Source organism: Puma concolor, chromosome B2, assembly GCF_028749965.1.
Source record: "Puma concolor isolate L17-30 chromosome B2, mPumCon1.1.hap2, whole genome shotgun sequence".
NCBI lineage: Eukaryota > Metazoa > Chordata > Mammalia > Carnivora > Felidae > Puma > Puma concolor.
The window spans coordinates 22,074,816-22,146,904 of NC_141671.1; the positions used below are offsets into that span (position 1 = coordinate 22,074,816).

The window sequence follows — 72,089 nt, forward strand, 5'->3', positions numbered from 1 at the left end:
GGTGGTGTGACCTCTGGGGATGTCCGTCCTGCATCCTCAGGACCGCTCACCATCTGATTCCTTGGCCGGCTGCACCCCCCCACCCCCCAGTCAGTAATCTGAGTCCCCACGGGGCTGGTAGCTGCAGCCACTAAGCCAGGGCTGCTCTGTTTTTTCTCAACGGTGAACACGTCCCAGCTCTTCTTCAATGTCAAAGTGTTTTCCCATGAACGCCAGGGGTAGCATTTCCCAGCCTTATCAGCCCTAGCAACCAGAAGCCCGGTTTCCAGGAAAGCAGCCACTCGATCCAACCTGGTGAAACCCACTCCCCAGCTCAGCAACTGACATGGCATTTATGCCCCAGCACTCAACAGCCCAGTGTTTTTTTAGCTGTGGCCACATGACATCATTTCCAATTGGCCAGCCTTTCTCCTCCTCCTCCCCCATACAGCCTCACCCCACCCCACCCCCTTCTCCTCCCTGCGGCTCAGGGTGATATTTTGTGGAGTAGTGGGAAAGCTTTGGGCTTTTTTGGGGGGCTCATTCCCTTTGTTTCTCAAAATATCCCTGGCCCTGGCTGCTCTAATCTCTTCCCTGAGTAGAGACAGCGAGGCTCCTGCTCCAGGAACACAGCCTGCTCCCTGAGACAGCACTCTGGCTCAGCCCTGGGGGGCCCGGCCTGGGTGGCCCTCAGGAAGACCTTCTCCTTCAGTGGGGGTGCCTCCCTCCCTGGTGTGAAATGGAACACTGTTTCTCAGAACCCTGCATCCTGTGAAGCCCTTGGGAAAAAAATAACCTCGATGCCCACAGGCGATTGTTCAGTACTTGCCACGCCTGACACTTGTCTTTGAGTAAGTCTGGTGGCGCTCTGGCCGGCCCCGCAACAGCGGGACTGTGTCTTGTGATATGAAGAGGTTCTTTTCCTAACCATATATGTCTCCCCAAGAGCACCAATAAATAATGTGGTTGCTCGGCCTGGGTTGTCTTTCCCTAGCTGGCCCAGGAGCCCTCTGGCCCCTGCTCGCGGCTTCTCCTGTTACAATTTCCATGTCCTCTCCGATTTGTAACTCAAGGAGCTCCCAGGCTTAGGAACAGATGACGAGCTGGCCACTCCTGGCTGTGGCACCTGGGGAAGGGGCGATGGGCAATGACTTGCAGGCACACTCCCGGCTCCCTGGCCCCGGCTGCCGTGACACACTGCAAGGTGAGCAAGGATGTGTGCTGGGGGGTGGGGTTCTCGGGTGCCAAACCCAGAGGATGTGGCAAGGTCAAGCAAGTGAGTAATGAGATGGGGAGATGTGGAAGAGTATTTCTCACAGCAGAATCTTCCAGACAGTCCTCCCAACACACCCTCATATTCCACCTGCGTCTCCTGCCAGAAGGGGGTCCGCTGAGTGAATACTAGAGCTTGAAGACCTTTCAAACCCATCACATACCAGCTCTTTATTTCACACATGGAGAAACTAAAGCCCAGAGGAGAAAGAACTTGTCCCAAGTCAGGGTAGAGCTGGGGTTTGACCCAGCTTCCTCCCAGAGCTGTTATTCCGCACATGTAAGAGCTCAGGGGCTGCCCCTCTGCCCACCCCAGCCCCCCCCGACCCCCCCGTGTGTGTCCGTACCGCGCCCAGGAAGGGGAGTGCACACTGAGACGGGGAGAGGGCGAGCTACAAGATTAAAGGCCGTGGAAATCATGGATTTCGTCCTTCAAGCCTGGTCCCTGTACCCCCAGCTCTAATGACCCATTCCAAAGTGATGGATTTTTCCTTCTGGTTCAAATTAAATCCCCACCCTCTTAGACCTGGGGGAGAGCACAGGCAGAGCTCCAGGTTCGGGCAACTGGGGAGAACACTGTGGGCTCTTCATTGCCTCCAGCTGTTCTTTTATCATTGAGTGCCTGGAGTGGAGGGAGCCAAAAGGGCCATGAGGGCGAAACATGCCATTTGGGAAGTGGCTGGCAATGCTGTTGTTGGTGGCCAAGCGGTTACAGTGACAGCCAGTACATCCCTAGGCTCTGATTTATCCTATCCCTGAGCACCGGAGTGCAAATTTCTGAGAAGGCCCCTAAAGGTGACAAAAGCTGAGAGCAGCTTTGGGCTTTGAGGGGCATCTTCCCTCAGAGCTCTGGAATGCAGCGTATTTGTTTATCTCCTGCACAGTTCGTGCCTGCCCACCCTATCCACCTCTGCTTTCTCCTGAGCTCAGCATGCCATTGGCATTTAATAAATGTTAAAAAATAGCAACATGGGAGCCACTGACCTTCACATAAAGGCCTTTGAGACCATTGCCAGAACGGTTCCTCCTTCATGACGCCAGACAACGATAGCCTGGAAGAGGAAAAGAGAAACACGCCCCCAGCACTGGGGCCACGGACGCCGGGGTCCGGGAGTGGTGTGGAGTTTGCAGCCAGGGCTTAGAGGCCACAATATGTGGAACGGGGCCAAATGCTCTCACAGAGATGCCTGGGCTCTCTGCCCTTTGCAAAGCAAGGACGGTGGCTTTGCTCCACCTCACCCTACCCCTCCAGACGTTTCTATGCTCTGCAGGCCAATGGGAGTCACGCATACGTGGTGATCCAACGTTTCAGATCCAAGCACTGGATCAAAGCTGGGGCACTTCTGTCCCCGTCTCTACTGTGCCTGTCTGTCCTTCACAAAATCCCTTCCACCATCATTAGGCTGAGACTTCCTTGTCTGGTGGTAAAGGCAGGGGGTACTGGGGTTTTCCAGCCAGTCTGAGTCAGGTTTCAATCTCTTCCTTTTTTTAAAAAAATAATACAACCTTTTCTTTACCCACAAGTCCTGGTCAGTGGAGTCTAGGCAAAGTATTCTTTTTCCACCTGCTCTCTCCCTTCCTCTTTTTCTTCTTCCCTAAAGACTGGAAAAGGTGAATATTGTAGAGGGAGGGATCTGTGTCTACTGAGGGCCTGGAATTAGAAGGCCAGCTTTATGTAATTTATTTAACCTTGCTTTCTAATCGAATTGACAGGCAAGGCCATTGAGATTTGGGGAGAGTAAGTGGGTAGCCAGGGTCAGCAGCTGGCTGGGGGACAAGGTTGCATCCTGGCCAATCATATGGGGGCTCACAATGTCACAGGCGTGACTCGCTAGATCCCTTTTCTTCTCAATGACAGTGTTGTAAGAAGGGTGGCCGTGGTTAGCCCTGTTTTACAGGTGAGGCAACTGAGGCTCAGCAAAGTTAACTACCTTCCTAAAATTGTCACTTCAGTTTCTGAGCCACTGTCACAGCAGCAATGGCTATTTTCCGGGAACCCTGGACATTATGGATGGCTGGACTGTTGGTGTGACCAGCCACCCCTGTTTGCCCAGGACACTCCCAGTCTCAGCAGTGAAAGTGCCATGTCCTGGAAAACCCCTCAGTTTTGGTAGGCCGGACAGGGAGGTCCTCTCACTGACAGCTCTTCCATCGTTTACTCTGTCTTCTTGCCTCCCCACGGTGCATCATCTGTCTCTCTTGATCTTCACAGCAACACACTGTTAACTTCCCTTGTCTTGGGAAAGGCAGAGGGGGCTCTGGAGGTGGAGAGCAGGTGCTAGTTCATGGGTTTTTTTCCAGGATTACAGGGAGAAATGTAGCACAGCGCTGGGAAGGCAATGAATGCCCATGACATGGCCACTCCTGGTACTAGCTTAATGTGGTGCAGACGATGGAAGGATGGAAGGGGCAATCAAGAGTGACAGCAAAACTGGGGACTCTGGTGCGGTGCAAGGGAGCTCTGAGTGAGCCGCCTCTGTTTGCTGAGTTCCTCCTCAGGAAATGCCGGGCACTTCCTCCATCACCGGGTCCTTGAGGCTGTGACTAGGTCCAAGAGGCAGGCTGTAGGACACGGGTTGCAGTGAGGAAACCCAGGCACAGGGAGGCCAGCAATTGCCTAAGCAAGGATGTGGGGAGCGAGGAGTTGAATCCAAAGCTATGCTCTTAATTGTGGGATGGGGCTGCCTCTTAGTGGGGGAAAAAGGATGGGGAGGAAAGTGCTTGAGAGGGACCTTGAAAAAAGCACATGCAGGAAGAAGCAGAGAAAACTGAATCTCTGTGGGAGCCGGGAGTATGAAGAGGGCTCGCTGTGCCGTGAGCATTCCCACCTGCCAGGCATTGCTCTGTGCCTTCCCATATATTAACCCCATTTCAAACCTCCCCAGTTCCTGTGAGGTTGCTATCATCATCATCACCATCATCATTTCTAGTTTACAAATGAGAAGGATGAGGCACAGAGGGGTAAAGTCACTTACCCAAGGTCACATCTCTAGTAAATGACTTAGCTAGGATTCAAACTTGTCTGATGGTGAAGGACTAGTGGAGTTTTTTACCCTCCTCCTCCTCCTAATTTTTTTTAAGTTTATTTATTTATTTTGAGAGAGACAGAGACAGCATGAGCAGGGGAGGGGCAGAGACAAAGGGAGAGATAGAAAATCCTAAGCAGGCTCTGCACTGTCAGCGTAGAGCCCGATGCAGGGCTCAAACTCACAAACTGTGAGATTATGACCTGAGCTGAAATCCAGAGTCAGATGCTTAACCGAGTGAGCCACCCAGGCGCTCCTCCTCTTCTTCTTCTTTAAAAATTACACAACATGGGGCGCCTGGGTGGCGCAGTCGGTTAAGCGTCCGACTTCAGCCAGGTCACGATCTCACGGTCCGTGAGTTCGAGCCCCGCGTCAGGCTCTGGGCTGATGGCTCGGAGCCTGGAGCCTGTTTCCGATTCTGTGTCTCCCTCTCTCTCTGCCCCTCCCCCGTTCATGCTCTGTCTCTCTCTGTCCCAAAAATAAATAAAAACGTTGAAAAAAAAATTAAAAAAAAAATTACACAACATTTTATTATTTACTGGCAAGGTCAGTGGAGTTCAGGCAAAATCTTCTTTTTCAGACAGCTCTCTCTCTTCCTTTTTTATGTTCTTTTCTAAAGGCTGAGAAAGGGTGAATATTTCAGCCCCTCTTCTGTGCTGCCTTTTTCCGGGCTCAGGCCCACCATGGAGCAGGGCTTGCATGTGGGGGTGGGAAGTTGGTGACTGGTAATCCCGTGTGTGTGAGTGAATGTGTGTGCGTTCAGATCAAAGTTGCTCCAGGAAAACATTTGGATCCTGGAGCTGGAAGGTCAGCCCTGCCTTGCCTCGCTCCTTTGTCGTTCATCTCTAAACCTTCATCAAGCCTTCATGGTTAGTCTGTTTGCAGGAGCACAGGGAAAGTGCCAAACCCTGAGATCACCTGTTGGCTTTGTCCCAACTCGCTGCTCAGGAAAGTAGCCTTTGTGCATCCCCTGCACCTGTGTCTGATGGGAAATGAGGGGTGGGAGGAACACATCAGGAAAGAGCCTGTGCTGGTTGTGGGTTCCATGCCCTAGGGGAAGCTCTTGCTCTGCCCCACCCTTCTGGACAAAGGGGAGCCCTGCTTTACCTCTTCTCAATGTTACCCTTGCAACCACCTCTTCACTCTGGCCCATTACTCCCCTGCCTCCACCTGTTCCCCCTCCCTAAGTCTGCACAGGGCTCGTCCTGGAACCAGTGGAACCAGCCCCGCTGTGAACAGCATAACCATGAATGAACCACACATCAATAGGTTGAAATGGATGAACGACAAAAGCCTGATACCAGCCACAGTTGATGGTCTACCTTGTAATGAAATACAGAATCACCTTCTGCATAGCGGGGAGTCCTGTTTCAAGTAGCTTTCACCCTGGAAGCTCTCTTCCTGCCAGTAAGTTAGGTAATTAGATCTCTACCAGAGCGATGGTGAGAAGCCATTTCCAGGTAGAATGCATTTTGCAGAGCAACCAGTAAAGAAGAAGAAACTGCCTAAACTGGAGCATTGCATGGGTATCTAGTGATTATGCTTCATAACAATACAGAGAATTAATCTTTACAGCTCATAGTAAGTACCCCATAGAAAGCTTTGAATAAATGAGTAGAAACTCTGTTTTTATATCTGAAGTTGGAGCAAGTAGACTGAGAAACAGAATTCTATGTGATCAGAATATCAATGCTGTTACAAAATTGTGATTATTCTAATCTAGACTGACTTGAAAGGTAGAGCAGTTTGTGATACCTAGAAATAGATTATTCTAGATATCTAGAAATAGATCATGAAACCAAGGTAATGAAAGAAAAGAATCAGCCATTGATATACATCCCTTTGCGGGAATTGGCTAAAAGCAGGTGCTGTGGATTAGTGCACAGGTTATGTACTGCCCAATGTCAGAATGTACTCTTCACGGTGACTACAATACGCAGGGTGTTTTGCAAGGTTATGGCTCTGGATAAGTGTTTTCCCAATCTCTTAGTGAAGGATATTTAGAAAATGAGTAGCAGAACAAAACAGTGCATGTTATTTGGTTTGTCTACACATATATTTATGTTTGTCTTAATAGTTTAACAAATTGTGTATAATTCACTCATGTGGATTCGATTATTAAAATTTTTTTTGGTTATGAAATAATTATGGATAGATTTACAGGAAGTTGCAAAACAATGTATAAGGAGGTCCCATGTACCTCCAGTTTTGCCCAGTGGTAACATCTTGCAGAACTAGACATAATATCAAAATCAGGAAACTGACAATTGTGCAATCCACCAAATGTATTCAGATTTCAGAGGTTTTACATGTAGTCATATATGTGAGTGTGTGTGTGTGCTTGTGTGTGTCATAAGATGTATGTATACTTGTGTGATACACACACACACGCACACATCTTATACACACATCTAATGTCTTATCGCATTAAACAGGTGGTAGATTTTTGTAATCACTACCACAATTAAAGTACAGAACTGGTCCATCCTCAAGGATCTCTCCCATCCCGCTATACCTTCCTCCATCCCTAACACCTAGTAACCACTAATCTGTTCTCCAACTGTATAATTTTGTTATTTCTTTTTTTTAAAGTGTTTATTTATTTTTCAAGAGAGAGACAGAGACAGCGCATGAGCAAGGGAGGGGCAGAGTGAAAGGGAAACACAGAATCTGAAGCAGGCTCTAGACTCCAAGCTGTCAACACAGAGCCCAATGCCAGGCTTGAACTCACAGACCGTGAGATCATGACCTGATCCTAAGTCGGATGCTTAACCAACTGAGCCACCCAGGTGCCCCAGTTATTTCAAGAATGTTATATAAATCAATTTTTTTTAATGTCTATTATTTTAAAACCAATTCTTTTGCAACAGCGTTCTGGCGTAGGGATTTCTACACAAGTGTTTCTAAGGAAAAGTGGTTGAACTTGAGAGACTCAACTCATAGAGAAGTCAAGAATATGGTAGTTGGAGATACAGGACAGGAAACCAAGAGAGCACTTTTATTTATTAAGCACTTACTGTGTGCCAGATGCTGTTCTAAGGTTTTGTGTGGGCTGCCTGAAGAATGGTACCTGGAGGGGCTGCCTTCTCTTTGGGGTCCTTGCCCTACCCTCACCCAACATACACTCATAGGTCCTTTGTGTACGCACTTCATATTGGGTCACCATCCCCCAGAGAGTAGGAGTGTCTCTTCCTACTCTGAGAGCTAGGCATCAACCATAGGGTCTCTGGCCACTGAGTTGTTCAGGTTTGAGTTTCCCTCCCCTTGGGTTCTGAGCAAGCTCTGACTGCCCAGGGAGCTGCATGCCATTCCTCTGTTTATGGTCCTTGGATTGTCCTTGCTTCTACCTCCCAGCTGCTAGAACCAAATGCTATCTGGCAGCTGGACGCAGGTGGCCTTCACTATTGGCATCATGTCCTGTAGCCACTTGGCTGCCTCAAGGTTCTCACCTCTGAAGACCTAGAGAGAAACACACAACCATTCTTGACACCCTCAGCATTTACAGGAATGAAAGATTAATGGAGAGGAACTCATTGTTCTAAATCCCCAGCTGGATATGAGATTTAGGAAATTCCCTTCTTGAGGTTATTAAGTCTCAGTGGTTTGGTGAGTCTAAGTTTCTAGTGACATAACATAATTGGCCTATTATCCAGGAACTTGGGGCTGAATTAGCACAAACTGACATTGAGGGACTTTAGACCCAGGATGGATTATTGGCATGGGTGGTTCTTATGTTGGGAGATCTTTGAAAACAGAAGTGAACGAGGTGGGCCTGAACGGTTGGGTGCCATCTTGTCTGAAGTAAAGGCATAAAGTAAATATTACCTGAGAGCCTTTGTTGCACTTTGATTTTGCAAAATACCTACTATATGTAAGTGGACCTATGGCCTGAGGCAGAGAAGATACAATCTTGGTGTTACAACTTTGCCTGGACACCAGTGAATATACTACAGCTATTCTGTAGGCCGGATCCTCTGGTATTATACTTCAATGGAGATCTGAGTACTAGATTGGATATTGACAACCATTTTGGAGTCAGGACACTTGTCACTGTTTGATTAGCCCTGTGGATAAGTACCTCATGTTGGCTAGCATTAATATTTTATTTATTAAGGCAAATAATACTTGATTGTGTTGTGAATTACAACAGGAGATAGTCTGCATTTAACCATCCTTTCTGTTAGAATCTGAGGCCATGAAGCTGGAAGTCACAAAGACTGGTATTTGAGTTCACAACTCATATACGGAGAGGAATGGATCATTGTGTTATTGCCACTGGGCACATTAAAAACCATGTGATCACTTTCACACCAAATGGTAGGCACTTTGGTGACTTCAGACATTTACTGGTGACTCATTAAACTATTGGTCTTCAATCCTTTGCCTTGGAAACCCCCTCTTTCTCGGGCCCCTCCTTATTGTAGTTAAAATAGCTTAAAGTCCTTGTGAATCCTTCAAGGGCAAAAATGGATGGATTCCCTCTAGAGTAGATTCCAAATCAAAGCAAACAACATTAAAGCAAAGTCCAAAGCATTTTGATCAGAAATGAAATGTTGAGGAATATTTTGTTTATAAATAAAAGCTCTGTGATGCATTGGCAGTGTGGTTTATCTGTAAAGAGAAGTCTTTGGATTTATAACTCAGACTCACTGTGCACCCCTTTTATTTCATGGCAAGTGTCTTTCTGGCAAGAAGTACATTAAAGACTCCCATCTCTTATTTACAATCCTAAGATCCAGAAAGCTATGAAAACCAAACGCATTTTGTATACCTAATACCACTTGCCAACAAAATCTGACCTGAACTGACTTGAAACTATTAATAGGCTTTATTTATCTCCCTTATCATGAATCTTCATGTTTCATTGCAGAAATATTGTTTGCATATGGGGCAGTGCTCCTCTGTGAGTGTTGTTATACAATATGGGGTATATACACCCCATTATCTTTCTAAAAATCGGAAAAATTCTGAATTCTGTAACACAGCTGCCCCAGCGGTTTTAGATAAGGGATTGTGGACTTGCAGCACAATCATTTTTTTTTTTTTCCATGCTACGCAAATATCAGATCCTGTTTTTGATAGGTGATGGGACCCAACCAGATGGCCGAGCTTGTCAGGCTTCTAGTTCCCTGTCACTGACAAAGTCTAAGGCAACATGATCCCATGTTAAACCCCAGGGCTCCAGCGCTTCCTGTGCCTTCCTCTGCCCTGCCCAGAGTTCGAGTACTGGCAGCATTGCCTTTAGGCTGGCAGGACACAGAGGTGGCTGCAGCACTGTGAGCCTGCATTTCCAGGGGGCCTTTTCCAGCCCCTCCCACAGCTTCTCCATCTGGAGGCAGGGAGTAGGTGGCGAGTGCCAGGCTCACTGCTGCCAAGGCTTTCCCTGGAGCGCGTGAGACCTTAACGGTAAACCCACAGAGCCACTCATTCATTGATTTGTCAATGCATTCATTAACTCAGTTAACTTTGTGCACCTTTTGTGAGCTAGGTGTATTTTATTGAGATCCTTGTACAAAGTGAGAGAGAGAGAAAGAGAGAGAGTGAAGCTTGGACTCAATTAAGATTTTCCTAGGCAATGTTTCATAGAATCCAAGAGGTTCTATTAAATCTTTATTAAATCTGTTAATGGGTTTTAGAGGAAAAAGATTTCCATGACCAAGTAAGTCTAGAAAGTGATGAACTAAGCAGAGTTAAACAGGTTTCTGTAAAGTAATGTGTGTGCTAAACATCCCAAAGGGGGCATTAGCATTGACCAAGGAATGCTATGTATTTCCCAGCTCACGTTATTTTTGCATTCCACGGAGGTGTAGGAGGAATTCTGTAGGTGACAGAGCCGAATGACTCCATGAAGCAATGTGAAAAGTTTCCACCATGCTCTGTCTCTGCCATTGTGCCTCTTCCAACTACTCTGAAACAATAAAAAAGTGCAGGTGGCCACCTGGGCTAGCGTTGCAAAGGAATGCTCTTCTGGGATTGTATGATCTTGAAAAGTAATAGTCCTTTGAGAGCAACTTCCAACTGAATCTCTTTGAACTTTTTAAAATTCCCTGGACAGCTTGCCTTCCATGGTATTGAACAACACAGCACAAAAAACCATTATTGCTCCCTGACCTGTTAGCATTTTAGGAACCAAGATTTCTCATGATCCAAGGCTAAATGGAGGAGGACAGAAGGAGTCCTGTGTTCATGACTGGTCTTAACAGTTAACATCTAACTTAGGAAAATCGACAAACAAGCACCCGTGTAATATTTTAGGAGATTCTCCACAGTTAAAATGTGAGTTTTACTGATGGAGTTAGAACAAAAATTTATGATAATGCATGGGACAACGTTTTGTCAGAGATAAGGTGTATGTAGTCTTGAGTAGGATGGGAGTAGATTAGATTCTTTAGTTCGTTCTTTCTTTCTTTCTTTCTTTCTTTCTTTCTTTCTTTCCTTCTTTCTAAATATTTATTTATTTTGAGAAAGAGTGAATGGAAGAGGGGCAGAGAGAGAACCCCAAGCATACTCCATGCTCTCAGCATGGAGCCTGATGCAGGGCTCAAACTCATGAACTATGAGATCATGACCTGAGCCAAAATCAAGAGTCAGATGCTTAACCCACCGAGCCACCCAGGCATCCCAGCATTTATTTCTGAATTGAACTTGGGTTCTTTTACCGTGTTTGTGATTGTAGCTGTTGTTATACTTATTTCTGCCACTGACTTGCTCTCTGATGGGAATTATGTCACTTTATTTCTCTTTGATTTTATGGTGCCTTAGTTTCTCCAGAGGCAAATGAGGATTTGTGAGTATTTATGGAGAAATCCCTGTGAAATTGGGAATACTCGTAGAGTGGAAAATTGTAGCTAGTATGAAATGACTTTTTTTTGTTTTCAGGGATCACTGTGTAGTAGAGCACTCAATAAAAAATGTGGCAGGAATGTAAGAATGCTGGTCCACTAGGGCCAGCTCTTCTGTCTCCTCACCTAGTGAATCTCTCAGTGGTCAATGGAGATTTGTAGCACTTGTTGAGTACATAAATAATTGCTTAATGACCCTCAGAAGGAAGGAAGGAAGGAAGGAAGGAAGGAAGGAAGGAAGGAAGGAAAGAAGGAAGGAAAGAGGAGAGGAAAGAGGAGAGGAAGGAAGGAACAATGGAGCAAACCATCTTCTGAGCTAGCAGGTAACAGAGTGTCACCGTTATTCTTTTCTCGTCATGGAATTCAGGAGACGCGTGAACTTTTTCCTTCACAATTCTTTCCAAATATTATGAAATATATTTCAATATTAGGAAATATTATTTGATCATGACTTTCGTTGGTTCACTACATTTTATAAGAATATACATTTCCCATTTTTATTCTTTGTGTCCCCGAAAACCTGTGTCCTTTAGTAGTGAGGTCAGCCCCCATTTGGCCTGTGGGTTAACTGACTTGATCTGCATACTACTAATATTTAAATCACTTGATCCTTTCGAAATAGTCTATGCAAACCCAAGTGACCTCAGCGCAACAGACATTTTTCTTCTCTAGTTGTAGGAGAGCCAAGTTCACTCTGTTCCTGGACCCTCCGCCTCACATTGCCCCGCATTTCCTTCTCCTTGAGGGGCCATGGCATGGAAGTCAAGGATTTGTGGTCCACAAAAAAGAACACCACACCTAGACCCAGGAGACAAGAGGTCGAATGCCACCCTAGCTACTCACTCATCCTTCATGGGGTCTTGGGCAAATCTCTCTGCTTTTCTAGCCTTACATTACCCCACAGGACTGTCCTGGAACGCAATAAGCTCAGTGTGGCATGCTTTGCTTTTCCCTGGTAGAATGCCACAGAAAGCCCAGGGCAGGGGCAAGTGGTGCTAAGTCTACACTGTGGCCACACACACCCCCATCTCTAGGAGTTCCCAACCCTCTGGAGCTGAGGATGCATCTCTGAGCAGCCTGAGCTGACTAGAGCCCACATCTTTTGCCACAACCCCCGCTTTAACAGAGGGGGAAAAAAGTATTGCCACCTACGTGTCTTTTGATTCTGGGAGCCGCGAGATCTAGGGTTCTGGACTGGAGTCTGAAGTATGTTAGTCCCAGTTCTCTGCATTTCATTTTCTCTATCTGTAACCTCAGGAAAGTGGACCTAGTCATCTTTAACACTGAGTTCTTCCACATCTCCTAAGCACTGTTTTTAATACTTATTGTGTAATAACAGTACACAGGTACAATTTGCAATGCCCATTTTCCAGAATAAGAAACTGAGTCTCCGACTGGTTCACAGAGGCAATAAGCAGCAGATCCCATTTTTAGCCAGGAAGTCAGACTTGAGGCTGCTGAGTACCGACTTCACTGCCTCCTTTAATTAAGTGATTTTGGGGGCAAATTTACCCCCCCTCCCCCCATCAGGGACTCCTCACCCCTGGGCTTTTGGAATATAAAAATAATGAACCCACTTCTCAGGGAACTTCCTGAGAAGTTTTCTGAGAATTGTTGTTTTCTGCATTTACTTAATCAGGTGCCCCAGGCCTCATGATGGGATGTGCCTGGTCCTTTTCTGGTCTTCGCCAGTTAGCTCTAAAAGTCCTCGAACACATATTGGTATAAAAAGGCAACCTTTTGGGGCGCCTGGGTGGCGCAGTCGGTTAAGCGTCCGACTTCAGCCAGGTCACGATCTCGCGGTCCGTGAGTTCGAGCCCCGCGTCAGGCTCTGGGCTGATGGCTCAGAGCCTGGAGCCTGTTTCTGATTCTGTGTCTCCCTCTCTCTCTGCCCCTCGCCCGTTCATGCTCTGTCTCTCTCTGTCCCAAAAATAAATAAACGTTGAAAAAAAAAATTAAAAAAAAAAAAAAAAAGGCAACCTTTTATCTTCGGTTTATTGTGCTTTTCCTTTAATTTCTGAGCATAACAATGAGTGTAATTAAAGACAAAGATACTGGTTTTATAAACCACCAGCTTATGAGCCATTCTGCTGTGGTCCTGTTGCATCTGATAAAGACTTCATCATTTGAACAACCAAATCTGGGCATTTCAAGAGACAGACGTACCAGACAGCTATTCAGAGCTGAGTTGTTTTGCAAGGAGAGGCTGGATCCTTTGAAGCCAGAGTGCCCAATTCTGCTTTCTGAGGTGTGTGCACGGTTCCTCTAAATGCCAGCTTTGTGTGCATATCTGAGGGCTGGGAAGAAGATGTGACGCTGGTGATGAGGGCGTGCCTTGTGCACCCAAAGCTGAGCTATTTTCCTGTCCCTGCCCACACCAGGTCCTTTCCTCCTCTGCGGGATTCCCCCCTGTGCTCACCTAGAGATAAGGCAGCACAGACGTTTGCCCGGAGGCTAAAAGACCACCTTGTCTGTACTCCTGGCAGCCTGCAGGCTCGTGACTGGACCTGCTTGGCCCCCAGTCCCACCCTGGGTGCCCAGCTTCTCCTATTTCAAAAGAAACCCCTGCTTGAATAAAGCCCAGGAGGAAATGAGTTCAGAGGGAGGGAGGTGTCTCATTTCCAGAAAAGGCTTCAGATTCAGACTCTGACCTCACCTGTCCGTCCACCTGCAAAGGGCCCATTGAAATCAAGGCATCCTAGACCTTGGCCCAGCCTCTGAGTCACTAGGAAACTCTTTCCTTGTCTTCACTCCTGGCCCTGGATACTTTTTGTAGAGAGAGCTTTCTCTTGCTGTTTCCAAGCTAAAGCATCTTTTTCTTATACTCTCTGCCTTTCTGTGGCAGGAAAAGACTCCAGATCGCAATGACATGATTTATATTGGTTCCCACTCAGGCATCAGGAACTTCCGAGTGGAGGGTGGAAATCCAAAGGGAGGTTGAGTGCCTAGCCCCTAAGTGTCCCTGATTGAGAACCACTGCCCCCAGAGCCGCGTTCAGCCATTGTGAAAGTGTCTCTCTCACAGAGGTTGGGTACTATAAAATGAGACCTCAAATCTCTGACTTACTCCCTTCAGGCTGTGTTGTATCAGGGTTGCAATGCCCCCACATCTGTATCCAGCTGAGCTGGGAGTGCTTATTCTGACAGCCTCAGGTGAATGCTTTCCCAGGGAGAAGTCGGTGCATGGCCTGCAGAGCAGAGCCCGTCAGGGTGCAGATCTGGATCACAGCCCTCACTTTTAGGCTCTTGGTTTCCTTAGATGCACAGGGAGTTCATATACATGATAAGATAAAGACTAGGGGTGCCTGGGTGGTTCAGTCAGTTAAGCGTCTGATGCTTGATTTTGGCTCAGGTCATGATCTCACAGTTTGTGGGTTTGAGCCGCATATCTGGCTCCGTATTGAAGGCAAAGAGCCTGCTTGGGATTCTCTCTCTCCTTTTCTCTCTCTGCCTGTCCCCTGCTTGTGCTCACTCACTCTTTCTCCTCTCTCTCAAAACAAATAAATATTTTTTTAAAAAGATAAAGATGAAAACTGGTAATAGCGAATATTTGTATCAGGCATTTGACCCACTGCTTCATGTTCATTTTCTTCTTTAATGTGCACAACTCCATGAAGCAAGCACCTCTTCTGTGCCCATTTTATGGATGAGGAAGTGAGGTGTACACATAAGTTATGTGTCAGCCTCACACAACTGGGAATTTGTCAAATTTAGATCCAAAACATGATCTTTTTTGACCCCTTGTGATAACTTCACTCTATTATTTTTGGAATCAACCAAAGGTCTATCTATCTATCTATCTATCATCTATCATCTATCTATCTATCTATCTATCATCTATCATCGATGTATCTATGTATCAAGCATCTATCATTTATTTGGAGAAGGATCTACTTTTCACTTCCTTGAATCCTTGAGATCACCTGATGATAGAGGGGTTATTTCTAGAGCTGGCAAGGTAGAGGGGTGGTGGGCAGCCTGATCCCAGGTCCTCTCCTTGCCAGAAATCCTTGCACGACTTAATCTGGGGTGAGACTATCCTGTTGCCGATCTACCAGTTAAGGCCCTGAGATCGACTAATGCAGCCACATCTGCCCAGTTGGGGAGGAGTAACATTTTTTTGCTCAGGGGACTCCTCCCATCCCCTCAGTCTTTACACCAGCTCTAGCCCCCCACCCCCTACCCCTGCAACTTGAGTGTCTCCCTTCCTCCAACACCTCTTGGCTCTCACCTGACCTCACTTGGGGCCACATCTGGATGATCTTCCAGGGTCATCCATCAACACGGAGAGATTAGAGTTCTCTGATGGTGCTTTCTTGTCATCAGTCTGTGTGTGTGTGTGTGTGTGCGTGCATGAAATAGCTTTACCAAGATAATTTACGTACCACAAAATTCACCTATTTAAAGCCCACAAATCAATGGTTTTTAGTATATTCAGAGGTGTTCAACCATTGCTACAGTCCATTTTAGAACATGTTCAACATTTAAGAAGAAACCCCTTTAAGTATTCCCTTTACCTGTCCCCTTCCTGTCCTGGGGCAGCAATGAGCTGCCAATCTTTCTCCCTCTTTTTCTTTCTTTCTGTTTTAATTTTCTAAGCAGACAGGGAGAGGAGTGAAGTGAAGGCCTCTTCTCTTGCCGTAGAAGCTATGATCATTTGCATGAGAATGTGGACTTGCCCCTGGTATAACAATCCCTCTCCAAAAGGGGGCTCAGCAAGGTGGGAGGTCAGAGGTCACGTGGCCATTCACCACCCAAGACTAAAGCTCCTGCTGTCTTCCTCTGCCCATTGGACTGGAGGATTCCAGGAGACACCTCTTCCCCAGAGGTGTTGCCAAAAAGCCAATGGGAGTGCAGACACTGGGGCCTCCAGGCAGCATTAGAAGTGAAGGTGGATGGTGCCAAGGCTGGAAGGAAACTAAGAAGTCCTTAGGGCCCATTTACGGCTCATTTCTGGATCTGGGAACTGAGGCTCAGAGAGCTTAAGATGGGACTGGCATCCAGGTGTCTGGAAATCCTGGGCTTGGCTTTCTTGCAGCAGAATAGGCAAACAGCTGGCCAAACCCGGTCAGGAGAGGTTTTTTTTAAAGTTTATTTTATTTTTTTTATTTGCAGGGCCAGCGGGGCAGAGGGAGAGAGAGAATCTTAAGAAGGTTCCATGCTCAATGCAAAGCCCAAGGCTGGGCTCAATCCCATAACCCTGGGATCATGACCTGAGCTGAAATCAAGAGTTGAATGCTCAACCTACTGAGCCACCCAGACACGCCTGGGCTGCGAGAGTTTAAAAGGAATCTTCCGGGGGTGTGAACCGAACACGGGGAGAAAGGCACCAGTGCCTTGTGATTGGAAAGCAAAGCACTGTCTGGGAGGGTCTCCCCACAAAACTCTATTGGCTACTTACTGACTGAAAGCAGGGACTGATTTTATGAGGGAAAAACCCAGCCACCCAGCTGGCCAGCAGACCAAGAGCGCAATACCGCAGGTGGGACATGTGGGCCCAGGGTGCCCCAGAGGTGCTCCAGGACAGCTGGTGTCACTTCCGAGGCTGGCTGGGGAGGAAAGATTGGGCTGACCCTGCTGGGGCTCAACTAAAGAATGAAAGGTCATGCTCTTGAGATTGTAGGGGACAGGAGAGGCAAAAAAAGAAAAAAAAAAAAGGCTGTGTGGTTTCTGTATTGATGGAGTCTATATACAAGGCATGATCTTGGATTGGGTTGTGAACCAGAAAGGGAAAGGTAACATGGTGGGGACCAGTGGTGGAAACTGAATGGGGTTTCTGGTTTGGAAGCCAGTACCATTATCAAAGTCCATTTCCTGCTGTAAATGACTGTACTGTGGTTATGCAGGAGAGTGTCTTTGCTTTTGGGAAATACACACGGGAGTATGTAGGAGGGATGGGGCATCAGGTTTACAGCTTGCTTCCAAATAGTTCAGAAGGGGAACCAATGGAGATGGGGCGGGGGGAGGAGAGAGGGAGGAAGGGAGAAAGAGAAAGAGAGAGAGGGGGAAAATGGGGTAATCTGGGTGAAGGGGATACGGTAGTTCTTTGTACTACTCTTACAACTTTTCTGTAATGTGGAATTATTTCAAAATAAGAAAAAAAAAAAAAAAAAAAAGGAAACCAGAGAGCCCCCTCCCAAAACCCCAGTCCAAACCAAACCAAGAAAGCACAATAAAAATCCTCAGGAGACCATGTAGTGCCCTCATCCTTGTCATTAGAAAGATTTCTAGGGAGGGATTTTAAAAATATTTATAAAAATAATATTTTTTATTCATATTACTTAAAAGTTCTTATTATTTCAAAATGTTTCTTAATTTAATGATTTTTTTAATGTTTATTTTTGAGACAGAGAGAGACAGAGCATGAATGGGGGAGGGTCAGAGAGAGGGAGACACAGAATCTGAAACAGGCTCCAGGCTCTGAGCTGTCAGCACAGAGCCTGACGCAGGGCTCGAACTCACGGACCGCGAGATCATGACCTGAGCAGAAGTCGGCCACTTAACCAACTGAGCCACCCAGGTGCCCCAAAATGTATCTTAATTTAAAGTCTCCAGAGGAGAAATTTCTCTTGGATGTTTTCAGGTTCAAAGGTGTACTGGGAGGAGGGGTGCCTGGGTGACTCAGTGGGTTAAGCATCTGACTTCCACTCAGGTCATGATCTCATGGTTGAAAGTTCCAGTCCCACTTTGGGATCACACTGCTGTTAGCCCAAAGCCTGCTTCACTTTGGATCCTCTGTTCCCCTCTCTTTCTGTCCCTTCCCTGCTTGTGCAGGGGTATATTCCCTTGAATATACCATTATTCAGGGGATAATGGTATCCCCTGAATGGTATTCAGGGGATAACTTGTTTTTAATAGTAAAAGTGCTCTGGGAACTGGGAGTGACGAATTGTGTGTTCACTCCTCGTGAGCATAGGGAACCCTCATGCTTCCTCCACTTGAGCTATTGGAAGGCCCAGAAAGGACCAGCTGGCCCATGGGAGTTGGGTTAATGAGTAGTGATTTCCAGACTGAGGCAACACATCTCCCTGGGTGGTTAGGATGCTATTATTTAGCCCAACGACATAACTGAAGCAGTTGTTTTGAGACATGTCTAGACTGAACCAGGAGCATGTAAATTTAATAATAATCCCTTGCCTCTCAGACACAGGTGTGTGTGTGTATGTGTGTGTGTGTGTGTGTGCACTCACCTTTACCTATACTGGTGTACACATGTGTGCACACACATTCTCATCTGTTGCACAGAACCTGGAGACCCCCACACTATGGTTGTGCCCAGGACCTGTCCCACTTCTCTCTGTTCCTACCCCTTTGTGCTCCCTTCTGTAGTGCAGAAGCTGAAGTTTGCAAATTACATTGTCCAGATTCTCTTGTCATTTCGGGTCCTGTCAGTGTCTGCATGGCAAGTGCTGTCCTGTGATTGGAAGGAGACAAGATTTTTGTCTTGTTGCCTCTGGAAGTGGCAGTGGCAGCAAAATTGGGGCTTTTTGGTTCCTGCCCAGGCAGTGCACTTTCAACAACTGTGGCAGCCTCAGGAGGAGAGCTTGGGGTCTGAGCTCCCACTACATCAGCTGAGTGTGGGGTCCTGGCCTGCTGCAGTGGTGGGTGGTGAGAGGCAGGCACTCCAGCAGCTACTGGGGGCAGCCCTGTGGGCTCTGGTGATCCTACTTTTAATCTTTGACTTCAGCCCTAGACTTGGTAGCAGATTCCTAATGTTATTTATCTCTGGATAACTTTACCTTTTCTCCTCATTTTCTCAGCTCTTCCAATATTTTGTTGATCACTCCCTATATTAAATTCCTTCTGTTTGAAACACCTGGAGTGGTTTCTGATCCTGCAGGTTTTGAGGACTAGATGGAAAATTTTTGTCTTGACACCTTGATGATTACCAAATGGTTAGTAGCTATGGAGCAAGACAGTTTGGGTGAGGAATGTCTTGTTTTTGTGCTTATTTCTGATGCTAATAATTTAATGGGGTAGAGCAGGTCTGCTGTATTTATCTCTGATTTTTTTATTGTCCTTGTGACATTTGATGCAATTAAATACTTTTTATTTACACTGTCACCCAAGTACCTGTTTCCAGCCAGGCTCACAGCAGCGTTTCTTACCTTCCACAATGTTAACAGAACCTCCATCACACTTCAAAGCCTCCTCTTGGCTTATAATTTGGATTTCAATTCTTTATCTCTCCTTGACTTTATTCCTCCATTGATTTACTCATCCTTTTGTAATTAACTATCTCATTCAACCAACAAAAATTTCAACTCTAAATAGATGTTACTGTGAGCATCTAGTATGTATGATTCAACATAGTAGACTAGTATGAACCCCCAGTATGAATCTGGAAACACAGGGAGCTATATGAACACACTTACTGTCCTCATGAGCCTACTGGTTGGTGTAGCTGATGGGCCAGGCAATTTCTAGGTGGTGTGAGGAGGCCTTCAATATGGGGCACACTAAGCTTTCATCCACTTTTTCATTAAAAGGCATATCCTTGTTGGGGCATCTGGGTGGCTCAGCTGGTTGAGCTTCCCACTTTGGCTCAGGTCATGATCTCATAGTTCATGGGTTTCAGCCCCCTGTTGGGCTTGCTGCTGTCCGTGCAGAGCCTTCTTTGGATCCTCTGTCCCCCTCTCTCTACTCCTCCCCACTCTCACTCTCTCTGTTTCTCAAAAATAAATAAACATTTTTTAAAAAGGCATATCCCTTGTGGAGAAATGGGAACCCTCTTGCACTGTTGGTGGGAATGCAAATTGGTGCAGCCGCTCTGGAAAGCAGTGTGGAGGTTCCTCAGAAAATTAAAAATAGACCTACCCTATGACCCAGCAATAGCACTGCTAGGAATTTATCCAAGGGACACAGGAGTACTGGTGCATAGGGGCACTTGTACCCCAATGTTCATAGCAGCACTCTCAACAATAGCCAAATTATGGAAAGAGCCTAAATGTCCATCAACTGATGAATGGATAAAGAAATTGTGCTTTATATACACAATGGAATACTACGTGGCAATGAGAAAAAATGAAATATGGCCTTTTGTAGCAACGTGGATGGAACTGGAGAGTGTGATGCTAAGTGAAATAAGCCATACAGAGAAAGACAGATACCATATGGTTTCACTCTTATGTGGATCCTGAGAAACTTAATAGGAACCCATGGGGGAGGGGAAGGAAAAAAAAAAAAGAGGTTAGAGTGGGAGAGAGCCAAAGCATAAGAGACTGTTGAGAACTGAGAACAAACTAAGGGTTGATGGGGGGTGGGAGGGAGGAGAGGGTGGGTGATGGGTACTGAGGAGGACACCTTTTGGGATGAGCACTGGGTGTTGTATGGAAACCAATTTGACAATAAATTTCATATATAAATAAAAAAAAAAAGGCATATCCTTGGTATTCCCCCACGAAATGCACATGAGTCTCCATGATCCACTGTACCTCACACACAAGAAAGCACTGGTCTGGTCTGATGTAGAACATAATTCAACAAATGATTAATGTAGTTAAAATAAAAATAAATAAAATCTGGAGGCAATAGTTTTTCAAATAGGGTATGAGAGTCTGAGACTAACAGGCAACCCAAGAGTAGAAGAGTTGTCAGTGGCCTTCCAGCTGCCCTGATGGTCTGCAGACCAAGACAGTCCACCCTCCTGCCCTGAACTGAGGGGCAGGAGTTGACATGTCCCATTTTCCTCTAATGCCCAGAATTCCTGGAACTACTGAAATCATATCTATCTCTTTTTCAAACACTCTTTATGGCTCAGCCCAGTTAGATAACTCAACTGTGCATTGACGTAAGTCCACCTAATGTATTTGGTGATATTATTTTCTCTTTCTTACTGTTTCTTGTATTGTGTTTTTTTTTTTTTTTTTACCTTACTGAAAATTACCTTTACTTTTGAGCCGACTGCTCTTCTTCCCCCCCATACTCCTTTTCCCCAAAGAAGGAGACAAGAGTGAAAGTGGCACAGGAGACTGGATGTGCCCACTTGGTTGCATATGGGCTAGAGGTTGTCCCTCTACTGTGTCCAGCCCTTTGTGTAAGGAGAGCCATTGGTGAGGAAGCAGGCTTCCCTGGTCAGTGTGATAACCTGGGAGGAGGTGGGTGCTCTGAACTCTGTCTTGGAAGCTCTAGAGGCTCAAGGGAGGCAGCTGATTTCTAAATGGAGATGGAGTGTAAGAAAAGAGGGCATGCGAGTGCATTCCAGCTGAGTAAAGTGTGAAGTATAAGGACCCCAGGTCAGAGAGCCCAGGACATTTGCCAAAGTCCTATAATAAATCTTGGTCCCTGGGGAGGGGAAGGTGGGAGTTGGGGTTGGAGCAAGTGGTGAGGGTCTTATATGATATGCTAAGGAATTTGGATACCATCAACAGATTTTTCAGGAGGGGTCTTCCCCAGTGAAATTTGTATTGTAGAGCAAACACATCATACCAGCCAACTATCCCAGGTAGAAAATGGGGAGTAACCTTGTCAGGCAGGACACAAACTCAGAATCCTCCATCTGAGAGATGACAGATGACAGTGGCTCAGGACAGAGGTAGTGGAACTGTGTGTGGGCTTTTCTTTCAGAGATTTTCTGAATTTTGGTCAGTTTTGATGTTTTTAGTCTTGGAAAGATCTTTTAATTTTCCTTGGACACTCAGATAAGCTTGCAAAACACTTTCAGTGCCAAGGACTCAGAGGCATGTGGGTCATTTCATCCCCTCCCCCCCCCCCAAAGAAATAGGTTTAGAGTCTTTTGGTGAACTGGTGTTTGGCAGCAAACAATACCCAGAAAAATTATTTTGCGAAGAGTAGGTTGTTGGTGCTTTGACCCTTGACATCTATTCTAAAAAATTAAGATTAGAAAACAGCCTTGGGTTCAACCTCCACGGGAAACGAAGCAGAAAGAGTACTTGGTGAATAACTATCAGGACCCCAGCAAAATCTTTGTGAGGAGGAGAGCATGGAAATAAGAGGAAACAAGGCTTGATTCTTGTCCCATGTGATTTACCATAAGGTGGGACAATGAAACATCACACGTTATATTATGTAATTAAGTGGTAGAGATTTTGTGGCCAGGATGGAGCTAAGTGACTGGAAGCTGCTGCGTGGAGGAGGGCTTGCAGGAGCCCTCAGGGGCTGCAGAGAGAGACAGGAGAAGGTGTGCAGACAATGAGAAAGTGACGCACAGGGGCTGGGCAGGAAGACACCTGCCCCAGGGGCTCTGGGCTGGGCCAGTGTCAGCTCCAAATAGAGCTGCTGCGCACAAAGCTTTCACAAAGATCACGCGCTCAAAAGAAGCTGGCATCTTACTGTTTTGAGTGATGATTCCACGTCCTTCTCAAAGTGTTAAATAGTCCTGGGCCAAGAGTTTGGATAGGAAATGCAACCCTGATGTTGGCGTGGCTTTACAAGAAAGGGCGGGCTTGTGCTGGGGCTGCTTGGCTCCCCATGGAGGCAGATTCTCTCTTCTCATCCTCAGATACGTCCATAGTCACTGGAAAGGGAATCTGTGGACCCTTTTTCTGGGAGTTGTGCTGGTTCCAGATAGGTTGAGGGGTTTTAAGGAGGAATGGATCTAAGGGGTGCCTGGGTGGCTCAGTCGGTTAAGTGTCTGACTTCGGCTCAGGTCATGATCTAACGGTTTGTAAGTTTGAGCCCCACATCAGGCTCTGTGCTGACAGCTCAGAGCCTGGAGCCTGCTTTAGATTCTGTGTCTCCCCCTCTCTCTGTCCCTCCCCTGCTCATGTTCTATCTCTCCCTGTCTCTCAATAATAAATAAACATTAAAAAAAAATTAAGGAGGAATGGATCCATTTCTCCCTTTTCCAGCTCTCTCCACCCAGGGGGCAGAATGGCCCGGGAGCTGATGGGGTTCCGAGGGGAGGGCTTCTTCATGGAATTGGAGAACACGAGACATATTCACTGCCCTTGTTGGGCCACTTGTCTCTTCTCAAGGATAAAACTATAAATTCCTCGCAAGGTACAAAAACAGTTTTTAAAAACCCATTCTGGGCAATCAGAAGGTCTAACCCGACCATCGGTTACGGCAGGGAAGCCGTTGCATTTGACGGTAGAAACCCGGAAATGGCTCTGTGTGGTGCAGGCTTGTCAGCGCTGAGATGGAAGCACGTCCTTGGCTTTCATCTCCAGGGTTTTCCAGAACTCTCTCTGCAAATGCTTCAACTAACAGACACAACCTCCTGAGGATCTCAGAGTTGTCAGAATTTGAGAAGATCTTTGACATTTTAATAATACTGGCTTTGATTTGTCCCCTCTGAAAACAAATCCAAATGAGCCCAAATCTCTGGATGCGACCTGCCCCTTTAATGTGTGTATTAGTCAGGTTGGGCTGGGTTATGGTGCAGTGAACAAGCATCCCCCAATCTCAGTGGCTTAAAATCTGAAAGGTTTATTTCTCTTTCTCATTACATGTCCATTGTGAGCAGGCTGGGGCCCTGCTCCATACCTGGGCCTTCAGAGTAAGCACCTTCCCTGGGTCTACTGGTCCCCAGGCCAGATGTAAAAACAATGCACCTGGGTGGCTCAGTCACTTAAGAGTCAGACTTTGACTCAGGTCATGAGCAAGTGGTTTGTGAGTTCGAGCCCCGTGTCAGCCTCTGTGCTGACAGCTCAGAGCCTGGGGCCTGCTTCGGAGTCTGTGTCTCCCTGTCTCTCTGCCCCTCCCCCGCTCATGCTGTGTCTCCCTCTCTCTCAAAAATAAATAAACATTAAAAAAAAAAAAATGCCTGGTGAATCATCGCTGCTTTCTAGAGCTTCTTTCTGCATACAGACCACCTCTGCAGGCATTGCTTTGGCCTCAGTCAGACACGAGGCCACTTCTAACTTCAAGAGGGAAGGAAAAGCAATCCATGGTGTGCCTGGAAGGAGAACAGGAGATTTGCCGACTCCCCGGCTGTGTGACCTCTGAAGGGTAGGGATGAAATGGTGGTGCAGTCTGGTTTAATGGCCTGCAAGCCAGATTTTCTCTTACTAGTTCTCACCATTAGGCAAATCATATACTTCTAAGAGGTACCATTTCCTTATTTCCTTATCCTTTTAAGAGGGAGTTGGGTGGGAAAGGTGGCGAATGGAAAGGAATAATTATACCTGTTCCATTTGCCTCATAGGAGTGCTGTGTGGATCAAAATAAGTCAACGCCAGTGATAGTGAAATATGAAGAGAGAAGGACACAAATATTTTAATGATGGGCTATGCACCACTCCAGGGAATTGGAACTCAGAAGTGGTTGTCGCGAGCAGCTGCATTTATTAGGGGAAGGTCGCAAGTGACCAAAAAAAAAAAAAAAAAAAAAAACACAAAAAAAACACAAAAAAACACCAAAATAGTTGTAGCTTAAATACGGTAGATCTTTGTTTGTCAGATAAAAACTGAGAGTGTGCAGCCAGGATGGGGATGACGGTCTCACAATCCTCAGGGCTTTGGATCCCTCCACGTTGCTTCTTTACCATCCCCCATGTGTCTCCCTAGTTTAGCCCAGGTTCCCCAGAAACCAGAGCTTGAGGCAAAAGCAAAGGCACTCACACTTTATTGGAGAGTACAGCCCCAGGAAGCAAGATGGAGGGGGAAGGAGAGTGAGGCAGAGGTGGACAGGGTGAACTACAAAGGACTGCATCACTAAGTTCATCACAGCTTTTGGCAAATGCAGCCAACTGTTGGGTCTTGTGGGATGTTTCCAGAAAGGTCGATCGGGGCTTGGATCAGGAAATGTGGGAGGAGGAAGGGAGAAGAATTTGTCTGACTGGTCCTCTCTCCCTTTGGTCAAAGTTGACTTTCGCAGGGTCCCTGGACTTCGAGGTGCTACTGTCTGGCATCTCCTTCAAGGGAAAGCCAGATCTCCAAACAGCGGCAGAACCAGGCATGTAGAGCCCAGTGAGTGACTAGGAGTCAGTGGGGCTCTCTACCTGCCCATCTCATCCAGGGCACAATAGGGCCTGGCCTGGAGGACAGTGTCCCTGCTCAGGTAAGCAGGTCCTCTGGTGTCTTGCTCCTCAGCAGCAACAGGGAAGCCTTGGGGCAGGAGGTGAAAGGGATGTGACGGGAGGCATGAAGTAATGTGCTGCTGGGCTATACCTGCAGGCAACATGAGGAATCGGGAACATCCACAACAATGGGCCCCGCCCCGCCAAGCAGGTGAAATGTCACGGCACCCTCACCTCTGCCACAAGATGGCATGGAATTCAACTGGCCTCCCTTTAGAAAATCCAAACCTTCTCCGACTTACAAGAATGTGGTTGAGGTCAGGTGATCCTCTCAGAGGATTATTAGTGGTGTCCAGCAGAGAAAGTTTGTTTGAGCAGATCCGGAAGATACATAAACTGGCTGTGATGTATTCCACAGGCCCAAATGTCTGCATGAGTTCCAGCCATCGTGTCCCTATACCTAACAAGGAAGATGAAAGGAAACTTCGCACATGACACCCTTGCTGACCTCCCTTCAGCCAGAACTCAGTGCTAGCAGCACACATAGATACAAAGTGTCATCTTTATTCTTGGTGGTCTTATGACCATTTAAAAACTGGCTAAAAGAGGGGCCCCCTGGGTGGCTCAGTCGGTTATGAGTCCGACTTTGGCTTAGGTCATGACCTCATGGTTCATGGGTTTGAGCCCTGTGTTGGGCTCTGTGCTGACAGCTCAGAGCCTGGAGCCTGCTTCTGATTCTGTGTCTCCCTCTCTCTCTCTGCCCCTCCCCCACTCGCATTCAGTCTCTCTCTGTCTCTGGAAAATAAATATACGTGAAAAAGTTTTTTAAAAATTAGCTAAAAGAACAGACTACTAGGGCCAATTGGCAGTTTGTGCCACAGCGGCCAAGGTTGAGAGGCCCTGAGTTAGCACAGCAGAGTGTCCCCGAAGTGGGTCCTCATTTTAAACAGACATGAGCTGGGATGTGAGAGAGGTAGGGATAGGTGAATGCAGGTGGGGAGCATTCCAGGGGAACACAGAGATGTGGAGGAAGGAAAAAGGGGGGAGCAGGGCAATGGGAGAGATGAGAGGGTGAACAGAGAAAGAGAAAGAGGGGCAGGAGGATCCCCACCCCTCAGACTGGGCTCTTTTAGTTTCTATGGATACCACAGGCTCTTTAATAGCAGCAGACGAAGATGAGCAAGAAGGTGGGTTCCTGTTGACAGCAGGACGTCCATCCAGCCAGGGCTGCACACACCTCATGCTGACCTTGGCCTGCACCTCATCATCCCCTGCCCCTTGTCCTAGAAACCTGGCCAGCTAGCCTGCTTCGGATTCTGTGTCTCATTCTCTTTCTGTCCTTCCCCGACTTACACTCTGTCTCTCTCTGTCTCTCAAAAATAAATAAATGTCAAAAAAAAAAATTAAAACAAAAACCTGGCCAGCTAGATACTCCATGCTTAGTCTGCCTCCTTCTCCTCCCACATTCTTAGATAGGAAATCAGATGAGTTCCTTCTAGGTTCGCGTGCTCCAGATTTACTCCGTCAGTCTGGCATCAACCTCGGGACCTTCTGTGGCTCCCCTGCACTCTGAAATGGCCCTTCTTTTGTCTGAGAGGCTTCCAGGGAGACACAAAAGGATCCAGTTTGCAGGACATTAAAGGTCAAACCAAGAGCCTCCCCTCCCCCTCTGCCAGGGGGCACTTGGTCTCCTAGGAGAACAGACCCTTCAGAGACATTTGATCAGGATGGGCTGGTTTGGCCTCTCCTACGCGCATTCGCATTGTGCATCGTGCATCGGGACTGAGCCAGACTATGGAGGGAGGCTCCCTCCCCACCTGGCTGGTCCTGAACTGAAACTAGTTGGTGCCTCCCCAAACCTGTGTGAACTGAAACCACCCAGTTTCCTCAGACAGCCCAGCCTTGTGCGTCATCTTGCTGCATTTTCTCCTGCCCTGAAGGAGGAGCCTGGCTCCACTGTGTGTCTCAGCACTGTGAGACACTTGGTTCTGGCCTTGGCCTCGATGCTGTCACCAGAGAAGCCTCCACGCAACCTTGGGACATGTCCTGGGCGTGTCCTGGGTGTGTTGGGCACCAGGAAAAGATTCTGCACTCTCTTCGTTTCCCTTGCCCGAGTCCGGGTGGGAATAGTGAAGGAGCTGTGAACCAGAGGTGGCTCTGGCCTTCCTTCCCACCTTCTTCCCACACAGTTCTAGAAGCTGCCTGCTGAGCCCTCTGGAGGGCAGCACGGGTGATGCAAAGAGAAGGGGTTCAAATCTCAGCTGCCCCAGGTACTGTGCAAGGTTGGCATGAGGCTCTCAGAGCCTCAGTTTCCCTGTCTGTAAAATGAGGGTATTACTTAGACCTGATCAGGTTGTAGTGAAAGGCCCTGGCATATCCTGAGTCACTGTTCTTCCCAGCCCCCTCTGCCCCAGTTCCTGGGACCAGAGCAGCTCGCTTTGCCTCCTGTATGAGGACCAGCACTTGCGTGCTAATTTAACACCAGCAATGCCCAGTACGTGCTTCCTCTGAGCTACATTCCAATGAAGGATGTTTGTGCATCCTGGCCGGACCATGGGGCATCTGCAGTCTCAGTGGAGAGACCATGGGGGTTTGCGGTTTCTTTTTTGTGTATCGATGTTTGCCACAGTCCCAGGAGCCAGGTGGGTGGGTGCTGTGCTGGACATGAGAAAGTGTGAAAGCATCAGGCCTGGTGCACAATGGTCTCCATTGTCAGCCACCACACTCACCTTCAGGGCAAGCCTCGCCTCGCCCTTCAGTTCCCAAGGGGATCCCTGCACTGATGCTGTGGGAGGCAGCCCCCCATCCCCAGGGCTGGCCTGGTTTTCCAGGTGCCACTCTATAGCCTCAGAACGGCTGTCTCCAAGCAGGCCCTTCTCCACTTCCCTCTCTGAATAGCACCTTGGCTAAAACTTCCCCCATAACCTCATTTCCACCTCCTTCCCCTCCCACCCCATCACCGTCCCTTGGTATTCCCTCAAATCTTTTCCCTTTAAATTTTATATTGAAGAAGGGCACCTGGGTGGCACAGTCGGTTAATTGTCTGACTCTTGATCTCAGTTCAGGTCATGATCTCATGGTTGGTGAGTTTGAGCCCTGCATTGGGCTCTGCGCTGATGGTGCGGAGCCTGCTTGGGATTCCGTCTCTCCCTCTCTATGCCCCTCCCCTGCTTGTGTTCTGTCTCTCAAAACAAAACAATAAACTTAAAAATAAATTAAAGAAAAAAAGTTTATATTGAAGAATAATATCTTTTGACTTTTTTTCCCCCCAACAAAGAACACGGTCATAGCTAAGGATTAAGAGGACATCTTGAGCATGCAGGCGGTGATGACCACTCTGTCACAAGCTTCTGGTAACCCTGAGGAACCCCAGCAGCCTCTTGGTGTGGGTGCTGTATTGATTCCAGGAGCTGTCAGGGTGACATGCTCTCGGGGAGAGGTGGCAGTGAAGGGGCCCAGCATCCATGTGGATTAAACAGTGACTCCGGGTGGGAAAGGTTGGAGGTGGTGAGTTTCTGCAATTCCCCCTGCAGGCATAGGCGGAACTGAGCCACGAGTCTACAGGGGCTGGTCTGAGCACAGACGCAGACGTGGTTACAGACGTGGTTACAGAAGGGAGGGATTTCGGTGAAAAGAGGTAGTGAGGTCATCGCTCTCCCAGGTGTGTTTTGGGAGAAGCATGTCAGGTGGGAGTTGGAGGATTAGGCTGCACTGAGTCAGTCTGCTTCGGAGAAGAGGTGGCCAGCCGGGAGTAAGGGGGTGATGAGAAGTGAGGTGGCCAGAAGGGCTCTGAGACGTTGGCACTGGCTTTGCGCCGGCAGCTCTGTCTGCGCATGCGCAGCTGCCCACCTGAGCCCGTCCCCTCCCTCCACTCGCTCCGCCTTCCCACCCCCAGGCTGCGGAGTTTTCGGCTGGATGAAGTGAAGCAGGCGTCGCTCCAGACTGAAGGGAGGGGAAGGCAGCCGGGGCCTTGTCACTACTTGGTTAGTCCTTCATTCATGCCCAGATTCAGCTCTCCTCAGCCCCCGTGGTTCCCTGATCCGTGGTGGCGCTTCTTTCTAGGTCCTTCCCTAACCTTTTCCCCTTTCCTCCCTGGAGCCTGGGCTCTTGGCGCCCCCTCTCCCCAGCCCCAAACTTCAACCACACACTAACGCCTTTTGTCCAGTTTATATTCTTCTTTTTCTTTTTTTTTTCTTCGCTACCCCTCGGCAGGTCCTGGGTCGGGAGGAGCAGGGCTGTTCTGCAGAGCGAGGAGAGGGGCATCCAATCCCCCCTTTCCCTTTTGTCGTCCCGGAGATCAGGGAATTCCCACATGTAACTGAGCGCAGCCCAGCTGTCCAAACTGCAGGACGGGGCTGCTGGCAGCAGGGCGCTGCGGGATCAGGGTGGGGGACAGGCAGCCCGGAGCATGCTGTGGCAGGCCCCAGCTTCTAGCCAAGCCCCAGGGCCCGCGCTCTGCCGCTTAGGCAGGGAAGTGGTGCCTCCCTTCCAGTCTCTTGTCTCTATTCCAGTAGTTGAATCTTGAGGCCTGAGAGTGCTGTAAAATTTGACATGGTCAATTCTGCTTTTAAAATGGAAACCCAGGCTCAGTTGGTTAATCATCCCACTTCGGCTTAGGTCATGATCCCCTGGTTCTTGAGTTCCAACGGGTGTTGGACTCTGTGCTGACAGCTTCAGAGCCTGGAGCCTGCTTCAGATTCTGTGTCTCCCCTCTCTCTGCCCTCCCCCCCCTTCAAAAATAAATAAAGATATTTAAAAAATTAAAAAAAAAATAGAACCCCAAACAAAACCCACTGTCCATTGAACTCCCAATCAGAGAGCAGAGCACTCTGTGGGGTCAGGGGCCTGGCCCAAGTCCTGGCCCTGCCACCAGCTGGCTGAGTGACCATGGGCAGGTCACCTTATCTCTCATGGCCTCGATTTCCACAGTTGTAAATTGGCAGGGGTGGATAATATTTCTCTAAGGCTTTTCTGGTTTTCACTATTACGGCGCTGAGTCCCATTATTGTGAGCAAATAATATGGTCATAAAGTGAGTTACAAAAATAAACATAAAAATAAAAAGTGCTACTCTAATTTTTTAGAATGTGAGTGTTATTTTCAAAGGTGACTTGGAAAATGCAGCTGTCCCAGAGAGGAGGAATATTTTCCTGTGCCATAAAAGGGGTCAGAACTGGTGTGGCTTAAGCTCAGTATTTATGTTTCAGATAGAATTGGAAACTCGCTTCTCCCCTTTAAGCACTGGAGGGAATTAGTCACACCTCCCTGTGGAAGTGGAGAAGAGATTCTCTGGGCTGCTCAAAAGGCTCTTTCAAAAAGTTCTGGGGACAAGCAATGCTCTGTGTGTGTGTGTGTGTGAGAGAGAGAGAGAGACAGAGACAGAGAGAGAGAGGGAGAGACAGAGACAGGGAGACAGAGACAGACAGATGGAGAGGCAGAGAAAGGCAGAGAGAAAGATTGGAGAGGAAAAAGGTACACAGAGGGAAGGAAATGATTAAGATAACAATCAATGACCCGAAAGGTTTGCTGTCCAACAGAAAAACCTAAAATGATAACAAATAGAACAAAATACAGAGTATAATACGGCTATAAACAAAGGCTTCTGGGGAAAGTGATGGAAAGGGTGGTTGATTCAGGCTGGAAGGATGCCTGGAAGACTTTCTGGAGGAGGTGACATTTGGCACAGAGTTTTCCCTTAGGGAGTGAACTGAATGTATGGGGGGTGAAGAAACTGGGGAGGGCATCTAAGCAGGGGAAACAGCAACTGTGAAGGTAGGCCCTCTGGCAGCTCTCTCTCTCTCTAAGCCTTGGGGCTCTTGGCCCAGACCTTCTTCTTACACATTTCTCCCCTGGGTGGGGCAAGATGCATAGCAGGTCAGCGTCCTGGTGCTCAGCTAGGGTTCCTCCTCTTCTCCTGAGGTGCCATAGGGGAAGTTGCTGGCAGTCTGCAGGCAGCCATGGGAGGACTTCCACTTTGCTTAGTGAAATCTTTCCTTAGAACCACAGTTGGTTCTTGCAAAATTTTCCGGTCACATAAAAGCCAAGAAGTCAGTTTTTGAAATGCTTTACCCAGCAGGAAAGGAATACCCAAGGAAGAATGTTGTATCATTGATGAGACTTGTTCCATCTCTATGTTCCTTTACAGTCAAATGGGGAGGGAGAGGTGAGGATGAGAACACAGACCATCTGTGAGCAAAGTCCTTGAGTGGACAAAAAGTTCTCACCAGTGCGGAACACTCTACCATCCCTCCATGCCTCATTAGTTCATCGGACTTCCAGTAGCTTCTTTGGCCAGCTGCAATGTTGAGTTTTGAAGGAGAGGGTGAGGATCCCAAGGATGAATAAAGCGAATGGTCTTCCTTGTGAAGTTGAGAATGAAGGATCACACAGTGAGCCAGGTGGCTACAAGATACAGTGAGGAGTGGCTGTGTCCTGGGGGCTCAAGGAGGCATTCTTTGTGCGTAGTGTGGAGGGAGAGTGGTTTACCCACAGAGACAGACAAGAAGGATGTCCGAGAAACAGCTGAGTAGCAGAAGCTCCGAGTCCAGTGGGTTGCTGCCACTAAGTGTCAACCCACTTCCCAGTGCCTCCACTCAGTGGTAATAATTGTTTACGAAGTGCTGTGTCACCTTTTGGGGAGAGGGGGAACTCTGCAAGAGAAATCTCTCATCATCTTACCAAGCACCACGTCAGCTGGTTTCCCTGGGGCCTCAGCACACACCAGAAACCTAATCAGTGCTTATTGTCATGGAAGCAAAGAGACGTCATCCTGTGACCCATGTCCCGGAGATGTGCTTTGTCAAGTAGGAAAGTGCACCTTCTGTTACCTTGACCATATTCAGAATGGAATCCTCTAAATCTATTGCTACTGTGTTTGTGAGGTTTTAGTTTTCTAATTAAAGACAGTGTGTTAAATACATCTTAGCGATAATGTATGTGAACTTTAAATGTATGGAATTGAACACACCTTTTATTTTATTATTACTATTTTTTATTTTTTTTTTCAACGTTTATTTATTTTTGGGACAGAGAGAGACAGAGCATGAACGGGGGAGGGGCAGAGAGAGAGGGAGACACAGAATCGGAAACAGGCTCCAGGCTCTGAGCCATCAGCCCAGAGCCCGACGTGGGGCTCGAACTCAAGGACCGCGAGATCGTGACCTGGCTGAAGTCGGACGCTTAACCGACAGCCACTCAGGCGCCCCCTGAACACATCTTTTAAAATCAGGCAGTTACCATGATTTTAGTGGCTGTTTATTGAGTAGGGATATGGGGTTTTGCACTTTTTTTTCTAACTGTTGTCAGTTATTTTGATTTTTCTTCTCAACCTCCCTGTGTCACCTTTAGAGCATGTCCATGGGGCAACACATGGACTTGATACAAGCATCTACAAGAGCAGGCTTGAGGGAGGAGGAGGAGGAGGCTGTAGGACTGTGTACAGCAGTGAGAAAGAAAGTAGGGAGCCCAGGGTCCCAAAGGAGAAGAGGTGGGAGGCGACGAACTTGGCGGGGCTGGGGGCTGAGCAGGGAGGAAGCCAGGGTTCACAGAGGGGTGCAGCACGGACGCCGTGAGGAGGGTTTGAGGTGTGGACGAGGTGCCTGTGGCGTTTCAGGCTAGTTCACCATCTCCCCTGGAGTGAGCCCCAAAGTGAAGACTGTGGGCCCTTTCAGACCCGATTGTCCCCAAGTGATGGCATCTGGAGGGACCTTTTGTTACTAGTGATAAACCAGGTGGACCCTAGAGCCTACCTGCTTGGGAGAAAATCCCACCGTTCCACTTGATGACCGTGTAACATGGGCAATTGACTTAACTTCTCAGCACTTTCGTTTTCTTGCTTGTAAACGGCTCAGAAAGACCACCTGTCTCCCAGGGATGCTGTGAGGTCCACGGGAGATTAGGCCTGTATGAAGTTTAGAGTAGTGGCTGATGCAGAGCTACAGGGCTCAAAGGACTACCGATGTTCTTCTTCTCCCTCATCTTTCTCCCTGTGGACATCCTGAAACACCTTCTGTGCCCTCAGCCTGATTTCTGGGTATGAAAGACCTGGGTAAGATCACTTCTTGTGTTTGTGTTAGCTAGGATGTCTTTAGCAGCAAAGTAATAAAAAGTGACTTCTTTCATGAAGATGTTTATTTTTATGTAACAGGAAGTTCAGCAGTAGATGGTTCATCCAGATATTTCCACATCTCCCAATCTTTTGCCTGATTTTGAGCAACTTAGGTGGTCATTAGCCAGTCCATCAAGGTTGAGCAAAGGACAGAGAGATGGTCAAAACCAAACAGGTCCATTTATGAGGTGTGGCCTCAAAGGAGAGGAGCTGTATTTAAAAACAAAAACAAAAACAAAAAATAAAAACAAAAACAAAAACATGCCAAGATGTATGTTTCCACCTCAGCATTGTCCTTTGAGGTGGTCACTTTGGAAAGCATGGCACTTCTTCCCATGTGCTGTGCTGCTCAAATGTTTTTAACTCTTTTACTGGAACCTTCCCCAGAGGCAAATTATGAATCACATAGAAAGGTTAATATTAATTTTATAGTGAGATCCCTTGTTGGACCCTAAATAGGCCTCCTTTTTGATGTATTCATTCATGAGGTTCTCAGTTGGACAAATCTTTTATGACTGTCCACTGTATTCAAGCAAGAAAAAAATCACCATTTTTATTAATCAATGATTACAGCCTGGGGACTTTAATGGGTTATCTCACTTACCACACAATGACTCTGAGCAGTTGGCAGTATCCTCTCCAGTTTAAAGATGAGTGAATGGAGGTTCATACTAGTCAAGTGGCATTTTTAAAATCACACAGAACAGAGCCACACTTTGAATCCTGTGTGCTGTGACTCCACCTTCCCCACACTTGCTCCATAGGCTTGGTAGTTGTTCTCAAGGGTTTACAATTAGTAGGGTATATAGGAAATGCACAAATATCACATGGTGGCACAGATTGTAACAAGTGTCCTAAGAATGTATAAATATTTTAATAAAGGGATGCAGAGTCAGGAAAGATTCAGTTTAGCCCAGAGTATCAGAGGACTTCATGGAGGTAGGCTGGAAAGTAGGGTGGGACAGTGGGAAGGGGAGGGGTAGGAAAGATAAGAAGGAGCCTTGTCTGGAACACATGACAGGTGTGGATGAGGGCATCGGGAAAGGGCTGGGAACTCAGGTTGGAACTAGTTTCTAGAGGTCAAGGACTTTCTATTTTATTTCATAATCCTTGAAAAGCCCTTGAAGACTTCAGCAAGGAAACATATTCAAAAACATTTTAGGGAGATTAACTTGACGGTGATGGCCAAGGTAGGCGGGAAAGAGATCTTGAAAGCAGAGACACCATGTAGGAAGCTATTCAAATAGTCAAGACACAGTATAATGTTTCTTTTTTTTTTTTTTTTTTTTAAATTTTTTTTTTTTTTTCAACGTTTATTTATTTTTGGGACAGAGAGAGACAGAGCATGAACGGGGGAGGGGCAGAGAGAGAGGGAGACACAGAATCGGAAACAGGCTCCAGGCTCTGAGCCATCAGCCCAGAGCCCGACGCGGGGCTCGAACCCACGGACCGCGAGATCGTGACCTGGCTGAAGTCGGACGCTCAACCGACTGCGCCACCCAGGCGCCCCTAATGTTTCTAAGACATTCAGATTTCATGAGCCAGCCATGTTTACCCCCAAATTTAAGGGACTGAGATAGGCATCCCAACATTTTATTTTTCTAAATAACGGCACAAACAGCCACAACAACCGTCTAAGCCACTACCGTTTCATAAGTGCAAAGACATGTCAACCTCTATAAGCAGAAAGGACATTATCTCTGTGTAAAGGACCGTGTTTTCCAAAAAGGACATCTGAAACCTTATATAATATATGATCCCTCTTCCCAACATGTGCTCACGTGCATGCACACACACACACACACACACACACACACACACGTTACTTTTCTCATTTCATAACAGACCAGTAAAAAATTGGTTCTGGATATGCCACTAGTTTGTAACCCACACACAATTGTTACTTTTAGCATTTCATAATTTCATAACAGACAGGTAAAAACTTGGTTGGGACATGCCACTAGTTTGTAACCCAGCTTCCGGGAACCACTGTGGTAGAATTTTGTGGGGTACATTTCAAACAACCCCTTTGTCTGGGAATGGTCCTCATCAATAGACACTGCTGAAGGAGCACACCTAGAGACTTGTGTTAACACCCATAATTCTACCTGGACTAATTCAGATGCTGTAATCAAAGCTGGATTTGTGGCAAGTCTAGAGGTTAAATCTCCTGGCTGGCTGGTTTAGTGGTCCATCAAACCTCTCTTTAGAGTTTGAACCAAATGACAGAGCCTGAATTTAGTCTCCAGAGTACATGAGGGGTTGGGACAATCATTTGGGGACATAAACAATCTAGGTAAAGACAAGCTGGACAATGGCACAAGTCTACAGAAAGGAATCCACAGAAGCACCAAATGGCCCGAGAGGGAAAAAGGAGCTGGAAGCAGCAACAACCTTATCCCCGAAGCCTTCCAAGTCTAACTCCGTGTCCAGCTGCACTTCCATTTTTGTGTCTGTGAGATCCTCTTGTGCCTTTTAATAATCCCCTCGGGTTGACTGGTCATATCTTTCTGGCAACCAAAGAATCTTGGCTAGGATTGAAGTCAAGACAAAAAACAAAGCTCATGATGTAAAAGAAAGGGACACACAGAGAGAAACAGGAAAGGAGAAGTGAGTAAAAATCGGTAAAGGATGGAATGTGGGGCCAAGAGGGAATGTCAAAGATCACTCCAAGTTCTTGAACCAGGGAAACCAGGGGTGTCAGAAACACAGGTGAGGAGTGCATTGAGTTTTGGCATGTTGGGTTGGAGGTGCTGGTGTGGGGTGGTTGGTTGGTGTAGAGGTCTTGGACCAGGAGAGAGACTTAGGAGTCAGCCACAGCAAGGAGACATTTGGAACTTTGCAATCAGATTGGCCACAGAGGAAAGCATGTAGATGAGAAGGGAGGGGGAGTGAAGAAAAATGAGGGTGGGGCTTGGGTCTGGGTTGGATAACTCAAGAGGAGCATAAGGGATTGTGGGATTCTCCCGAGGACAGTCATGAAATGGTGAAGGTAAATGGAGGCAAGAGAAGCAGAAGAGGGTCTTGGAGAACAGAAAGGATTGAGACACCACTGGTTTCCTTGCCCCTGGAAATGAGACACCACTGGTTTCCTTGCCCCTGGAAAATGCTCTGTAGATGTATGTGAGCTTACCTGAGGAAGAGTGTGTGTGCTTCATAGAGACTTCTGAAAGCATACATTCTGGTGTGCTAAAATAACTCTCAGAGTTCTCACTACATCTTAGTAATTCTGGTTTAGGATTTGGAGATGGAAGAGGTGCATGGGTATGAGGGAAGGCAGGGATGAAGGAGAGAGTTGATAGACGAAATTAGAACACGAAGGAAGGAGAAAGGGGATGAGTTAAGATCATTGCCAAAAATGGAAGTTTTTGGATAATCTGTGGGTTTCAGTGATTTGTAACTCTTTTTCAAAGGGTCTGATGACCTTCTACTGAATGCCATGTGGGTTTATTTCGAAAGGAGATTCTTGGGCCCAGGCCCAGACTTCCTGAATCAAAGCTCTAGAGTGGAGGCCCAGAATCAGCATTTCATTTACTTTTTATTATTTTACTTTATTTTATTTTATGCCTTTTACCTTGTTTTTTATTAAGTTTCTAATTTTAATTCCAAATAGTTAACATACAGTGTTATATTAGTTTCAGGTGTACAATATAGCGATTCAATGATTCTATACGTTACTCAGTGCTCATCATGACAAATGTACTCCTTAATCCCCTTCACCTATTTTATCTATCCCCCACCCACCCACCTTCTGATAACCATCAGTTTGTTCTCTGTCATTAAAAGTCTGTTTCTTGGTTTGCCTCTCTCTCTCTCATATGAAATCATATGATAGTTGTCTTTCTCTGACTGACTTATTTCATTTAGCATTATAGTCTCTAGTTCCAACCATGTCATTGCAAATGGCAAGATTTTGTTCATTGTGGCTGAATAATATTCCACTGTATATACATACACCTCTTCTTTATGCATTCATCTGTTGATGAACACTTAGGCTGCTTCCATATCTTGGCTATTGTGAATAATGCTGCTATTAACAGAGGTGTGCTTGTATCCCTTTGAATAAGTGTTCTTGTATTGTTTGGGTAAAAATGCAGTAGTGCGACTGGATCATAGGGTAGTTCTATTTTTAACTTTTTGAGGAACCTCCATACTGTCTTCCACAGTGGCTGCACAAGTTTGTATTCCTACCAACAGTGGTTCTTTTTTTTTTTTTTTTCACATCCTCACCAACACTTGTTTCTTGTGTTGTTGATTTTAACCATCCTGACAGGTGTGAGGTGATATCTCATTGTGGTTTTTGATTTGCATTTCCCTGATGAAGAGTGATGTTGAGCATCTTTTCATGGGTCTGTTGGCCATCTGCATGTCGTTTTTGGAGAAATGTCTGTTCATGTCTTCTGCCCATTTTTAAATTGGATTATTTTTTTTTTGCGTGTCAATTTGTAGAAGTTCTTTATATGTTTTGGATATTAACCCTTCATTGGATACATCATTTGCTAATATCTTTTCCCATTCAGTGGTTGTCTTTTGGTTTTGTTGATTGTTTCCTGTGCTGTGCAGAAGATTTTTATTTTTACATGGTCCCAACAGTTTGTTTTTGCTTTTGTTTCCCTTTCTTCAGGAGACATATCCAGAAAGATGTTGCTTTGGCTGATGTCCAAGAAATTACTGCCTATGCTCTTTCCTAGGATTTTTATGTTTTAATGTCTCAAATTTAGGTCTTGATTTCAAACTTATTTTGATGGGGCAATGAACAAATAAATGGTGGTGATTCATGCTGTGAAATATTATACAGCTGTTAAAAGGGGTGAATTAATGCTATACTAATTGACGTGAAGTGTTAAATAAGCAGGAAGAAGAGATGTGTGTATATAACATGGTCACATATTTATATAAAAATAATGACAAAAATAATCCTGTCTTTGTTCCAGTGTTTTTATGTGTAGTTCCATCAACAAGTGGAAAGTCTGGAAGGACACATACCAGAATGTTAACACTGATTTTCTGGGGAAGGAAAGGCAAAATAAATAAATAAGAATTTTTTTTTTATAAAAAAAAGGGCATCTAGGATAATAACCATTTTTGCTGACTTTTTGTAAATTAATGCTTGTGGGTGCATATAAATGCTCAGAAAGGCAAACAGAGGGACAGACACCAACATTATCATGGTGAATTTTCTCAGAGTAGGGGGATTTCTGGTGATTTTAATTGTCTTTCTTTTTGCTTTTCAGCATGCTTAAATTTTTGCAGTGATCAACGTTATTTTCTTCACTGTGGGGGAGAAAAGTTGTGTGTGGGGGTCAGAAGTGGCATTTTAAACACACTTTCTATGTCACTCTTGTGCCCACTGACATTTGAGAACTTGTCTCCATTATTCTTAGAGGGTTGGCTGTGTTGTTTCACGTTAACTCCTCCTCTGAAAGACATAGGTGCCTTCTATTATCCACCTATTATGAAGGAAATCGACAATTCCAAAGCCTGCTGCAAAATTCTAGAGCCTTCTATGGTACTACTTATTCTATCTTATAAAGATGGAATGCAGGCAACATCTCTCTATAAACACAGGCCAAGATGTCACCTGGCAGAGTTTCTGGCTCTCCTCAAAAGAGACCCACCAGTGAGTCCCACCTCTGTAGTGTCTGTTGTCATTGTGGCAGGTAGGAGATATGTTCCTCTTTTTCCACATAGCCTGGAACGCCTCTCTAGAAGATATCTCCCAGCGTCATAGGAGCCATGTAACTCATAATTGTAGAATGTAGTGTAGCATCAGGTCTGTTGGCCTTAGGAAGAAGGCAAGTGACATTGACCCTGTGGTCTATCAAAATGTGCAGTATCTGGGCTGTGAATGTGAGGCATGATTATGTCAGTTCTTTTGATGGTACAAGTTTTTTGATTCCACTCACAGACCTAATAGTTGTCATTGCAAGAATGCCCCCAAGTACCAATGTAGAGTTGAGTTTTGAACAAAAAGACACCCACACTCACTCAGACAGTATGAAACAGACAAAACTTACTCTCTTATCTCTATTAATGGCATACACATTGCATCATTTAGGATTGTTTTGGCTGCAAGTGACAGAAAATCCAATAATAGCTTAGACCATTAGAAGGGGCCCAGGGACAGTTTTGTGACTCACTGATCTCATTGAGGGTCTGGCTTTTTCTGTCTTGCTCCTTTCCCATCTTCAGTGTGTCAGCAACATCCCACCTTCCAATCAGAGATGGCTGCCTCAGCTGGAGGTTGTATTGCCTCACACACCTGGGAATCCTGGGCAGGAAGCAAGGAGGGCCTTAGCAAAAGGCCTCCTCTTCCTGCAGCTCTCTCATCAGGGAGAGAGATCTTTCCTGGAGGTAGACTCTGGACACATGTATATTCCTGGACCAATGATGGCAAAGAGGAGGCAGCCATTGACAAGGAGGAGTCACTACCATATTAAGGGCTCTGTTAGCAATGAAGAAGGACTGCTCACTGAAAGGCCATCAAAAAACGTGTCCCGCGTTGGTGAATACATATTAACAAATACCAGTTTCAAAGGATTTTGTTTTCTCCAACCAGACCATTGTGTCTCGTGTGGGCAGCCAGAGAGCAGCAAGAAGGTGACATCAGAACCCTTCCTTGGAGCATTTCTCCAAGTGTGAGTAGGTGAAGGCAGGACTGACTGACCCTGTGACATAACTACAAGAGCCTCTTCTCCATACCAACCGTGGTGCTTCAATCCTACCATCTTCATGTTATCTGTGGTATGTCAATCCTGCCATCACTGTGTTAGAAAAGCACCGCTGGGCCTCAGTTTCCTGCTGTGAAGCCATTGGTGGAACATCAGCAGCAGAACTGTTCTAATGGACCTTCCCCACTAAAGGGTTAGCCCCACTTGCTCCACAACCTCACAGAAGAGACTCCAAAGTGCAGAGGGCAGACAACTTGATATTTAGGCTGGGGGAGAAGCTTTAGGGATGGAGGACGAGTCTGAGAAGCTCCACATACAAAAAGGATTAACATGGCATAGGAGGCTGCCTGCAAGGGTAGGCAGGGGCTGCAGGGAGGTAGACTGAAGGCTGTAGGAGGTAGGCTGGGGGCCCGCAGGGAGGTAGGTGGGGGCTGCAGGGAAGGTAAGCTGGAAAAATCAGGGGATTGAGACTGACTGCAAGGTCAAGGTCAAGGTGAAACCTTGAGAACCAGATCAAAAGGCCCTTGGATTTGTCCTATTACATCACATCAAGGAGAGAGGCAGAAAGTAACACTAGCAGTGTTGTGATAGAACACTTCCACAGATTTTTACCCAGCACTTGACATTAGCCAGACTCTGTTAGATGCTGACGTTTCAAGAGAAGCTGTATAAGAACTCAATCAAGTATAAAGATACTGTCTTTTAGCGACTTTAACATTCTTGCTCCCTCTCTTTATGCCTCTGGGTATCCCCCCTTCTCATTAGCTAAGGACTCATCCTGTGTCACATGTTTTATACACATCGTGTCATTCAAATATCTCCACCACTCTCTGAGATAGGGACTCTTTTTGCTTTTCAGATGAGAGAATTGAGGCCCAGTGACAAGATTACCTAGGTTCCCACAGGCAGATTAAAAAATCAAAGCTGGTACATTTTTCTTCTCCTTTATGCCTACTTTCTTTTCTTTTCTCTCTCTCTCTTTTTTTATTGGTCTTTTTTAACATTTCGCAATATTTTATTATTTTTTATTTCTAATCAAGTAATAGAAACAAATATTTAAAAACTCTAATCATTCTAAGCTTGATCATGAAAAACAGTGTTTTCTTGTACACCTTCTCTCAATCGCTTTCCTGCTTTCCAGAGGCAACCCAGAGGCAACCACTTTCAAAATGTTGGCTAGTTCAATTCTAAATAGCAGGCTAATGGTACCATTTTTTGATGTGTTAATTTTAGACATTATTGTTTTCTAGTCATTAAGTTTTACCTCTCTGCTGAACACTGTCTACCTCTTCTAGATGTACCTCTTTTTACCCAGTCGGTTCCCAGGGAGGCTGACCTTTGTGGATGAAGTGCACAGGTTCCCTAATCCTCTGGCTTTGGGTTGCCTCTGGTTAATGGAGGCATCAACAATAGATTGGATTGGAGGGTTGTAAAGGAGATGAGATATTTATTCTTCTGGATAGGACCCCTCCTCCCCTTCTGGCAGACAGCCCTATCTATACAGCTGCTCTCTGGGATTCTGATAATTGCCCCTCCCCTTGCCCTTGAACATTCAGGCCTAGAAATGGCAATGACCCCCTGTTATTGTTAGCTCAGGGTACTTCCCTATCTTTGTTTTCCTAAGCCCTGTCCACACTTTGAAAATAGTTTCTGTGTTACAGTTTCACACCACTTACCCCTCCCCACCCCCACACAATATACTGTTTACTTCATTATTTAAAAAGAAAAAAAAAACGTTTCTTTATTTTTGAGAGAGAGACAGAGAGAACTTGTGCAGGGGAGGAGCAGAGACAGAGGAAGACACAGAATCTGAAACAGGCTCCAGGCCCTGAGCTGTCAGCATAGAGCCTGACGCAGGGCTTGAACCCACAAACAGTGAGATCATGACCCTAGCCGAAGTTGTACACTCAACTGACTGAGCCACCCAGGTGCCCCATTTACTTCGTTATTAAACTACATAAATATTGCTGACTACATAGCCTAGTAGTAAGTTATAAATTATGATTACATTTTCTTTACTGAACAAATTTTTGTTTTTCCTGCATTTAATTGCCTATTTCAAAAAATGCCTTAGTTTTCTGTATATCTGCTTTTAATTATTTCTACCTGCTTCATCAGATCTGATAAATGCCCTTAGGTGTTGTTTCTCAAAGGCTCAAACATTATTAGCTTTTTATATCTTTTTCTTGGGGGGGAAGGTGGGTAAAGGAAGCCAGCCTTCACAATAAACAGAACTTGATCTATGCACTCTGAAATTAAGATCATAACTAACCCACTAACAAAGTGATGCAAACAGTTCAGGATTGTTTCATTGATATTAAAGGTTTTACTGTCCTTGGCAAATATTGTGACGACTTGTAGAGAATAAATGTTTTACTAAACAAATAACTGAGACCTCTTTCAGGTGTGTCTTATCATCACCCCTTCAATAGTGCATTTTAAGTTTGCTGACGTTTAGTTATACGGTCTGACTTCTGACCTGCTGAGGACCACAGGGTTCATCTCTGCTGCCCAATCATCTCAAGGCCTAGCTAAGCACAAAGCAATTTTCAGATGTACTTGTCTGTAAATAAAAGTCAGGAGATTTTCTCTGGTCAAGAATTGATGTGCAACATGCCTCCGCCTCTGGCGGGTGAACATATTCTTATAATGTATTTCTTTTAAACATGAGATCTCTATTTAAAATTCAGAAACTATGATTTTATTTTTCACAAGTTTTTCATAGAGACCCTTCCCTGGAGCCCTCTGTTAGCCGGCCACCATGCTGGGACTCTCCTTTAACATCATCTGATACTTCCCTTTGGCCCTCCTGTGCTGGATTTCCTGTTTCCTGGAGTTTATATTTTCCTATTTTTTAATTTACTCCCTTGTTTTGCTGGAACACATCCTTTAGCAGCTTCGTAAGAAAGAAGACACAGAAGGTAAATTCTCTTGTGTCCTTATGTGTCTAAAAATGTATTTACCCTATGCTTTACTTGATTTGTGGTTAGACAAGGATAGATGGTGTCATAGGAAGATCCTGGACTCACTTGCTCCCATGGACACAACAAACCTGCAGCTACATACGGGAAAATTCTCTCCAAAAAAGGCCTGCAAACTAGCTGAAGAGCTCTTCCACAACAAAAGATAAAACGACCACATGGAGGGAGGTGGGAGAGGAGAGATGCGGTCTTGCAAAAACCCTACTTTTGGTGCCACAGCCCACAATCAGAATGGACCTTACAGATAAGGAGCTTCTCCTTCATTAGGAGTTTGTGCTCCACCTCAGACACCTCAACCTTTGGGACCTGCGCTGGAGAGACAAGGCCCCAAAACACCTGGCTTTGAAAACCAATGAAACCTATGTCCAGGAGACCTACAGGGAACAGGGGTTCCATTCTTAAAGGGCTCATGCACAAACTCACTTGCCCTGGGACACAGTACAAAAAAACAGTTTGAAAACTGTCTAGACCATACATGAGGGAGATTCATTTGCTAATCTTTTTTTTCTTAATTTTTAAATGTTTATTTATTTTTGAGAGAAGGGGGGGAGGGGCAGAGAGACAGGGAAACACAGACTCCAAAGCAGGCTCCAGGCACTGAGCTGTCTGCCCACAGCCTGATGTGGGGCTTGAACCCACAAACTGCGAGATCATGACCTGAGCTAAAGTCTGCACTCAACTGACTGAGCCACCCAAGCACCCCATTTGCTAATCTTATAGCATTTAGAGGGGCAGTAACCTGCTTGGACTCAGGTTGAGGACAGAGGTGCTGACAAGCGCCATTTTTGCATTATCCCCTCTACTTTGCTAGTGCCAGCACCAATGGGGGTCATTTCTGTACTTTCCTTCTAATCTGTTAGCACTGGTGGATGTGTGTAGCCCCTGCACTGCTTCTTTTGCCCTGCTGGAGCCACTGGGTGAGTGCCCCCTCCTGTGCTGCTCCCCTAGCACTGCCCAAGCCATCAGGCAAGCATCCTGCTTCTATACCACTCCTGCAGCACTATCAAAGCTTGTGGGCATGTGCAGACCACACAGGGGATGCCCTTTGAGCTCCTGGGTATGGTGGCCAGTGGGATTGTGTTTCTGGGCCCTATGGGTGCAACAATCAGAGAGATAGTTCTTGGCAGGCCACCACACCCAGAGCACCATAGAGATAGCAGAATGAGATGCACCCCTAGTCTTCACGTGAAAAAGGCCTATTTTCTTGCCCTGGAGCTTCATCCTGAGGGGCAAGCTTCAGATTCATCACACATCTAGAGGCTATGGAAATGATGTCAGGGAATGTATATTCTGCCTGCAAGATGCTCACTTCAGATGGAAGGTCACACACAGATTGAAAGTGAAGGGATGGAAAAAGATGTTTAAGGCAAATGGAAACCAAAAAAAGCTGGGGTAGCCATACTTGTATCAGACAAAACAGACTCTAAAACAAAGACTAATAAAAAATAAAGAAGGGGTCAATCCAACAAGAACATGCAACATTTGTAAATATTTAAGTGCTAAACATAGGAACACCTAAAGGGAGAAATTGATAACAATACAATAATAGTAGGGGACTTTAATAATACACTCACATCGATAGATAGATAGATCATCCAGACAAAAAATCTATGAGGAAACATTGGTGTTAAATGACACGTTAGACCAGATGGACTTCATGGATCTATACAGAGCATTCTACCTAGAAGCAGCAGAATACACATTCTTTTCAAATGTGCATGACATAGATCATATATTAAGCCACAAAAGGAGAGATCATATATTAAGGTCACAAAATAAGTCTCAATAAATTTAAGAAGATTGCAATCACATCACGTATGTTTTCTAACCACAAAGATATGAAACTAGAAATCAATTATAGGAAGAAAATTGGAAAAGAAAACCCACAAATATGTAGAGATTAAACAACATGCTGCTGAATAACCAATGGATCAATGAAGAAATCAAAGGAGAAAAGTGGGAATGCAAGCTGGTGCAGCCACTCTGGAAAACAGTATGGAGGTTCCTCAAAAAACTAAAAATAGAACTACCCTACAACCCAGCAATTGCACTACTAGGCATTTATCCACGGGATACACGTGTGCTGTTTCAAAGGGACACATGCACCCCAATATTTATAGCAGCACTATTAATAGCCAAAGTATGGAAAGAGCCCAAATGTCCATCGCTGGATGAATGGATAAAGAAGATGTGTGTGTGTGTGTGTGTGTGTGTGTGTGTGTGTGTGTGTATATATATATATATATATATATATACTGGGGAATCAAAAAGAATGAAATCTTGCCATTTGCAACTATGTGGATGGACCTGGAGGGTATTATGCTAAGTGAAATTAGTCAGTCAGAGAAAGACAAAAATCATATGACTTCACTCACATGAGGACTTTAAGAGACAAAAGAGATGAACATAAGGGAAGGGAAACAAAAATATAAAAACAGGGAGGGGGACAAAACAGAAGAGACTCATAAATATGGAGAACAAACTGAGGGTTACAGGAGGAGTTGTGGGAGGGGGGATGGGCTAAATGAGTAAGGAGCATTAAGGAATCTATTCCTGAAATCATTGTTGCACTATATGCTAACTAATTGGGATGTAAATTTTAAAAAATAGAAAATAAAATTTAAAAAAATAATAGAAAAAGGGAAAAAATAAAGATACCCTAACACAAATGGAAATGCAATATACCAAGAGCTGTGGGATGGAGCAAAAGCACTTCTAAGGGGTAAGTTTATAGTGAGATAGGCTTACCTCAATAAATAAGAGAAATCTCAAATAAAAAAAATATATAACTTTACACCAAAAACATGAGAAAAAGAACAGATTAAGCCCAAAGTTGGTATAAGGAAGGAAATAATAAAGATCAGGATGGAAATAAGTGAAATAGAGGCCAAAACGACAATAGAAAAGATCAGTGAAACTAAGAGCAGACTCTTTGAAAAGATAAACAAAATTGAGAAAACTTTGGCTATATTCACAAAGAAGAGAGGCTCAAATAGATAAAATCAGAATGAAATAAGAGAAGTTATAACTGATATCAAAGCAATAAAAATAATCAAAAGAGACTACTATGAACAATTGTATACCAACAAACTGGACAACTAGGAGAAATGAATACATTCCTAAAAACATACCATCTTCCAAGACTGAATCATGAAGAAATAGAAAATCTAAATAGGCTGATTACTAGTAGGAGATTGAATCATTAATCAAAAATCTCCCAGCAAACAAAAGTCCAGGACCAGATGGCTTTACTGGTAAATTCTATTGAACTTTCAAAGAAGATTTAAAACATACTCAACTCTCCCCAAAAAATGAAGAGGAGGGAACATTTTCAAACTCATTTTATGAGACTAGCATTACCCTGATGTCAAAACCAGAGAAGGACACCATAAGAAAAGAAAATTACAAGCCATTATCCCTAATGAATATATATACAAAAATCCTCAACAAAATATTAGCAAACCAAATTCAACAATATAGTAACAGGATCATACATCCTGATCAAGTGGGATTTATTCCAGGGATGCAAGGATGGTTCAATATCCATAAACCAGTCAAGGTGGTATACCATATTAACAAAATAAAGGATAAAAATCATATGATCATCTCAATGGATGCAGAAAAGGAAAAAAAAACTTGACAAAATTTAACATCAGTTTATGATAACCCTCAACAAAGTAGGTATAAACAGAATACCTCAGGATAGTAAAGTTGTTTTATGACAAGCCCACAGCTAACATCAAACTCAATGGTGAAAATCTTTTCTTCTAAGATCAGGAACAAAACAGGGGTGCCCACTCTCCCACTCTCACCAGTTTTATTCTAAATAGTACTGGAAGTCCTACCCAGAGCCATTAAGCAGGAAAAAGAATTTAAAGGCATCCAAATTGAAAAGTAAAAAGCAAAACCGTCACTATTTGCAGACAACATGATTTTATATATAGAAAATCCTAAAGGCTCTGCCAAAAGGTGTTAGAGTTAGTAAACAAATTTGGTAAAGTTGCAGGGTATAAAATCAATATACAAAAATCTGTTGCATTTTTATATACTAACAATGACCTATCAAAAGGAGAAATTGAGAAAATGATCACATTTACAATACATTAAAAGAATAAAATATGTAGGAATAAATTTAACCAAGGAGGTAAAGACCTGAAAACCATAAGACACTGAAGAAAGAAACTGAAGATGACACCCAAAAAATGGAAAGGTAGCCCATGGTCATGGATTGGAAGAGTTAATGGTTAAAATGTCCATACTACCCAAAGCAATGCACAGATTCGATACAATCCCTATCATAATTCCAAACACATTTTTTTTCACAGAAATAGAAAAAAAAATATTTAAAATTTGAATGGACCCACAAAAGATCCCAAATAGAGAAAGCAATCTTGAGAAAGAAGAACAAATCCGAAGCATCACATTCCCAGATTTCAAACTATATTACAAAGCTATAGTAATCAAAAGAGTATGTATTGGCATTAAAAGTAGACACAGATCAGTGGAAGAGAGTACAGAGCCCAGAAATAAACTGACGCATGTATGGTCAATTCATGACAAGGGAGGCAAAGATACACAATGGGTAAAGGATGCTCTCTTCAATAAACAGTGTAGGGAAAACTGGACAGCCACAGGCAAAAAGAATGAAACAAGACCCCTTTCTTACACCATACACACAAATTAACTTAAAATGGATGAAAAATTTGGCCAGTCCTCCATTTTCACTTATTCCTACCTTACACTGTGTCTGACATCCCCAAGTCTGGAGAATCCCAGGTTAATTTTCTCCAGGGCACAGTCTCCCATCCCTGACTGAGGTGTGGGTGGGAGCACAGAACTGTGTATGGGGTGGGGGTAGTTGCTAGCAGAAAGGAGCAGGAAAGGGCACATGGAGGCCTGAGCAGCTCATGTTCAGGGTTTCGATCTGCTCCCGCATCAAGGCCTGAGACTCACACCTGTCGTTCTGGGTGCCTGGTTCCTCAAAGGCTGACAGCTGCAGGTTCTGGAGGAGGACTGGCCACCTCTCATGCTCTTGTACCCCTTTGCCCACCAGTGCACACCCTCACTTGCAGCTAATTGCTAAATCTTTACCATTTTCCTCTTTGCTTTCCATCTTTCAAAAACTGATTAAATCTTTCATTTGCTGAAGTCTCCTCTTCTGATCTCCTAATTCCTTTCCTGTCATCTTAGGGAAACCTCTGGATGTCAGAGATTTGGTTAGAAGTCCCTTTGGCTATGTTTGAGCTATTAGGTAGTCTGGCCTGTGGGGAGATCACCTCAGTTTCTGCTTTGAAGGTTTCTCCTCTTATAGTAATAACAAAATGTTGCCCATCTTTCTGTTGACCACTGCTGGTGAAAAGGACTCTCTCTTTCACCAAACTTTAGTCAGACTTCTCTGAACCCTCTTCTGAACTCAGCCTTGACCTTGGCCCCAATCCTGTCCTCAGCTTGCCTAGCCAGTTCTTAGCAAGAATCATGTTAGGTCAGGTTAGCAGTAATCCCCTACCCTTGATGCTCCTCTTGGTGATTTTCCATCCATGGACCCCTCACTTTGCTCCTTGGCTATAACAAATCCTCACTCATCCTTCTTATACTCAGGGTTGAGCTCCATCTTTCTGCTCTACTGCAACAGTCTTGGATAAAGTCTTCCTTACCATTTCAGCAAGTGCCAAAATAACTTTTTTCTCTAACACCAGTGATTGAGAAGCAGTGTTTAATCAGGGACTAAAATGGGAACTGGAACGTTGGTTTTTGCCTCATAAGCACTTGGCTTGGCCTATGTAGCATAGGAGGTGATTTTCTGGGGCATGTTTCTTTCAAACTGTGAGCTGCAACCCATTAGTATAGTGAAATCAGTTGCTAAGTCACAACCAACATTTCAAAAGTGAAATCAAGCAGAATTGGCAAACACCACTGGGCACTGCCTGTAGTTGGGGGAGGTGTTGACTCATGAAACCTTTGTTTCAGTTCATGTGTCTGGGTATTGGGTCAAGGTGTCAATATATTCTGACTGGAAACTGGGAAAATCTGAAAGCCATTGGTTCTAGGAAGTAGCTTTGAACCTTTTGCTTTTTTTTCTAAGAACAGCTCTGCCAGTCAGACTGACACTATCATCTCAACCTTAGTGGGGATGGATTTAGCAAGGTAAGTTCTCAGCCACCAGTGCTAATATACTGATTTCTCAGTCTCTTTTTTACTGTAATCTTTTCAGCATTATCCTTGGGTTAAGGCATTTTCCTAACTTTGTCTTGCTTAAGAAGGCCAGGATACATGAGAAGAACTTCATTTCTGAAGGTGATGAGTAGACAGTGAGAGAAGCACACCATGTCAGTACCAAACATATTAAAAGCAATAGCTAAACTGACGCCCACATTTCTGTTTGGAGTAAAATGAAGCCTTTGTGAATAATCTGTATTTTAAATTATTAGCTCTTGGGAACCTAAGAAAGGAGCATCTGATTCAACTTTTTATTACCTCTTGGCAGGTGGTAGACATTGAGTAATAAAGGATTCGTGGCAAGATTTAATGCTTAGAATCACAATATAAGTAAAACTAATTCTACAGATGATTCTACAGAAGGACGATAGACCATTGGAGGTGCTGTGGCTGGCAATTCTGCCCATTGCTGCTGTGCCTTGAGCGGCACAGTTGTGATTTTAACTGGTCCACACCCCAGACCCTTCACAATTTTGTTTTGGGTAGGGAGAGAACTCAACCACTGGATACTCTAGAGGGTACACATGAGAGGTGGGTCACCCAAGGTTCAGGTGAGCCCTATGTGGAAAGTTAGTGAACCTCAAGGACCTTTTGGGGACCCTGAGACAGGACTTTTTGATCAGTCAAGAAATGGGGATCCATGTTAGCTTGGTTGTCTACCAAGAGCTGAAAGTAGTTGATTTTGCTACTAAATAGAAGAGTTTAATTTGGTGGGGATTTGTATTAACTTGACCCTTTTGTTTAATGCTGAGTAGTCATTTGGTGAACTCATATAGATAAAAAATCAGATTTTGAAGCAGACTTGATTCATCCGTGCCAAAAAAAAAAAAAAAAAAAGCATATCAAGCCCAGAACTATAACTTAAAACACTTTACTTAAAGAAACAAAACACCTGAAAAGAAAAAAGAAAAAGAAAAGAAAATAACTGGACAAAGAAATAAAAAAAATCTAGTATATGGAACAGACACATTTAAGTAAGAATTAGCCCAGGGGACTTATTTTTAATATAAGAATGCTCCTCCTCGCTTTCTAACCAGCCATCAAGTCTCTCAGTCCTTTCCTTCTTTCCCTTCCTTCAACTGAGTTAAATTTGGATGCTAAGGAAACCATGTGATAACTTTATTTTTGAATTCTTCTGTTTGGTTAAAATGGTGGGAAAGTAAGTGACTCTTAAAAAGCTAGCTGCCAGGGGAAACATTTATGGATTAGAAGAAGCCAGTCTTGCTCTGTGGTTGCCCATTGTGTAAATGTCTACATTCTTTTTTTAATTGTTATTTAATTATTTATTATTCAGTACTTGTTTTACAGCCAAAGCTCCCTGGAAGAGGAAATTCCTTTCCTGCAGAGCTCTCCAGGAGAAGCAGAGAAAGATCTTAGCGCTCAGAGATTAGCTGGGATTGCTCTGGAGGCATGTGATGATGGTCATAATAGCACCAAGGAATGACATACTGTTGATTTGCTCTCAGGCACAGTACCAAGCATTTGACCTGAATTATTCAATCCACACACCAGTCACATGAGACAGGTGTTTTTAGTTGTCTCCATTGTACAGATGAAGAAACTGAGGTGGAGTGGGGTTAAACCACTTGTCAGGGTCAGTACCAGCATTGGATCCCTGCAGCCTGACCTGGGGTCCTCGGCTCTGACCAACTTGGTGATGTTGTCTCCTCCTGGAAGTTCTTACTGATCACTTATAGACAGATCAGGGATTTCTTTATGGCAAGGTATATACAAAGGAAAGTGCCAATAGTCTTTTTATTTTTAAAACCTTCAAAGAAAGCAGAAAAGTTAGAAGCAGAAACAGAAGAAAAAAAGATTTAGATCAAGTAGTAATTATTCAATAACTCAAGTTTAGAAAGATACTAGATTTGGGGCACCTGGGTGGCTCAGTCGGTTAAGTGTCCGACTTCAGCTCAGGTCATGATCTCAGTTTGTGAGTTTGAGCCCCGCAACGGGCTCTGTGCTGACAGCTCAGAACCTGGAGCCTGCTTTGGATTCTGTCTCATTCTCCTCTGCCCCTCCCCCACTTTGTGCTCTGTCTCTCTCAGTCTCTCAAAAATAAATAAAAATGTAAAAAAAATTAAAAAAAAGAAAGGTACTAGATTGTATGTGATTTTTTGTATTTCTTTTTTTTTTTTTTCAACGTTTTTGATTTATTTTTGGGACAGAGAGAGACAGAGCATGAACGGGGGAGGGGCAGAGAGAGAGGGAAACACAGAATCGGAAACAGGCTCCAGGCTCCGAGCCATCAGCCCAGAGCCTGACGCGGGGCTCGAACTCACGGACCGCGAGATCGTGACCTGGCTGAAGTCGGACGCTTAACCGGCTGCGCCACCCAGGCGCCCCTGTATTTCTTTAAATCATCCTTTAAGCGATTTGCAGTGTCTCTCCTCTAATAAATAGACTTCGAGCAATTACATCATTTACACTAATATTTATAATTCTTGTAGTGGCTTCATGGTTTCTTTGTCCTCTCTTCTGTCAGACTATCTTGCAAGGTCCACCTGCATAGCCTCACATTTGCCCACATTTCTTCTAATGACAAAGACGTGACTAGGGATAGAAGTCACAGAAAGCCATTGGACAAAGGCCAACATCACTGCCTTGGAGATTGCTTTCAGTCTGGGCCCTCTCTCTGGCTGTTCTCTTCCTAATTATTTTTACTCTATCTTTAACATGTGACGCCTTCATTCATTCAATGCTCCTGTGTTTGATGGTCCCAGGTACTAAGGTGACTGCTCTTCAGATCACTTCTGTTGTGTTTGGGGGCAAAGGAGAGGGGAAATGACCTTTTTCATGGCAAGAATATTTCAGGTAGAGCTGGCAGGAAATCCATTAGTCAAATTGTGGTTAGTGTCATGGACCTTAAACTTCACCAAAATGAAGGGGCACTTTTTATATCAGCTCTTCTGTTTTTGTAGCCAGGATAGGACCACCACTATGCCCCATTGTTTCTTTGCCACATGTTATACATAACAAGAGAGGGCACAGGTTTGGTTTTTTTTTTTTTTTTTTTTTTTTCATGATGAAAGGGAAGAGTAAAAGAAGATAATCAAAGGGACAGGAATAGACCCTTCAAGCAGAATTTTCCTTCTGTAACATAAAGGAAGTTTTTTAGACCTAAACTTTTTAAATAAGAGACTGATGCTCTCTTCTATCATTATCAGAAACAATATTATTAGTTATGTATTAGAAAATAATTGCACAACTTTACGATGTATCAGAATCATGGGGCTGACATTTTTCTCCCTGAATTTTATTTTATTTTTTTTTTATTTTTTTAATGTTTATTTATTTTTGAAAGACAGAGAGAAAGAGAGAGAGAGAACATGACCAGGAGAGGGGCAGAGAGAGAGAGAGAGGGAGACAGAATCTGATGCAGGCTCCAGACTCTGAGCTGTCAGCACAGAGCCTGATGCGGGGCTTGAACTCATGAACTGCGAGATCATGACCTGAGCTGAAGTCGGATGCTTAACCGACCAAGCCACCCAGGTGCCCTGAATTTTATTTTTTAAGGTCAGAATTTGCTTCCAGCACCTAAAATCCTCCACTGCTGATATGGATAATGAAATTGTGTAATTGGAAGAAAATTTCGTATGTTTTGAGTAACTTGTCAGCTCCTTTTTGAGTAGTTGAAATGTTTGGTTTAGTTGAGTGTTTCTGATCCCCTGTAACATTAGTCTCCGGCAAATCTGCAGTCACTTCTGAAGGAGGAAAATGCAAGGCTTGTGTGAAATTAGTTTGTGGGTAATGGGTAGCATACAAGACATGACTTAAAAGATGGTAGGGACCCGGGAGGCTGGGAGGCAGGGGTGGGGTGAAATACTGACAAGAGACACGATAGTCCTTTATAAAAAAAGCATCTGAAGAATTTGGCTTATTCATCATTTTATCTAGCATCTGCTGTCTGGAGCAGTGATTCCAAATTCCCGACCCATTAGGAGCTGAAGCACCCTGTTGCTGTTAGCTTGAAAATATAATTCCTTTCTCTCTCTCTTCTTAAAAATCATACATCCATTAAAAAAAAAAAAAAAAACTAAAGCAAATTTGAATTTGTGTCCTTTTAAAATACATTTTTTTTAAACTATAGGATTTAAAAAAAAATGGTCTTCTTGAAATAATTATAGTCCTCTCCAGGGAGTCATGAAACCATAACTTGTCTAGAGCAGCATACGTTTAGACTTTCATAATTACCTGGTGAGTCAGCACTGGCTGACGTCCCAGGAGTCTGTTCATACTGTGGGGAATAATTTTCCATTCCTGGGGGAGCCCCCAGGAGACACCTTCTTTGATTCCTCAAGTCAGAGAGGTGATCTGCCTGGCTGTCTTCCTCACAGCTCTGCCCATGTCCAACCACATCTCATGGTGTACTGTGGACCATAGAATTTCTATGTGACTTACCCCTCTTATTAGATTTTAAACTCTTTGCCAGAGGGTCTGTATTTGCTTCTGATGTTTATTGAAGTAAATTCTTAAGTTCAGTTTTGGGGGTTAGGTTCTTGCTTGTCTTATCTAGAACCAGAGTGCCCCAGAATTGGAACAAAGTTTTCAGGATTGGATGTCTTAAAAAAAGGCATATGCTTTGAGATAACCTGAAGGGACTTAAAGATATGAGTAGGTGTGAAATATTCTTTGACGTAGGCATTCATCAAACTCTTCATGGGGGACAGAATTAATTTCCTAAACTCTGAAAGAGAGTAATTTACCTCTAAGACAATGCATGTATTCAACAGGTCAACAAAGTGACTACTTGTTTCTTTCAAAGAAACGTGTTTCTGGACAGTGTGGTGAATACTATTTGGAAGGAAGTAAAGATTTGGAACTGCAAGTCCTGGATAAATAGCTATTTTGAGTGTGTTCTGTAAACAAGCCCTTTAGGAAGATGTCCAGATTGCTGATCTGTCACTACCTCCTCCTGGTCATATGGAAATCCATAGTCCAGATACCTAGTTTTGAGGGCATGGAGGCATACCTCCCCTGATTTGTTAGTTTTTTCTTGACTACAGCTGGGGATGAAGTTCAGAACAAAAGGTAGATGTCTAGACTCATTGCAATGCATTCACTTCTTCCTAAAGTGACAGAATCTTGCTTATGGCTTTCTTTGCTCATTGCTTCAGGCCAGCATTTCCTTAAAGGAGGAATGACACTGAAAAGAGTTCAGTGCAAATTGAAGTGGGCCTTGTCCTCCATTCCTTCCCTCAACACTCCTTTTTCTCCTTCCTACTCATCCCTTAGGCATTGAATAATCAATAGGCTTTTAAGGTCATAATTATTATCAGCAAGGATCATGGATAGACGCTAAACCTTTGGATGGAGGGTTATTGGGGGACAAGGTATTCACACATACCAACAGATGAGTCCAGACTCATCTACTAATTGCATAGAGGAAAGGTGCCTTTTACAACAGAGAGATCTGATGGTCATCACTTTACTCAAGTGACCAAACTTGATGGAGCCCTTACGGTCAGACAACCTCTGAAGAGGATGCCCCATGAACTACACAACACTACCTATGAAGTTCTCTTTCCAAAAATGTTTGATTCGAATCTAATCAAGCTTCTAGGCCTATCCTTCAACCGAGAGGAAATAGACTAGGTATAAGGTAAACAGCAGTACGATGAGACAATCAGCCAAATCAGAATAAGGGAAATGTTACAAAACTGTCCTGGGCTTTTGAAAAAAAAAAAAATCAATATTATGAATAAAAAGTGGGGGAATTGATCTATATTAAAAGATTAAAAGAGTCAAAAGAGACATAACAATCAGGTGTGGTGTGTTTATACCCTGATCAGATCCTGGTTCAAAATGATACCAATACAAAGAAGAATTTGATGATAAAGAACAGAAAAGGAACAGCTATTCTGAGAGGCATTGTGGGAACAATTGGAGAGATTTGAATGTAGACTGGGTATTACATGATAGGAGGGAATTGCTGTGAATTTTCTTAGATGGGATTCTTACACTGTGGATTTTTGGATGGACACCTTTTTTCTTAGGAGATGTACACAGAAGTATTTAGGGATGAAAGGTCACATTTAAAGGGTTCCAGCCTGAAGATGTGGAAGAATATTGAGTCTAGGCGGCTAGGGTGAGTATTTTTTGAACCATTCTTCTAACTTGTATGATTGTTTAAAAAAATTTTTTTTAAGATGGAGAAAAGTAAAAAATGAAAAGATGGGAAGTGGAGATGTTTTTTCTAATCTGTGAAAATTAAATCCAGAACTGAAGAGAGAACTGGATGAATTACTTTTAGAATGAGGGGTTGGGGAAGAGCAGCAAAGAATTTCTCTCACTGGCTACTTGCTGCTTGCCGAGTGAGTTGTTGTTTTTCCTATCTGGTGCTTGCTAGCCCTTTCTGTTCCCTTCTCCTCACTCAGAGCAGTCTTCCTAAACTAGCCTAAGAGTCTAACTTCCTCCATCCTTCTCTTCTTAGGCAGGTTCACTGGGTCCCTTTTAACTGTTAACATCACACCTGCCCAGAATTCTTTTCAGTTTTGGCTCACCCCAAACCATTTTCTTCATCTGACTTGTGGGAGCCACAGTCCTTCACTCTTGGTTCTCTTTCTTCTCAGGCACCTCTTTTTACTCATTCTGAAAGTACTCTCAGGGGGAATTTGCATTTTTATTAAACCCACCTAAGGGGATTTTCTGTCTCCAAGAAAAGAGACACTGAGTGGGTCATGAACAATTGTGGGTATGTATGTGTTTGGTGATGATTGTGACAGTGATTGAGGGACTCCATTTATCACCTTGTGTAGTTTGTTTCAAAGGGTCTTTGTATCTAAAGTAAATGTTTGTTGAGGAAACAAATCTCTGGTAAGTGTTAAGTATTGACTGCTCTATCTTGCAGTTTAGGGTTCATGCGCCATTTTATCCCTGCATACAATCCTGGATGCCCAATAACGATTGTAGCAGGACCGTGATTTAAGCTTAGGGCCAAGTTTGTCTGGATCCTGGGATTGAGGTAATCTACTCTGATCCAGTAGATACATCTTATGCCTTTTAGGATGGCAGAATTATTGTTCAGTTCCAAGAATGAAGTAACAAATGCAAAACTAGAAACTCCAACAGGTAAGAGACAAAGTTCTGCCAACATACCTGATTGTCTACCCACACCAGGGAAGATGACCTCCAGGCAGTTGGGAAAATACTAAGGGACCTTGTGAAACAGGTGAAGGGGCTGCCCCTGTCTTCTGTGATGAGGGAGCACAAAAGAGTAAGGGGAAAGTCAGTCAGTCCAGAGATTTTTGGTCCCCTTTTTTCTCCCCATTCTTTGTTGTAATAGTGTGGTTTTCATCTCATGTGTGAGTGCCTCCTGCCCTTCCACTCTTGTTCCAGTGACCTTTGGAATGCTCAATGTGTGCATTCCATGCTCTGTTCTGGGAGTTAGAAATGCCTGGTTGGAACTTCAGCGTTAAGATGACAGATTGAACCCACACATTTATAATATATTCCTGAAATATACTAAATGAAAATAAAGCATTGACCTATGAGAATCAGGGAGAGAAACTCTTAACTGAGTGTGTGGGAGAATAATGAAGACATTTTATAGATGTGTAAGCTTAAAACATTGACCTCTTCTGCTACTGAAGGAGCTACTAGAGGATTAGTGTCTCCAAAACAAGGAAGTAAAACAAGAAGACATACATTGCTGGAAAAGAGGGAACAAATGCATAAAAAAGATGGAAGGGATTTTCATGATAATGGTGAAAAGGGTAGAGGGAAGACAGCTGCACCCTGGGCATAGAATGCCATCAGTCTCAATTTGTCATCAGAAGCCTCCAGAAGATTTCAAGAGAAGATTAATATAATACCCTAGTGGAGTATGCGGAGTTTTAGTTAACTGGTTGAGAGTATCTGGAGTTTTAGTTAACTGGTTGAGTTTGGCATTGAATTAGTGGCAGGTACCTACAAAATGAGCAAGAGAAAGAGGACAATTATTACGAAAAATCATTTAGGCACACAATATGGCTCAGTTGAGGATGGAATTTTCCTTTTTTCCTTAAGTTTATTTATTTTGAGAGAGACAGAGTGAGAGAGAGAGAGAGGAAACACAAGCAGGGGAGAGGCAGAGAGAGAGACAGAGAAAGAGAGAATCCTGAACAGGCTGCATGCTGTCACTGTGGAGCCTGATGTGGGGCTTGAACTCATGAACTGATAATGACCTGATCCGAAATCAAGATTCAGATGCTTAACCTGCTGAGCCACCCAGGAGCCCACGAATGGAATTTTCATCTGGCCCTAACCTCCTCTGGCATCCCACCCACCCCCACCCCTACCACTGATATTTTGATAATCTGCTTGGCCTCCATAGGCATTGCATTATACCCATTAAATGTTACTTTTCCTCCTTCAACTTTTCAAAACACTCTATGTAAGTTTTCCTTTCTTTCTCCCCCCACTCCCATTATAGTATTGATTCTGGCAGTATAGAGGAGTCCAATCACTGCACTGAGAAAGAACCAGCTACGAATCCAGATTCTACCAAGTTCTGTGACCTTGGACAAACCACTTCTCTGTACATCAGTCCCTTTGTTAGTGAAATGGATTATAGAATTGTTACAAGGGTTGCACATGATCATTCACGTGAAACTGAATGCCCACCACATTTTAAAAGTAATAACACTTATATCAAAGTAGTTATAGACTTGATGGAATATCTACAAGCAGATATAGATACTTCTGACTTCTTTTTGTATGCATAAGACAAAGTCAGATTCTTTTTCTTTCTCTTTTTTTTTTTAGTTAAACAATTTTAATCAAGTTAATTTTCTAAAGACATAAAATAAGATTCTAATCATCTATCTTGGCATATTGCTGCATCTATCTTGGCATACTGGCAGTGCAATGTTTGGGTATAGTCTAATTGTTTTCTTTTTTAATGTTTATTTATTATTGAGAGACAGAGAGAGACAGAGCATGAGCATGGGAGGGTCAGAGAGAGGGGGAGATACAGAATCTGAAGCAGGCTCCAGGCTCTGAGCTGTCAGCGCAGAGCCTAACATAGGGCTTGAACTCAGAAATGCGAGATCATGACCTGAACCAAAGTTGGACGCTTTACTGACTGAGCCACCCAGGTGCCCCTAATTATTTTAACAAAGTTCATTTATTGAGGAAAAGAGAATGTTGAAGGATAAGATTTTAAAACTAGAAGTGCTTGGGCCCTTTAATTATTTTCTACAAACATTTATTGAGAGCCTGCTATATTTCAGATACTCGGATGCGCTCCCATAAGATAAACTTTTGTTTTTCCTAAGAGAAACTCAGAGTTCAATGAAAAATGATTCCTTATAAAGAGATGCATAGACTAACTATGACAGGAGGAATTAAAAAAAGAGGAAGACTTTTTAACAGTGTGTTTCTGTAAGTTCTAGAATGTGCTCTTGCAAATTGTCAGAACTTGCTTCCTAAAGTTCTTCCTCAGAATAAGATCTATAGTTCTCTGTTCATGAACGGTTAGTAGAAAACGATATGTGGTGCTATACTTCCTTCCCAGAATTCTAGAATTGGAATTTAAAAAATTATAACAAGGAAAGTGCCAGGCAAACAGCAGGTGCTCAACAAATTCTTAGAATAAGTAAACAGGAAGAGGAGTTGGAATTCACTTCATTTCCAAGTAAGGAGGGCGAACCCCTGGGAAACCTGGTGACTAGTTGAAAGTCATGCTGGTAGTGGACAGAAACCACTGGTATGTAATAGGAAGGAGAAAAAAAAATCCCCTCAGATTTACCCTGGAAAGAGAGAGAAAAAAATCTTCCATTCCCTTCCCTACAGTGATGGTTGGTAACCCTGAGTCTTATCTAAGCATTTAACCTGAGACATATGACTCCTTTCATTTATTAACAAATATTTATGGAGTGCCAACTCTGTGCCAGGCACTGTTCCTGGTGTTTGTGCTCTCATGTAGCTTTATTGTAGCAGGGGTGGTGGTAGAGGGAGCTAGGACAATCAATAAACACTAGAGGCAAGAGTAAGGATGTTATAGCACCCATATAGCATGGTAGGAGGTGATGGGAGCCATGGAAAAAACAAAAAGTAGAGCAGGCATGGCGGGTGCTCAGCCCAGACACTTCTTTAGAGCCAAAGTGCACCCATCCCCCAGCTGCTGGAATTATTATTAACTGCTAATGGTCAGAGCTGCACCCCTCACCAGGAATTGCTCTCAGCCTCTGAAAATTTCCTCACCCAAGGATATGTTCACCCAGGAGCTCAGGAGAATTGTCTGGGCCTTTGTATTTCCTGCAGCTCAGGAGAATTGCCTGGCTGACCTGGAGATGCAAAGGCCCATCCCTTTACTCTGAGGACCATCCCAGCTAGGAAGCTCTCTAGAAGGCTGGTTGAGCCTCAATGGCAGCCATGTTGGATGCCAGCTTCTCTCTCTTTCTGACCCTGCCTTTCTACTTCCTTACAGTGTGTTCCATGAGCACTCTCCAAGAATCCCCTGCATGCCAGTCTCAGAGACTTGCTCCAGGAAGCACAATTTAAGATAGTAGGGTAAGAAGATCAGGAGTGGGAGAACAATGGATTGTAATCTTAAATAGCATGGCCAGACCTCATCAGGAAGGTGCCATTTGAGCAAAACTTTAAGTCATGAGGGCATTTTCCACCCAATGAAAACAACAAAATAAGAATTCTGTGTTTTCCTCCTGACAGTCCTAGGGATAAATAGGCTTGGGGCCCCCAGGGAAAGAAGGTATAGGACAATGGTACCTGAGAGTGGTGAGGACCCCAGCACCTGGTAAGAGGCCTGGACCCAGAAACAGGAAGTTGGTAATGATCTCTAGGAAAAAGAGGTTTGATATTTGTGCACAGAGCACAAATCCTCCTGGGATCCTAAACAGTGGGAGGGGGCTGGTTTCTGTGCAGTTGCATGAGATGGTGGCTTGAGTGTATTTATTTGATTGCTAAGGAAAGAGAAACATCAAAGGCTGAAAGCCTGGGACTATTTGGGCTACAAAAGAAGCATGCGTATTTAGGAATGTTATATATTTAGAGCGATTATACATTTCTAGCAATCATCAACAGCAAAATAAAAATATTTTTAAGTAATGGTAACAACGATTAAGACTTTTAAGTGAAACTTTATTATTTTTTTTTAATTTTTTTAACGTTTATTTATTTTTGAGACAGAGAGAGACAGAGCATGAATGGGGGAGGGGCAGAGAGAGAGGTAGACACAGAATCCAAGCAGGCTCCAGGCTCTGAGCCATCAGCTCAGAGCCCGATGCGGGGCTCGAACTCAGGGACCGCGAGATCATGACCTGAGTTGAAGTCGGACGCTTAACCGACTGAGCCACCCAGGCACCCCTTTTAAGTGGAACTTTAAATGGTACCTTAGGAAATACTGTGAAACCTTTCAACCTTTCATTTCAGCATTCACACTCATTGTGATGAAAGCTCTCTATTAATGACAATTTTAGTGCATGTGAGTCGGACTGTACTCTATATATCTCAAACAAAACGCCTTTCATTACAGCTGCCAGTTGGGCAGTGCCCTCCTCGGGGGAGGAGGAAGCTCCAGCCTGAGTCCTGCCAAAGACATCATCAGCACAGGCCTAGGGTGGAGATCTGATCACTCTGTGCCGACAATGAAATGGAGAGGAGTTTGAGGAAGAGAAATACTGAGTTTAAGGAACAAAATGAACTGACCCTGTTCAGATTCTAACTCAACCATGGTTTTACTTGGCTGGCATTCTATGCCCAGAGAAGAAAGCAAGAGGTTCTGTCCCTTCCCGAAATGGTCTTTTCCTATGTGAACTCCATTTTTAAAAGTAAACTTAAGGGACTCCTGGGTGGCTCCGTTGGTTAAGTGTCCGACTTTGGCTGAGGTCATGATCTCACAGTTTGTGGGTTCGAGCCCTGCGTCAGGTCCTGTGCACAGCTCAGAGCCTGGAGCCTGCTTCAGATTCTGCGTCTCCCTCTCTCTCTGTCCCTCCCCTGCTCAAGCTCTGTGTCTCAAAAATGAATATACATTAAAAAAAAAAAAAGCAAACTTAAAAAATCTCTATCATAAAGACCATATATATGGGTAGGTGGAAAGGGTTTTGCAGGGCAAAATGCTAATGCTTCCACCCCAGTGGAGTTTTTTTTTTTTTTTTTTTTAATTGGGTTAAAATGTGCACAACATAAAATTTACCTTCTTAACCATTTTTAAAGGTGCTGTTCAGTGGCATTAATTACATTCACACTGTTGTGCAACCATCACCACCATTCATCCACAGAAATTTTTATTCATCCCCAACTGAAACCCTATACCCATTAAACACTAACTCCCCACTCCCCCTCCTTCTGGCCCCTAGCAATTACCACTCTACATTCAGTTTCTATGAATTTGACTATTCTGGGTACCTGATGTAAGTGGAATTATACAGTATTTGTCCCTTTGTGTCAGAATTTCCTTCCTTTTTAAGGCTGAATGATATTCTATTGTATGTATACGCCACATTTGGTTTATCCATTCATCTGCTGCTGGACACTTACGTTGCTTCCACATTTGGGCTATTGTGAATAGTGCTGTTATGAACACGGTGTAACACGGGTGTGCGCGTCCCTTGGTAGAGTTTTGCTTTTACTTTCCCAGGCAAACTTAGAATGTGATAGAATTTGTGCATAGTCTTCCTTTCTTTCTTTAGACTAGATAGATTTAAGTTTACGTATATACAAAAATGAAAGAAAGAAACCTGGCCTTTTCTATGACTAAATACCATAGAAAGCAATTTTGTTTCTGGCACATGCTATGTGACTTCTCTGAATAAATAGCTCTTGCACCTTCAAGACTTCAATGGATGTGAGAAATGAGTACTCACTGACCGAACAAGTCATGGAAAGTGGACAGCATGGCTATGGTGACCCAGGTTTGGGCTGTTATAGACCCACAACTGGAAATCAAGTAAAGATACATTAGTATTGCAAAAATACACCCAAGTAAAAGGCAGAAAATCCTCAAATTTCAGCTGTGTTTCCCTGAGTACTTCAGGGCTCAGGCTTTTAATTTTTATCTATTTATTTTTATATAGGTTCTTTTATTTTTTATTATTTATTTATTTATTTAATGTTTATTTATTTTTGAGAGAGAGAGAGACAGACAGAGCATGAGCAGGGGAGGGGCAGAGAGACAGAAAAACACAGAATCCAAAGCAGGCTCCAGGCTCTGAGCTGTCAGCACAGAACCTGATTCAGGGCTCGGACTCACTGACTGTGAGATCATGACCTGAGTGAAAATCAGACACTTAACTGACTGAACCACCCAGGCACCCCTATTTTTTTTTTTTTATTTTTTAGAGAGAGAGGGAGAGAGTGAATGAGCAGGGTAAAGGGGAAGAGGAGCAGAGGAAGAGAGAGAGAGAATCTTAAGCAGGCTCCATGCTCACTCAGTGTGGAGCCTGATGCAAGGCTCCATCCTATGACCCTGGAATCGAGACCTGAGCTGAAATCAAGAATCTGATGCTCAACTTATTGAGCCACCCAGGTACCCCTTTATTTATTTATTTTTAATTGAAGTGTAGTTGACATACAATATCGTATTAGTTTTGGGTGTACAACATAGTGATTCAGCATTTATATACATTACAGAGTAATGACCACCATCAATCTAGCTACCACCTGTTACCAGACAAGGTTGGTACAGTACGCGTAACTTCATTTCCTATGCTGTGTATTGCATCCAGTGTCTTATTTATTTTATAATTGGAAGTTTGTAACTTTGAATTCTCTTGCCCTATTTTACCCATCATTTCTGGCAACCACTAGATTATTCTCTGTATCTATGAGTCTGTTTCTGTTTTGTTTTGTGTGTTTGTTTTGTCTTTTAGATTCTACATATAAGCGAAATCATGTGGTATTTGTGTATTTGTCTTTGTCTGTCTGATTCACTTCACTTGTCAAAATACCCTCTAGGTCTATCCGTGTTGTTGCAAATGGCAAGATTTCATGCCTGAATAATATTTCACTATCTATTGAGGAACATTTAGGTTGCTTCCATATCTAGGCTATTGTAAATAATACTGTGATAAATATAGGGGTGCAGGTATCTTTTCAAATTAGTGTTTTCATTTTTTTTTCAGATAAATATCCAGAAGTGGAATTGCTAGATCATAGGGTAGTTCTATTTTCAACTTTTTGAGGAAGCTCTATACTGTTTTCCGTGGTGGCTGCACCATTTTGCTTTCCCACCAACAGTGCATGAGGGTTTCCTTTCCTCTGCATCTTCACCTACACTTGTAATTTCTTGTCTTTTTAGTGATAGCCTTTCTGACAGGTGTGATGTGGTATCTCTCTGTGGTTTTGATTTACATTTCCCTGATGATGAGTGATGTTGGGCATCTTCTCATGTGTCTGTTGGCCATCTGGATGTCTTCTTTGGAGAAATGTCTATTCAGATCATCTGCCCATTTTTAAATTGCATTGTTTGTTTGTTTTTTGATATTGAATTATGTGACCTTTTTATGTATGTTGGATATTAACCTCTTGCTTATATCATTTGCAAATATCTTTTCCCATTCAGTAGGTTCTTTTTTTTGTTTTGTTGGTGGCTTCCCTTGCTATGCAGAAGGTTTTAATTAGACATAGTCCCATTTGTTTATTTTTGCTTTTGTTGTCCTTGCCTGAGGAGGCAGATTAAAAAAATATATATTGCTAAGACCAATGTCCAAGACCATACTGCTTATGTTTTCTTCTAGGAATTTCATGGTTTCAGGTCTTACATTCAAGCCTGTACTACATTTTGAGTTTATTTTTGTATATGGTATGAGAAAGTGGTACAGTTTCATTCATTCTTTTGCATGTAGTTGTCCAATTTTCCCAACACCATTTATTTATTTATTTATTTTACTTTTTTAAGTTTATTTATTTATTTTGAGGGGGGGGAGAGGCACAGAAAGAGAGAGAGAGAGAGAGAGAGAGAGAGAATCCCAAACAGGCTTCTCACTGTCAGTGCAAATCCAACCTGAGGTTCAATTTCACAAACCATGAGATCATGACCTGAGCCAAACTCAGGAGTCCAATGCTTAAACAACCGAGCCACCCAAGCACCCCTCTAACACCATTTATGGAAGTGACTGTCTTTCCTTGGAGCTGAGACTGTTAACTCATGATAAGACAATATGAATTAATTGGGAATAAGTATATGAAAGGTTGACTCTGTGCTCTACCATTTTATTGCTCAATAATATATTCACAGCAAGGCTTCATATGGGCCAGATGATGGGGCAGAGAATATATCATTTCACAGCTCAGATTACCCTGTTGACCCAACCAGCAGTGTCAAAGATTAATGGAGAAGATACTTAACAGCTGTGAATGTTTAGGTCCTCTAGAGCTCAGGACCCAATTCTAAGACCTAGACTAACTCTGACTCTGAGCCAGAGTAGGAGCTACATGACTCCTCATCTTTGCTTTTCCTTAACACATCCACTCCTGTTTCTCTTTCTACCTTCTGCCTTTGTTTACTCCTTGTGAATGTGGCTCAATAATGCCACTAACCCTGACTTTTCCAACATTACCTCTGCTGGTCACAGAGTTCATCGTTATCTGTCAGTTGTGTCTATGTCTCTCAGTTGAAAATTTTGAGGGAGACTCTGATTGACAAGCTTTTGACTCATTATTCAATCGAAGGCATCCGGTACCCTGGGTGGTGATAGGAGTAAGGTAGGGGAGGCGGGAAGAATGGTGGTGGAAATATTATGGTATCCAAGGCTTCCCTTTTTAGAGACTGCAGTGGGCAGCCAATGAGACAAGCCTAGAGCACTGACTGAAAACAAATTGGATGAAAGAACAAAAAGGTTGGAAATGTAGAGAGACCTCTTTCTCCTTAGCTCATAACCTTTGCCCTGTTTAGCTTCCATGCCTCCTTGTGCAATATATAGCCCTCTAGACATGACTCATTCATTGGAGAGACTGTAAAACCTCTGCAGAAGTAAAGCATTGTGATTTTGCTGTTCATTTATGGAAAGTCATTGGTTATGTTAATTAATTAGCCAGTTAATTGACTCATCACCCTTCAAATGTTTACTGAATGTTGTCTGTGTGCCAAGCACTCTGTTCTGTCTCTCCCCTCAATGTAGGCAGGGTATTAGAGTCTGGACTTCATTTAGTTTAAGGCTAAGACAAGATTCCCAAATTTGGTGAGAATTTTCCAATCCCCCAGATCATGTCCAGGAGCTTTCCATATATTATCTCATTTAATCCCTATGCAACTTGAAGTGTTAGGTATTATAATTTCTCTGATGTAGGGATTAAACCAAGGCTCAAAAAGGTAAATAGTTGGGCTAAACCACACAAGTAGTAAGTAGAGTGATTAAGAATGACACCCTACATGGTCTTTTGCAAAGTTTGTACTTTTAGCACTACTTTAAACTGCCTCATACAGAAGCATAAATTCTTGCCAGTCTTAATTTGTACACCAATCAGGATTCCACACCCCTTGGCAAAACCATGAATACAAGTAGGTGTGCAGGGAATACGTGATTGAAATACACATTTTGTGTAAGTAGATGTCTAAATCCCAGAAAGAAGTATAACCTAGATGTGTCAATTTTAAAGTGAATTAAAAAAAAATACTGTTCCATTCTAATGATTAAGACATCTTTGAAACGTCTAACTTTATTTATGACTTGCTTGTGGCTAAAAAATAAAATAACAAAGCATGGAAATGTACCTGAAAATAACACCAACAATATTCGATCTAGAAAAAAACTAGAGTTTACAATGATTTTAAAAATCACATTGCTTATATTACACAGTTTTAAAAAAATCTTCAAACTGGCCAGAGAGGGAGAGAGGAATCCCAGGCAGGTTCTGCACTGTCAGCACAAACCCCAACACAGGCCTTGATCTCATGAACCAGAAGATCATGACCTGAACCAAAATCAAGTCAGATACTTAACCAACTGAGCCACCCAGGCACCCTGCTCCTTTATTCTAAAAAAAAAAAAAAAAAAAAAATTAATATTAATTTATTTTTAAGAGACAGAGAGACAGAGTGTGAGTGGGGAAGGGGCAGAGAGAGAGGGAGACACAGAATCCAAAGCAGGCTCCAGGCTCTGAGCTGTCAGCACAGAGCCCAATGTGGGGCTCAAACCCACCAGCTGTGAGATCATGACCTGAGCCGAAGTCGGCTTCTTACACAACTGAGCCACCCAGGTGCCCCAACCTGTTCCTTTATTCTTAAAGGAAATTACATTCTCCATGATTTTCCCTTTCTGAACTTTTCTTTAGTTGTAAGTTCCATCCATTTGTTTAAATCCATTTTCATATTCTCTCTTACATATGAAGATACACAGAGTTTAAAAATAATTTAAGTAGGTTTTTTTTAATTTAAGGGTAAATTAGAATACTCAGAAATTTTTATCGCTTTGGTATGTCACTTTAATTAATAACATAAAGGCCCATAATGTTACTTAACTCAAAAATAGTTCTAAAATAACTACCTTGGAGTTTCAGTATGATGACTGGAACGGACTTTGCAACCTGGAGATATCTGAGCTCTAAAACCATTTCCCCAAATGGCCTTCTCTTAATGCAGCAACACAACTCTGGCCATGCCCCATAGCTCTGCTCCTCTTCCCTGGAAAACCCATGCATGTGGCCTGTGGCCCCACTGTACCCACTACCTCACCCCATTCTTGCTGCTCCACTGAACTTGATCTTGTAAGGGTCACCTTGTTGCCAAAACAGAGCTGACTTCTAGTTCTCAAACTTTCAGCAACATCAGATACAGCTGATAACTCCCTGTTTCTTAAAACAACTTTTTAAAGTTTATTTATTTATTTTGCGAGAGAGAGTGTGTGGTGTATGTGTGAGTGGGGGGAGAGGTTGAGTGAGAGGGAGAGAAAAAGAATCCCAAGCAGGTCCCGAGCTGTCAGCGCTGAGTCAATGCAGAGCTTGAACCCATGAACCTGCGAGATCATGACCTGAGCTGAAATCAAGAATTGGATACGTAACCAACTGAGCCGCTCAGGTGCCCCTCTTCAAATAATTTTACTTTCTTTTGTTTTTGGCACACCATACTCCCCTAGCTTTCCTTTCCATTCACTGATCATCTCTTTTCTGGCTCTTTCTCTGGAGCCCAATCTCTAGTTTCCGTCTTGGCATGTCTTCCCTCTCTACATGGTCTTTCTACGTCACTCCATCTTGACCCACTGCTTTAAATACCATCAAAATTCAGGTAACTACTTGACATCTCCATTGGGAGATCTAATAAGCATTTCAACCATATAATGACCAAAATGCCACTCTTAGTTTTCCACCACCAGCCTGCTCCTTGCTAGTTTTTCCCAGCTCAGGAAATGGTCCTACAATTGGTTCAGTTGTTAAGGCCCAAAATCAAAAATCTAAGATTCGTATGGGATTCTTCTCTATTTATTCAACACCCTTGTACCCCCATTCCCAATCTGGTTTATCAACAATTCACACCAATTCTACCTCCGAAACATTTCCTGAGTCCACCTAGCGCTTTTGATCTCCATGGTTGCCACCCTAGTCCACATCTCCCCTTCTTGTCCTTAGGATCCCGTGGTGACTGCTTACTGGTCTCTCTGTTTCTACCCTTGCACCTTTTGCTCAGCATGACCTGGCTTCTGCCTTTCTCTGCAAACTAACCTTCTACCACTCTGCCCTTCGCCTACTACCCTTGGATCTGCCATCTGTTCCTTGACCATGCCAAACTTATTCCAGCCCCAGGGACTTCTCACTGTCTCTAGTGTCTCCTCCCCAACAACCCAAATGGAAGCAGACCCTTTTGTCTCTCTACCCCATAACTCTTTGTAAATTTTCTTAGGATATCACTGTATAAATATATCTTGGGTATTGACTTTTTAACATATATTTTGTCCTTCTCCTCCAGAATTGAAGCTCAGAGGAAATAGGAACTTCTGTATCTTTAGCCCTAGAATTGTCCTTGTTCTTAGTCCTCTGAATGGTGATTGATTTTAGTCCCAAGATTACCACATAGTCTTTGTCTTTTTCTGTGCAAAATTCCCCCCCCACCATGTTTGTCATTATATAGTAGCTTTGCCTACGATTTTTGTCACTCACCATAAATAAGTAGGTATTTTTAAACTTGTTATTTAACCATATCCACAAGGATCCTTTTAATAATTGTGTAATGCTGTATTCTACGGTTGTTTACTTTGGTTTATTTTACTGTAACTTGACATTTAAGTCATTTCTAATTTTTCACTGTTATGTGCAGCATATTCACTGGTGTGCACGCTCACACATGCATGTACATTGCCGTTTCATCTGTGTTTCTGGAAGTAAGTAGATAGAGGTCCTTGATTACTGTAGCATCCTTTCAGAGCTCTGGGTGCTTGGTCTGGCTTGAGTGGGAAAAAAAGCCAGAGTCTGGAGTGCAATTAGCATTTGAATTAATGACATGAGGATAAACAGGTGATTATCCCATTTAACAGCTGTTGAATGGTGTTAAAGAGACACTGTCTGACAGCTTGAGCTGCAAATGTAGGATTTATTAACAATGATTAAGAAAAAAAAGTAAAGAACTATTTTTTTTTAATAAATGAAAATAGGCTTTCAAAAATTAAGCCCTTTCACAGTGCTTTAAACAAAACTAAACTCGACTGATTCCAACTCCTAAATCAAGCTCCTTGTTTAAAAATGAATAGTGCAAATAATCACATTTCATAACTTCCTGCCTTTTGTCTGAATGGCTCAGAGTGATTTATAGATATTCTCACAATGCCCCTTCAGTTAGGCAAGGGGCACTTAATAATGATCCGGTATTTGCATTTTGCCTGTGGGGAAACTGAGTCATGGACTGGCCACAGACTTTCATAGGGTCATATTCAGAAGTAAAGAGACACGATTAGAACTCAAGCTTTAGACTTGAAGCATCGGCTTCTAAAATAACATTGTTTTTTTCTTGGTGAAAAGTGTATTGAGAGTTTCAGAGTTAGCAACAGGTGAGAACATTTTTATTGTACATGATGTTTATCTTGACAGTTTTCCTTTAATTACGTGTTTCAGTTTAGAGCTGTGGGAACCTTTGTAGTCTGAGTTGGCTGGGGCCTTACCAAATGTATCATTTCTATGATTTGCTTTTGTTTTCACGCAAGCTTATGTGTCGTGATTTATTTGCCCTAAATTTTAGGTTTTTGAATTTAGGGTCAAAACAGATGTAAACAGGGGTGGGACGCCTGGGTGGCTCTGTCAGTTAGGCTCCAACTCTTGGTTTCCGCTCAGGTCATGACCTCATGGTTGGCGGGTTCAAGCCCCGTGTTGGGCTCTGCACTAACAGTGCGGAGCCTGCTTGGGTTTCTCTCTCTCTCACTCTCTCTCTGTTCCTCCCCAAATCGTGCACACGCTCTTTTTCTCTCAAAATAAGTAAATAAACAAATAAACTTAAAAAAAAAAAAACACAAACAGATGTAAAGGTGCCATGAGTTATAGCATTACCACTAGTGGTCTAGGTTTTCCAGAAGTTCTGCAAGACTCAGCAGAACCTTCATTGAGCCAGCCTTCCCTTGGTGAAGGCACACAGTCTTCTTAGCAAAGGCATGCTGTGAGGAGTGTGAGTTTGATAAATATAAACCTCATTTTCTCCCCACGGACATGTGCATACAGGCACCAAAACCACAAAGAACCAAACAGAGGGCGACAGTATACCAGCTCTACTGGGCTTTGCTCCACTCAAACTTCCCAATATAACACTCAGAAACAGATGTTATTTACTAAAAAAAAAAAACAAACAAACAAAAAAAAACACCTTAAAAATGTTTTTCCTGCCAAGGAAATGAAAATCATTATTCTTTAGAAAGCTGATTTTGACTATTGGTAAAAAAGTAAAAGTAGATACCCAGTACTGAATTCTTTTCTATTTAGCCATCAGGTCATTTATGCTGCTGTTTGGATCTGGGAAGGTAATAAACTCATCTGCCTGTTAGTAGGTTGACTTGCCTCTGGTTTACTGCTTGCATATATGCAAATAATCTCTTTCTTTCATTTTTTTCTTTTTCTTTCTTTTTTTTTTTTTTTTAAAGATCAGCAAGATAATCCAAGGGGCAGATCATTCTAAATGGACACACCTGGCACTTGATTTGCTTTTGAGAGAACTCATCTGTTGTACTTTTTTTGGAGGCAGTGATAGTGAGGAAGAAGGTTAGGGTAGGGTTGGATTTGGTTAGATTTACTATATGGGTGTCCCAAATACTGTGGGGAATGGATTTATACAAAAATCCATTCACTGTTTATTTGAAAATCAAATTTAATTGGGCGTCCTGTATTTTTTATTTGCTAAATCAGTTTAACTAGTCAGGTGTGAGCTGGAAACCCTTTAGTCAAAAGGCATCCTGGGGGTTTTCCCAACCGGCTCCCTATAGCTGGAGGGGCTCCATTTTGTTTGGTTTGGACCTTGAGATAGGTATTCTGTTCCAGTGGCGCGCTGCCTCCCTCCCCATGAGAACGATGGGAGTAGTAACAGTTTCCAAAGATCTTCCTAATTCTCAGTTAATACATTATATTAATGAAACTTACTACTCTAAATGAACCCTAGTCGCTGCTCTTGCTCTCCCAGCTACTAAGGACTGCCTACGGGCGGGCGATTAAGACACCGCAAAGGGGTGGGAGGAGGGCGGGAGAGGAAAATGTGGAGAGGCAGGGAGACCTTCACTCTCCTATCAGCTGTTCTAGAACAGCCCTTTCAGCAGGAAAGCATTGCTGAGTGAAGTTTTATGCTCCGAATGATGCTTCTGCTCATAGGAAACTTTTCAATGTGTTTCCTCCATGGGTGTCTGGGTCTTTTGTTTTCAGCTGTGCTTTGCACAGGAGCTGGAAAGCTAACTCCCCAAAAGTGAACTTCCTCTCCTTCTATAAACTGACCCCTGGTGGTTGCTATAGCAACTGCAAAGAGCGCATAATGAGCTGTGTAAACAAGCCTGATTCCCAGTGCTGGGGCAGGGCGAGCCCACAGGAGAGAGAAGGGGAAGGAATTTGATGGGCCAGAAAAGTGGTTCTTGGGGAGAGTTGGAGGCGCTGCAAAACATCCCCGCCCCGCCCCACCCCTCCCTTTTCTTTCTCTCCTCTTCTCTCACCTCTTGACTTCCCACCAGGCCAGGCAAGGAGACAAAGGATGTAGGAGGGTGGCATGCAGGGGCCTGCCTTTGACGCTGTGGAGTTGAACGCCATGCTACTGACAATGAAATCTAAACATTTACCCAGAGCCCTGGGCTAGAAATGTGCCAACCTGACCCTGAAAAACAAACCACCTGTGTCGCTGCCACACCTGCTTCAGGCCGAGCTGCCCCGGGTGCCAGGGGAATGGGGTTCTACAGCCTTCCCCCACTCTTCCATTTAATAACTGGGCAGAACTGCAGACAGAAGCCCCAAGATTTCTGAGACCTGCACTCAGAAATGTGGATGCTTTGTCCCTTTTCGGAGGGTGGGAAGGATATGAAGGCACAGGATACCTAAGGGCTTTATGATGATGAAGCCAAACACACACAGGCACGCACACACATACACACACTTGTTTTCTTCTCCGGGAACTTGGCTGCTACTTGCAGGAAACTTTGTGCATATAATAGCAGAGGCTACAGTGTGATTTTCAGTTCTCTTTGGTTAACTCTCTCCCACCCTCGTCCAATGTGCTGCAAAGGAAAGGTTTTGTACATTAAATACGAACTTTACGATGTATTTGACACCACGATGTCCCCTTAAAGCCTCCTGAACAGATGATCCACACTGGGGGAATGGGTGAGAAATCCGGTGTGGTAGGTCTTTAACGTGGTCAGTATAGATTTTCTTCTTCCTGTGAAAATCAATGTTTTCTCAGTCCCCCTGGTAAGAAGCCTAGTATAATGAACTGTTTTTGCTTTTAGAATAATCATTTTTATGGTACTCTTAACTTTTTTTTTTTTTTAATTTTTTTTTTTCAACGTTTATTTATTTTTGGGACAGAGAGAGACAGAGCATGAACGGGGGAGGGGCAGAGAGAGAGGGAGACACAGAATCGGAAACAGGCTCCAGGCTCTGAGCCATCAGCCCAGAGCCCGACGCGGGGCTCGAACTCACGGACCGCGAGATCGTGACCTGGCTGAAGTCGGACGCTTAACCGACTGCGCCACC

General features: G+C 43.9%; 1 long non-coding RNA gene across 1 annotated transcript; it reads left to right on the top strand.

The window, feature by feature from the left end:
* Positions 1 to 497: 497 nt before the first annotated feature.
* On the top strand, positions 498 to 51,096 carry LOC147580787 (uncharacterized). Its single transcript, XR_015251086.1, has 4 exons — positions 498 to 1,183; positions 24,885 to 25,080; positions 48,885 to 48,941; positions 50,322 to 51,096. It is a non-coding gene; the product is annotated as an uncharacterized LOC147580787 (long non-coding RNA).
* The last annotated feature ends 20,993 nt before the right edge of the window (positions 51,097 to 72,089 follow it).